The 69,219-nt window shown below is 49.6% G+C and overlaps 3 protein-coding genes across 3 annotated transcripts; 1 reads left to right on the top strand and 2 right to left on the bottom strand.

Annotated features, from left to right (window-relative positions):
• Window positions 1-7,157: 7,157 nt before the first annotated feature.
• Window positions 7,158-14,023, bottom strand: LOC109558687 (keratin, type II cuticular Hb3). The gene is made up of 9 exons (XM_019960026.2): window positions 13,604-14,023; window positions 11,799-12,007; window positions 10,641-10,701; window positions 10,424-10,519; window positions 9,679-9,843; window positions 9,290-9,415; window positions 8,817-9,037; window positions 8,089-8,120; window positions 7,158-7,611 (listed from the first exon to the last, which is right to left on the bottom strand). Exons 1-9 carry the CDS (start codon window positions 13,985-13,987, stop codon window positions 7,424-7,426), a joined length of 1,482 nt encoding a protein of 493 aa, XP_019815585.2. The 5' UTR covers window positions 13,988-14,023; the 3' UTR covers window positions 7,158-7,423.
• A 15,366-nt stretch (window positions 14,024-29,389) lies between these two features.
• On the top strand, window positions 29,390-48,194 carry LOC109558686 (keratin, type II cuticular Hb5-like). Its single transcript, XM_019960025.2, has 10 exons — window positions 29,390-29,812; window positions 32,291-32,499; window positions 34,878-34,938; window positions 35,857-35,952; window positions 36,836-37,000; window positions 37,235-37,360; window positions 43,194-43,432; window positions 46,476-46,507; window positions 47,217-47,323; window positions 48,084-48,194. Exons 1-10 carry the CDS (start codon window positions 29,390-29,392, stop codon window positions 48,192-48,194), a joined length of 1,569 nt encoding a protein of 522 aa, XP_019815584.2.
• A 4,689-nt stretch (window positions 48,195-52,883) lies between these two features.
• LOC109558685 (keratin, type II microfibrillar, component 5) lies at window positions 52,884-60,374 on the bottom strand. Its single transcript, XM_019960024.2, has 9 exons — window positions 59,926-60,374; window positions 58,003-58,211; window positions 57,369-57,429; window positions 57,130-57,225; window positions 56,308-56,472; window positions 55,920-56,045; window positions 55,308-55,528; window positions 54,548-54,579; window positions 52,884-53,865 (listed from the first exon to the last, which is right to left on the bottom strand). Exons 1-9 carry the CDS (start codon window positions 60,343-60,345, stop codon window positions 53,672-53,674), a joined length of 1,524 nt encoding a protein of 507 aa, XP_019815583.2. The 5' UTR covers window positions 60,346-60,374; the 3' UTR covers window positions 52,884-53,671.
• Between the last annotated feature and the right edge of the window lie 8,845 nt (window positions 60,375-69,219).

Below are 69,219 nucleotides of genomic sequence, written 5' to 3'. Positions count from 1 at the left end.
AGACATGGCCAGATGTGCCCTATGGCTTCTCAACCAGTGTTTTCCTTCTGTCAACCTGCCAAGGACATTCCTGGAGGGGAAAAGTACATGGGTGAGGGTAAGAATGAAAGGAAGGCATGAGGGACAACAGTGTAAGGGAGAGGAAGAGCTTCAGGTTGAGGGTCAGGAGAATCAGGCTTCTAATTCAGAGTCCTGACCCTGCCATTTCCTAACTGGGTGACTTTGGGCAAGTCGCTTCTGCCCTCTGAGCCTCAGTTTCTTTGGCTAGAGAATGAGGGATGGTGGACACTATTCCTAAGGGTCCTTCTGGCTCCCTAAGTGAGGACTTAGGGAGAACTGTGTATTTAAAGGACTGTGTATTTAAAGGAGTATGTATTTAAAGGAGTTTGGTTAATACAAGCCTATGTTTGAATATTGGTTCAGCCGTTTCCTAGTTCTGTAATTGTGAGCAAGACACTGATTGTCACTGAGCTTTATAATTTATTCATCTGTAAAATGGAATAATGAGACCTACTGGGTTGTAGGGAGGTTTCAGGTATCTATTGCATATAACATACCACTCCAAAATTTAGAGGCTTGAACTATAATGCTTTATTTTTTCTAGTGATTCAATAGGCTTACTGGGCAGTTCTTCTACTTTATGTGATGTTGTTTGGGATGCTAGGATGTCTGGAAGGTCAAAAATGGCCTCATTTCACATGGCTGGATTTGGTGCTGGATATCATAGACAGAGGAGCTTGGCAGGCTACAGTCCATGGGGTCACACAGAGTCAGACACGACTGAATGACTAAGAACACATACTAGCTAGGAGTTCAGCTGGAGCTATTGGCCAGGATATATCAGTCAGGAGACAATCATTTGAACAGATGAAGTTTAATATAAGAAATTATTAACTGTAATAGGTGATTGAGTCATGAGAGTTTGGCTAGTAAGAAGCAAGAAATCTAAGAATACAGAGGCTGCAGTTATAAGGAGCAGCCCCTACCTCTAGACCTAAGGGAGCGCACCCAAGGAAGTGGACCCCAGTGCCAAGATCTGGACCTCAGATCCAGGGAAAACTAGGGAGACCTGTTCATGAAGACATGTCTCCATCTCAAAACCACCCGAGGGGGATACTGGAAACTGCTGGCCACAGTATACTGCTGACCACTGTGCATGGCGGCAGTAAAGCCATGGCAACACAGGAGAAGTTCTGGAGAAACTGTGGGTGCTGCAGGAGTCTTCCAGGAGGAAGCTGGAGCCAGGAAGGAAAGCCCCTTCCTCTTGCTCTATCGCTCCATCACCCTCTACTGACAAAGCTCAATCTTGTTCCAGTAAACAAAGGAAAGTATTTAAAGGGCCCCTCTAAATGTTCACAGAGCAGGCCACGACAGGTGAATCTGGAGCTGACAGACAATGCATTGATAACTGGAGTCCAGGGACTTGGTTCTCCTCCATATGAGCCTTTCTCACATAGCTGCTTGGTGTCTGAGTTCTAAGAAGGAAGGTAGGGAGCAGAAGCAGCCAGGCCTCTTTAGGCTTGAGCTCAGAAGCTCACTTCCACCATATTCTACTGGCCAGAGCAGTCACAGGGTCAGCTCAGGCTCAAGGGGAGGGGAAGCAGACTCCACCCTATGTTGGCTTATGTGTGAAGAGAAGAACAGAATGGCCAAGTCCTCTTGTGGACACCAGACCCCACAGTGTGCCCTCTGGTCACAACAATTCATGTCCCTCCCACAAACAACATATGCTAACTCCTCCAAAGACTGCCCCCCCCCGGCCCCGCCCAAATTTCATCCCATTGTTACATCGGCTGGAAATCAGGATCTCACTGGTTGGATTAGATCCATTAACACATGAGACTCTTAGGATATGGTTCCTTTGTTGTAGCTCCTCCATTATTATCTACCTCAGGCTGAAGTCTTGTGAATTAGATGGCAATTATTTATGTCCACCACACCTGTCATGCATTCACCATTGCATTCAGTTATTACAGAATCCTAAGTCCCTGGGAAGGAGGTGTTACAATCCCAGAGCAGAGTCCAGAGTCACTTCCCCAAAAGGTCAGAACTGAAAAGGCCCTTTGTAGAACCTCTGGGGTAGGAGAGACACAATCTGCACTTCTGTTTAGAAAGAGGAAAAATTTGACACACAGAGAAATCCCTGATTCATAACAGTTCTAAGTACAGTTGGGCACCCATTGCTAATTCCTCCTGTTGCAGAGACTGGGAGTGTATCTGATTAGTGCCTAGTTTTGCTCCCTGGAATTGGTTCTCCTCTGCCCTTGTCTCTATCCTTTGGAATCTTGGCTTCACCTTCTGTATCATCCTTTATTTTCCATGATAAACAACCCATGTGTTCTTAGCCTGCTTCTTGTCTATAGGAGGTTAGGAGCCCGGAGGCCTCTTTTCACTTTGAATGGTTTCTGTTCCTTGTAGTTAGATCTGCTCTAATTCTTTAAAAAATTTTGTAAGGTGTGAGGCGGGGCTCAGGGTCTTAGGACATGAAGCTCTTACAGAAGTCGAGTGTACAATGTCAGTCCTGCTTGGTCCCTTGAGCTGGTAGCTGGGAGGCAAGTGCATCACCTCCAGAGGCATGGGGTGTCCCTGGGCTCCCCCAGGTGGCACCTGGACAACCTCCCAAGCTTATTACAGAATCCTTGCTAAGTCCCCAGGAAGGAGGTGTTACAATCCCAGAGCAGAGTTCAGAGTCACTTCCCCAAAAGGTCAGAACTGAAAAGGCCCTTGTAGAGCCTCTGGGCAGGCCTCAATTTTTAAATATTGATTTTTATGGCAGTATAGTTGTTTCACAATGTTGTATTAGCTTGTAGTGCAGAGGAAAATGAATCAGCCACACATAATACATACATATATGTCATCCCTCTTAGAGTTCCCTTCCATTTAGGACATCACAAAGCATGAAGTGGAGGTCCCTGTGCTATACAGCATGTTCCCCTCAGTTGTCTATTTTATACATGATATCAATAGTGTATATGTGTCAATCCAATCTCTCAGTTCCTCCCATCCAACCCCTTTCCCCCTTGGAAGCCATTCATTTGTTGTCTATATCTGTGTCTCTATTTCTGCTTTGCAAATAAGATTATCTATACCACTTTTTTAGATTCCACATGTATGCATTGATACACAATATTTGTTTTTCTCTTTTTTACTTACTTCACTCTGTATGACAGTCTTTAGGTCCATCCTAAAAGATGATGCTGTTAAGGTCCTACACTCAATATGCCAGCAAATTTGGAAAACTCAGCAGTGGCCACAGGTCTGTAAAAGGTCAGTTTTCATTCCAATCCCAAAGAAAGGCAATGCCAAAGAATGCTCAAACTACCGTACAGTTGCACTGATCTCACACGCCTGTGAACTAATGCTCAAAATTCTCCAAGCTAGGCTTCAACAGTACATGAACTGTGAACTTCCAGATGTTCAAGTTCGATTTAGAAAAGGCAGAGGAACCAGAGATCAAATTGCCAACAGCCACTGGATCAGAGAAAAAGCAAAAGAATTTCTGAAAAACATCTACTTCTGCTCATTGACTATGCCAAAGCCTTTGACTATGTGGATCACAACAAACTATGGAAAATTCTTAAAGAGATGGGAATACCAGACAACCTTACCTGCCTCCTGAGAAATCTGTATGCAGGTCAAGCAGCAACAGCTAGAACGGGACATGAAGCAATGGACTGGTTCCAAATCGGGAAAGGAATACATCAAGGTTGTATATTGTCACCCTGCTTATTTAACTACTATGCAAAGTACACCATGTGAAATGCTGGGCTGGATGAAGCCCAAGCTGGAATCAAGACTGTTGGGAGAAATATCAATAACCTCAGATATGCAGATGACACAACCCTTATGGCAGAAAGTGAAGAGGAACTAAACAGCCTCTTGATAAAAGTGAAAGAGGGGAGTGAAAAAGTTGGCTTAAAACTCAACATTCAAAAAATGAAGATCATGGCATCCAGTCCCACCACTTCATGGAAAACAGATGGGGAAACAATGGAAACAGTGACAGATTTTATTTTCTTGGTCTCCAAAATCACTGCAGATGGTGACTGCAGCTATGAAATTAAAAGACACTTGCTCCTTGGAAGAAACACTATGACTAACCTAGACAGCATATTAAAAAGCAGAGACATTACTTTGCCAACAAAGTTCTGTCTAGTCAAAACTATGGTTTTTCCAGTAGTCATGTATGGATGTGAGAGTTGGACCATAAAGAAAGCTGAGAGTCAAAGAATTGATGCTTTTGAACTGTGGTGTTGGAGAAGACTCTTGAGAGTCCCTTGGACTGCAAGGAGATAAAACCAGTCAATTCAAAAGGAATTCAGTCCTAAATATTCATTGGAAGGACTGATGCTGAAGTTGAAGCTCCGATGCTTTGGCCACCTGATGCGAAGAACTGACTCATTGGAAAGACCCTGATGCTGGGGAGGATTGAAGGCAGGAGTAGAAGGGGAGGACAGAGGACAAGATAGCTGGATGGCATCACTGACTCGATGGACATGAGTTTGAGTGAACTCTGGGAGTTGGTGATGGACAGGGAGGCCTGGCATACTGCAGTCCATGGGGTTGCAAAGAGTCAGATATGCCTGAGAGACTGAACTGAAAGGTCCATCCATGCCTCTAGAAATGACCCAGTTTTGTTCCTTTTTATGGCTGAGTAATATTCCGTGATATATTTGTACTGTATCTTTATCCATCTGTCTGTTGGTGGGCATTTAGATTGTCTCCATGTTCTGGCTCTTATAAACAGTGCTGCTACAGATATTGAGGTGCATGTGTCATTTTGAGTTACTGTTTTCTCTGGGTATATGCCCAGTAGTGGGATTGCTAGGTCATGTGGTAGTTCTATTTTTAATTTTGTTAAGGGGTCTCCATATTGTTTTCTATAGTGTCTGTATCAACTTGCATTCCCACCAACAGTATAGGAGGGTTCCCTTTTCTCCACCTCCTGTCCAGCATTTATCGTTTGTAGATTTTTTTAATGATGGCCATTCTGACTGGTTTGAGGTGATACCTCATTGCAGTTTTGATTTGCATTTCTCTAATGATTAGTAATGTTGAGCATCTTTCCATGTGTTTTTGTTGGCCATCTGTACGTCTTCTTTGGAGAAACGTCTATGTAATTCTTCCACCCATTTTTTAATTGGGCTGTCTATTTTTTTTATATTGAACTGCATGGGCTGCTTATATGTTTTGGAGATTAATTCTTTGTTAGTACTTCGTCTGCAAATATTTTCTCCTATTCTGAGGGTTGGCTTTTCATTTTGTTTATGGTTTCCTTTGCTGTGCAAAAGCCAGCTCTCATTTAAGAGGTGTTCAGGGCCCCCAAGTCAGAGCAGGGGAGGGATGAGAGACACTGAGAGATGGGTCACAGCCAGATACACAGGACTGGTGCGTCATGGTCAAGAGTCTTGACTTCATCCACTGTCAGATCTGTGTTTTGGAAAGATGTCTCTGGCTGCTGCTCAGTGTAGATTGGAAGGGGAGACCAGCAGGTCTCCAACCAAGACGGTGGTGGCCGAAATGTGGATGGTAGCAGCAGCAGAGAGAGGAAAAAGATGGATGAGAGGAATACTTAGGAGGTAGAAAGGAGAGCACTTAGGGGTTATTTGGTTTTGAAGGGGAGAGTTCAGGCCTGGACAGATCTTAGAGGCTCAGATTTGGGCAGCTGTGATGATGACCTTGACAGGTGAGGCAGGAGGAGACCTCAGTGGAGGGAATGAGGAATAGTGAGTTCAGCTGAAAGGTCTGTGGGTTGGAAGAGTCTCCAGGACAGGCAAGTGGAGAGGTCTTGGAGAAATTGGGGCGAGTGGGTCTGAAGCCGAGGAGTGAGGTCAGAGCAGCGGAGAGCCATGGGAACTCGAGCTGGAGGACTTGAACCCGGGAGGATGTTAATGGTGGTGGTAACAGAAGGCAAGGATGGAGGTTATTGTCCAGGGAGCGTGCTCCGAGTGCTGAGGGAAGGACTCTGGGGCATTTTCATGCTTGAGGTTTGCCTGGGTGAGGGAAGTGAGCCACGGAAGAGCTGAGAGCCTAGCCTGCAGAGCAAGGACGTGAAAGGCCAGAGACTCAGAGTTCAAGAGAGGGGAAGGGAGTGAGGGTGACGGGGAGCAAAGGGGCTTGGGTGAGGAGCCAGGAGGGAGTGAGGGAAGGTTCTGGGTCCTCCAGAGATAGTGTGGTGAGCTGGGTAGAAAGGTCAGGGCCTGAGGAAGGACCAGCACCAGGCTCTGGGATAAGGCGAGGCAAAGGCAGACAAGGAGAGGGCCAGTGGGAGGGAAATGGGCGACACAGAAGAGGGGTTACTACAGGCCTGGTGCTTCCAGAGTGGGGCTGGGGCTCCTCAAGGTCTTCCTCCTAAGACCTCCCAGACACTTCCTGAACAGAGGACATGCACGGTCAGGCCACACGGGGGGCAGGGGAGCCATCTTAGCCTCCGGATTGAAGCTCTGAGGTATGTGGGGGTGAGGGCAGTGAGTGGGGCAGTTGGGAGAGTCAGTAGACAGTATCCCCTTACCAGCTACAGGGCTTTGCAGGGAGGCTGTTCCAGGTGCTGAGGGGGGGTGCATACGGGGGAGGGGCCAGAGTCAAGGGTCTCATCTCCCCTTGTCTGATGGACAGCAGTGGGGATGAGGTGGGGTGGGGTCCAGGCTGACACAGGGTGGCCCCCTGAGGTCTGTTGGCATTTGTGACGGTTGCTGCCGTGGTGCATTGTGTGGTGGAGGTGGGACAGCAGAGTGAAGGTGTGCCCAGAAAGCACGGTGGGTGGGAAGGGGGCTAAAAGTGTGCACACAAGTGCGTGTGCACACACACACGAACACACACATACATAGCCTTCCAGCGGATTCCTGTGCCCTCCTTTGGGTCCCTTCAAAACCAGTCAGAGGAATAAGTCCCCAGCTACCCCAGACCCAGAGGAGCGACTGAGGAGGAGGGTCAGCACTGCCTGGCCAGGGGGAGGCCGGCAGCATTCGGGGACAGGCCCTGCAGGAGCACAGGCTGAGGGCAGGCCAGAAGCACTCCAGTCCTCAGGCCTTCTCCCTGGGCTGGAGTGCTCACCAGTCGGTGCATGGGACTCACTCCCAGAAAGCCAGACATCACAGCACAGAAAGCGGGTGCCTCGGTTTATTGGAGAAATGGAGGGGGAACAAGAGGCCAGAGAGTTAGGGGACATGGGAAGGTGCACTCTTCTTCCTGGGCGAGGCCAGAGGCCAAGACAGCGGAAGGGAGGAGTCCCTCCCCAGGCTGCATCCCCTTCAGGTGCGACTAGAGGAGCAGAGCAGAGCAGAGGCTGATGGAAAGGAGGGCGTGGTGTATTCTCAGAACACGAGAGGGCCAGCTACCGAGGCGCTGATGTTCTCAGGCAGCAGTGGGGGCGGTGACACTTCTGGCAGGCCGAAGGGCCTCTCTGGCTCTCCCCGGGGGCCGCCTAGCACCTCCCCAGGCTGCAGGAACCCCCTCCGCAGGTGGTGTTGAGCTGGCCGCAGGGCGCGCACAGGCCGGTGCTCACCGCCAGGTTCCCGCTGCAGGGGGCGCTGCAGACGCTGCCCGTCACCGGCCGGGAGCCCGACACGCAGAGGTCTCCGCAGACGACCCCGCCGCGGGAGCTGCTGACACCTGCGGGGACGAGGGCGGTGTCAGGAGGCCTGCTAGTGGCCACCGCATCTGGCCACCTTTGCTGGCCTCTCTTATCTGTTCAGCCCTCCCAGGAAGGACACAAAGGTTCAGCTGGTATTCTGAAGGTGTGGATGGAAACAGCGGGCAAATCAGGAGCCCTGGCTTCTGGCCCTGGATCTCCTTTGTGACCTTGGGCAAGTCCCTTCCTTGCTCTCTTAGTGTCCTCACTATACAAGCTGAGGGTTGTACTGTGTGACATCTGAGGTCCCTTCCTGCAGTGATCTTTTTCCAATCCCATTCATGCTGTGAGGTTCTTCCTGTTAGCTAATCTCAGTCTCTCCTACTGTATGACTAACCTACTCCCATTTACTGAGGGAATTATTTGAAACACTCCTCCTGGTATCTCTATACACTCATAGCCAGGACACTCTTATTGCCCAATCTAGAATTTTCCTTTTCATGGCTCAGAATACTTACAGACATTCACAGCTCCAACGCCTTCACACAGCCTGAGTGGGGAAAAGGTAAAAAAGGAAAAGAGAAAACAGGTTAGAATAAGATCTTCAAGTTTCCCCTGGGTGCCAGGATGGGTCAAATGGGCTATTTCTGGCCTATATTTATGCCCTTGTGTTAACTTTTATAAAGTGATGTTCTGGCAGTTGCAGCAATGCCAGGGCACACTATTTAGCAAACAGAGTATATACTGAATTTCAGCCTCACTTGCCCCTCAGTTGGCTGCTTTTGTGCAGTGCACAGCCGGAGCAACAATACCTGGCATACCTGGCTGGGCTCAGCTTTAGGAAGAGGAAGTTTCCTTTGGGGAGTCACATGAGGCTAGGATCAGAGTTTGGCCAGCATCTCCACCCTAGGGCAGGATGACTGCCAAGAAACCTGGCAGGGAGTGGATCTTGCAAGAGCTGAGGATGGAATAATTTGAAGATGTTCTGAACTGGGAGGTAGGGCACCTCGGTTCTAAATCTAGGAAGGCCCTGGGCTCTCTGGGACTCTGGACATTGCAGTGGCACCAGCCCTCATTTCCTCTCTGTATGCTACTGACCATGTTCTAGTCCTTCGAGATACGGGTTTCAAAGACCTCAGAGTCTAGCTTGGGACCAGTTCTTAGGACTGAGACTAGGATGAGGAAAAATCAGAAGTGGGCAGACCTATGCAAGTGGAGTTCATGCGGCAACCGAGATGACCCTCACCTCTGCTCCTCGCCCTCCAGCAGGCGCCTGTAGGTGGCGATCTCGATGTCCAGGCCCAGCTTGGAGTTCATCACCTCCTGGTACTCCTTGAGCAGGCAGGCCATGTCCTGCTTGGCCTTCTGCAGGGCCTCCTCCAGCCCGGCCAGCTTGCAGCGGGCATCGTTGAGGGCCACCTCGCCCTGCTGCTCAGCCTGGGTCACTGCAGCCTCCAGCTTGGAGTTCTAAGGGCCCAGGAGAGGATAAGGTGGGTTATGGCCTCTGGGTCTCTGTGTCCATTTCCTGGATGTGTCCAGTCTCTCCACCCAGATGAGATCACCCCAGAAACAGACCTCTCCCTTTTATCACCTAGGGCTCCCTGAGTGGCCATAACCTAGGACTCAAGTCATCCAGATGGGCTGGAGAGTGAATGGTGAGATCCAGTTGGGCACACACACTGCCGTTGAGACCCTGGGTGGGCCTCAAACACTCCTTACTTGGCACTTGGCATTCTCAACCTCAGCTGTCAGCCTCTGGATCAGGCGGTTGAGCTCGTTGATCTCCTCCTTGGTGCGGCGCAGGGTCTCCCCATGCCGGATCACCGTGGCCTTGATCTCCTCACACTGGAGGGAAGCAGAAAGGCATATGACATTCCACCCACTCAGGACAACATGGATGATTTGCAGGTTGTACAGTGCTCAGCCTGTGTAACCATACACTGCAACTCTGTCCTGCCACTATAACCTGAGAACTGTCTGCCCTTCTGTTATCATCTCTAGGGATCAGAATCCCTGGGGGGGGAAAAAAAAAAAGGTTTTTCTAATTATATATACCTCAAGTCCCTACCACTGCTGTGTCTAGGAGGCAGGTGTCCTGGACCACCCACCTTGCTGCGGTACCAGCTCTCAGCCTCAGCCCGGCTGCGGCTGGCGATGTCATCATACTGGGCCTTGATCTCAGCGACAATATTGTCCATGTTCAGGCCCCGGCTGTTGTCCATCTTGACGATGACCGAGGTGTCCGAGATGTTGGCTTGGAGAACACGGATCTCCTGTGGATCGGGAGTCAGGAAAGAGGAAGTATAAGCAAATTATCTGAGCTTTTCCTCACCCGCCAATGGCTGTAATCTCTTTGGTCCATCTGGAGCCAAAGTCTCGTTTGGAGCAGACAATTCCCTAATGAAATTGCATCGCTTTCCATACAGATAAGAAATCCCATTTAGAAAAAAGTGCAATTACTTCTCAAATGTTTGCTTTGGGGATTTTTCAGGCCCCTGTAAATCTTGTCCCTGCAGCCAGCATGCTGGGGACACTTCTTTGGGGTCCAGGCCCCTGTGTGGAGACCCATTTCTTGTTCTCATGGACCAGCCACAGGCTTCTGGCTGCCAGAGAAAATCTGAGCTAGAGAAAGTGCGGTCAAGGTGTGTGCCTGGGCTTTGGTTTCTCAAGGCACAGCTGTCCTAGAGGTTGTCACCCTTACTAATTCCGTGCCCCTTACTAATTCTGTCCCATTTTGCTTCTCTATTCCTCTGCCTAACCCTTCAATCTCAGCCTGTGTTCCCACATCAACCGGCCAGTGGGAGGGCTGGACAGGGGCTCAGGGATGCCCACCAGGACCAAGAACCCTCTCACCTCCTCATACAACCGCCGCAGGAAATCGATCTCCTGGATCAGGGCCTCCGAGTTGGCCTCCAGGTCTGACTTGCGGATGTAGGCGCAGTCCACATCCTGTGTGGGGTTCAAGGGGCTGTGAGATTCAAGGTCACTCTGCGGGCTTGGCTGCAGCATCGCAGGACAGAGAGGACAGGGTGGCCAGGGGCTCAGGGAGGGGCTTGGCTCAGGCACTTACCTTCTTTAGAGCCACAATCTCATTCTCCGCTGTGGCCCGAAGAGCAACTTCTTCTTCATACCTGAGGGGTATGGGGAAAACAGGGCCCCTTCTGAGCAACTCTAAACTTGACCATGAAGCACGCAAGCAAATAAGCCTGATTTCTAGCTCCCCGCCTCCACTCATTTCCCCACCTCCAAAAGAAATGGGGTGGGACCAGGTGCTCCAGGCCTCCTGGGATACATGGGACTATTGAAACACCCACCTTCACATCACCTCTGAGCTCCTCAGTGGGGTGAGGGTGGAAGGGGGGCCGGGGGTAGGATCTAGAAGCTGTGTGTGTGCGAGTGTGTGTGTGTGCACGTGTGCGTGTGTGTGTGGCTGGGGCTGGCAGGTGCCTTCTTTTCTCACCTGCATTTCCCTTTCCTCTGACTCCTCCCCTTGCCCCTGGCTTTGCTACAGGTGGTAGGATCTCCCCTCTGTCATCTTCCTCCTGGCTCAGCCAAGAGATGTGGAGCCTGCTGCTTCCTCCTGCTCTGTGGGCAGGCCTGCTCAGAGCTAGAGGCAGGGAGCACAGTGGCCTGGCAGTGCATGGCTAAGAGTATAACTGAAGGATGGTGGCCAGCTCTGGAAACCAGGTTCCTTTAGAGTACCCAGTGTGTGCCTTCGTATTCTGTGTCACTCTTTGTCATCGGAGGTCTCTGTCTGTGACTCTGCCATCTCTGCCTACCAGGGGACTGTAAGCCCCACAGAAACACGAGCTGGCTCTATCATTTGCCCCTGGATTGCTATCACCCTGTCCAGATCTGCCTGGTGCCTGATAGGTGCTCAAAAAGTGTTAGCTGAGTGAAGGGGTGAACTTCAAAAGAAGGTCCAGGACTTTGAAAGCTAGACTCAAAAGGATTAGCAATGTTAGTTTTTCTGGGGTCCTAAGAGAAGATCTATGGGTAGAAGAAAGGGAGAGAACATCATTTCCCTGACCTGCTGGTAGGAAGTCAGGCTGAGCTCCGTCCCCAGGGGGCCAGGACCCACCCATGGAACCCATGTACCTCGAGGAGGGGCAGAGGGCACAGGCTCTTCCTGATCATCAGGCAGAGACCCAGCCACAAGTCTGGATGCTCCCCTGTGCTGGGAGCCACCTTCAAGCCCTTCCCGGAGCCGGCGCCTTCCCACACTCACTTCTTCTTGTAGCCCTCCAGCACCTCCTGCACGTGGTTGAGCTCCGAGGACAGCCTTCCGCTGTCAGCCTCCACGCACTCGGCCTCCCGCCTCAGTGTCTCGATGTAGCCCTCGAACAGGGGCTCGAGGTTGCTCTCGCAGCACTGGCGGTTCTGATAGAACTGCAGCTTGGTCTCCAGTAGTTTGTTCTGCTGCTCCAGGAAGCGCACCTGCCGCACAGAGGCAGAGCCTGAGAACCTCTTATTGTAGGACCAGAGGGCAAGAGTGGGGAGGGTCCCAGCACCAAGACCCAGGATCCCCAGCTCTCTGACTCAGAGTCCTCAGAAGCATTATGTCCCCTCTCTTTAAACCATGTTAGGGCCTCAGTGGCTCTCCTGGAAGTCCTTCCTTGGAGCTAATGTCAGTCTCTTCTAAGGCAGTGTACGTACTGTCATGGAAAGCACTAAAGCCATGCAGAGTCCAGACCCTGCTGCTCTTGTTAATAATGTTTCCTTGGGCCCAGCACTTAACCCTTGTCCTGAGTGCTTGCCTTGCTAAGAGTTTAATGAGCCCTGTTGCAGAAAAGCACCCGAATGCAGAATGTCTACTATTCCAAGACAGGTGTGACTGTCAGTGTGCAAATGAACAGGTCAACCTTTTTAGAAAGACCAACTGTTAAAGTTAACAAGTAAAGTATGTGCCAATAATCAAAATCCTACGACAACAATGCAATTAGGATAATAGTCACCTGGACTATTAGTGCAGGGATGTGGTGTGTGCCAACTCCCTTGTTTTACAGATGAGGAAGTTTTATAGGATTGAGAGGTTCCCTAACTGCCTGAGATCTCATAGTGGCAGAAGAATTCAAACTTTGATCTTCTGCCCTGCGGGGTGGGGGTGGGGTGGGGGGGAGCGGGCTTCTCTTACTACAATAATTGCTGACAATTGTGCCCAAGAGAAATTTCACATCCACTCTTCTTCCATGAGGTTGGCCTGCCACCCCACTCAGGTCCTTTTGTGTAATAACTTTGCCACATCCCTGGTAAGTCCTTTCTTGTGCTACTCTTGGTCTCTCATGCTCTTAAGAGCTCCAGATCCTTTTGGCCCTTCCTGGTGGGTATCTCCGTAGCATGAATTCTCACAAGTTTGGCTCTGGATAACCTTCCCTGGCCCCAGAACTTTTTCTTCAATGAAGCCTTCTCCCCTGGCCCCTCGAACCACTGCCTCATGGCCTGGATTCAGTGGAGGAGACTTGAGCTGGACACTGACATCTGCAGATGGTTTCAACCAGACCACATACCTTCCTCTCCACAAGGCCAAGGAGAGTGGGGACCGAGTCTGTTGCTCACCCCTGGATCCCACGCACAGAGGCATGGACAAGCCATTCTGGGCCCTGCTCAGTGGCCAAGTAACCATTGTTATATAAAGGGCTCTGTGTGAACCAGGAGATTCCTTCTGGGCAGTCTTCCAGTATTGCAGTCACCAGCCCTGCTTGGACATGGAGAGTACCTCCTTACCAAGTAAGCAGCTGCTGGTCCTCAAATGCATTGAACACCCACACAGCAGCCCTTTGCTCACAGGATGTTATCTCCCAGCACTAGAGTTTCTGCCCCTAGTTCTGGTTCTGTGTTTTCAGTTTGTCTCCCCCATTAGACTAGGCAGCTTCTGAACCTATTCTTGTCTTTCTGTCTGTGTTCAAGAGGTATGACTTCCTCTCCTTTTGGCCTGAGGGCTTCTGTGGGCATGTCTCTGACTCCTTCTTCAGTGCCCAGCTGGGGTCCTGAGCATGGGTGGGATTCAGGAAAGGCATGATCAAGGAGACTCACCTTGTCGATGAAGGCAGCGAACCTGTTGTTGAGACACTTGATCTGCTCCTTCTCCTCTTGCTTCACGCACTGCGCATTGGGGTCAATCTCCAGGTTGAGGGGTGTGAGGAGGCTCTCATTGACTGACACGGTGGTGATGCAGGGAGGGCTGAGGCCACCCACGCCACCGGAGCGGTACCCGAAGCTGCGGCCGCAGTAGCCGGCACGGAAGCCCCCGCAGACGCTGCGGCTACCGAAGCCCCCGGTGAGGCCGCGGTAGCAGGAGATGCCTCGGTAGGGGGCGGCCGTGATGCAGCAGCGGCCAGGCCGGGGTCCGCAGGCGGAGACGCAGCTGAAGGCGCGACTGCCGAATCCAGAGCCCACAGTGCTGAAGCCACAGGTCATGTTGGAGACAGGGAGATGTCTGAACAGTGGAGAAGCTGGCAGAGGACTGAGCCAAAGGCCTGTGCTCCCTGAGCTGTGGCAGGCCCTTTTATGCACCAGGGCAGCTGGCAGTAAAAGGGGCAGCAAAGAGAAAATAGCTGCATTTTATTGGCTTGGCATCACCCTGGCCTCTTAAGAGCCAACTGTTTGCCTATTCAGTAGAGCTGTGTCAACAATCTCGGCCTCAGGCCTGTTTCATCTTCAAAGCCATTTATGAGCTTCCTCATGGCCTCTCCCCGTCCCATTGCTACTGGAAGTGGAGACCTCCTACAAGTATCTAGCTGGACTCCATGCTCTGAGTGTAGGCAACAGTTGCAGTGACCTGGGGTAGAGCCTGCTCCCCAAATCCTTTCCCGAAGGCACAGGGCTGGACTATGGGCCCTGGACCTATGACCTGGCCTTGGGGTAGAGTGGTTGGCCTGTCCCATGGGGGGTTGGCTTGTCCCACACAACCTCTCGTTATGGGCCTCTTTGCCTTTATCTCTTAAAGTATGTCCCATTCTTCACCATCAAAATGAGCTTCTCTTAAGCTATTCCTACCCAGAGCCTATTCAGTGATAGGGGTTGGAGGAGAGATTTGGGAGAGAGCATGGCCCCTGCACTTTGGATATTCCTAGGAAGGCAGGAGCCATGGGGCATCCAATGGGACACAGGAGAACCTGAGTCAGAGAGTTCAGGAGAGAACCAAGGTTGTTCTTCAGAGTTCTAGGCATCACTACTGGTGGGCTTCCCGGGAGGCGCTAGTGGTAAAGAACCTGCCTGCCAATGCAGGAGACTTAAGAGATGCAGGTTTGATTCCTGGGTTAGGAAGCTCCCCTGGAGAAGGGAATGACAGCCCTCTCCAGTATTCTTGCCTGGAGAATCCCCACGGACAGAAGAACTTGGCGGGTCCATAGGGTCCAAAGGGTCACAAAGAGTCGGACACGACTGAAGCAGCTGAGCACACACTGGTGGGCCAGGGGGCAGGGGTGAGAGTAGAACACCCCAGAGCTGCAGGATTAATCCAGGGAGCATCCTTGGAGGTGTGTTGAAGGAGGACCAGGGTGGGGTAAGGCTAGGGTGGGTGGGAGACAAGGAAGGAGTTCAGTTCTGATTTGGAAACTGTGCCATCACTAATTCTTTCATTCATTTGGTACATTCTAATCCAGTGCCAACCATGCACCTTGCTAGGTCCTGGAAATCCAGCAGAGACTGGAGGTATTTGGAGGCAGGAGAGGGTTGGCGTGGACACAGGGATGCCAAGGCTTGTCCACTGTGGGAAGGGGAGAGGTCACAGGTAGGAGGAAGCCCCTAATGCCCAGGTTGAGTTGGGGTCAGATGTTGGTGGGGTGGAAGTCCTTCAGTTTCCTAGCAGGGAAGCTGAGTGATGACTGTTGGTGTGTATGTGCCCACTTGGAAGAGTGAAAGGTGTTGGAGGTAGGGGAGGTCACCAGAGTCCTGAAATGGTGTCACTTCCTCCCTCAGAGGATCCTTGGGTGAGCAGAGGTGGGGGTTCATGTGGCTGTCCTGAAAGCCAGATTCCCTTATTTTGCCCACCTCCTTTTGAACATGGACCACTGATGACTTTGATGGGTGGACTATGGGACTGAGCCAGGAGGTTTCCCTAATCTGAGACTTTGAGCCTATAAACCCTTCCAAGCGTATGTCTCTTGAGCACCTTTGTACTTGAGGATGACTCCTCCGATGAACCTGTTTCCTGACCCACAACCACCAAATGCTGACCCAGTCTGGGCTAAAAATAGCCTTCCAAGCATCCTCCCAGAGCCTCACCTTTCGCCCTCCCTACCACCTCTCAGGTGAGTGGTCAGTTATGTCCCAGGGAGGGACCATCTTTTCTGGGAGGGCAGGGAATGGGTGGAATGTGGAGATCTGGCAGGGAGCTGGGCAACATACACATGGAGCTGAAAACAGACCTTCCCAGCCCCTCCTCTTGAGCCCTAGGCACAGATATCCACAGACTCCTATGCCTGGAGTGGGCTCTGTGGGATAGGGGCATCAGCTGTGAGACACACAGGAGGCAGCCTGGGAGTTTGGGGGTGATTGAGTCCAGCTGAATGGCCAGTGGGACTTTGGGGGCGCTTCTGTGGGAGGCATGCTGGTTGGTACTTTCTTGCTCAGCCCTTGCTGGCTCAAACATCTGCCAAGACAGAACCAGATATTTCTCTCCTCTTGTCTCAGCTGGAACTGGTGAGCTTCTGGAAGTTTCTCACTGTATGTCCAGTGGTTATGTGAGATTAATTCTTGGTCAAACGCTGTGGATCCTCCATCTGTTGCCGCACTCCTAATTGCCTCTGTCCTCTGATCCTGCTTACCTACCTGGATCCAGTGGGCTCGGTATCCAAATTGGACTCTTCACTGAGGGTCTCTGTGTAGACACACCCATCTCCTTGGGTTGGGGGAGCCATGAGTGTTCCCAGGTCCTGGTCCTGATGGGCACGTAGACTCTGGAGATGAAAAGCACGGTTGGAAGCTCGGCTCTGCCACTTACTAGCTTTGTGACCTGTGATAAGTTATGCTTCCCCAGATTCCTTATCTGTAAAATATGAATGCAATCCAGATCTTGCTGGAATGTTGGGAGGATGAGGAGCGTGCCTGGAGGCAGGAGGTGCTGCCCCCTACACTGTATACTAACAGGGGCCAGCAGGACCTTGCAAAGGGTCAGTGAGCATTGGCTGTGAAGTGTCATCCTTGTGTGAGCAGAAAATAGCCAGGCAGCTTTATGAGGCAATCGAGGCCACCCCAGCAAGCTTTAATTAAAGCACTTATGTGTAAGTGGTCCGGAACAAAGAGAGCTGAGCCCTGGCGATCCCTCAGAGAGGAGGCTGACAAAGGGACAGCCGCATCCTGCCAGGCTGCTTCCAGCTGGGCTCCAGGCTGGATTGGGCCCCGCCCTCACCCTGGGCTATAAAGGTTCTGGCCGAGTCCCAGGCTGGTTCGGTCGCCAAGGCTTGTGCCCTGTGTCTCCCCTTCACACAGCTGGCCTGGGTCCGCCTGGGGACTGATGTGCCTCTGCTGTCTGGAATTGCAGCTCACCCTGTAGCTCTGATTCCTGCCTACCACCCTGGGATGGCTAGCATCGCCCAGCCTTATTCATAACTGTGCAGTTTTCTGGTGGTCACCTGCCTGTCTGCCTGGCCTTTGACCCATGGATGCCCTGACTTTGGTCCTTTCTTCTTGCCTTTATACCCATGAGTCCTTTAATTCTTTTTACTTTAGGTAAAATCACTAGGCGCAAGAGGACCATCCTGGCTCGGGCTGTGCCTGTGTGCTGCCGGTCTGGAAGTGACGAGGCTGTTACGGTGAAGCCGAGGATGTGAGAGTCAGGAGATGTGGATACAAATCCCATCTCTGCCTCTGACTAGCTGTGTGACAAGTAAGTCCATCTGTGTGCCTTGTTTCTGTAAAGTGAGGATTGGAATGCTGGCCTCCTAGACCTCCCTGAGGATGAAATGAGACGGTCTCTATGAAAGCCCCTGAGGCTAAGCCTGCATTGCCTGCGGTCCAGGAGGGAACTGCGTCCCCTCCCCTTTGCCTGCTTTGTTCTCCAGTCTTGCCGCCTCCAGTTTTGCCTTCCGGCCTTGAACTTGCAATACACTGAGGCAGAGCGGCTGGAGCTGATAAATCGTGGCACCGTCACAGACTCTACAACTGTTTATTCAGCGAGTACTGTGTCCTATAAGAGATGAGGAGACATTTTCCGTACTTCCCTGTCTTCCAAAAGCTGACTGTTTAATCAGGTAGGTTTGGAAATAAGTACATGTTAAATGGATAGTAGATATAGTCCTTTTTCCAAGGCAGTTTGCGATCGATTATGATTGATTGTCAATTGCCTGATAAAGTGCGTCTGTTTCAGGGACTGAGCTCACTGTAGGCTGGTACAGTCAGGGCGGCTCTGTGGGAAAGGCCAGACTTGAGCTGGGTTTTGAAGGGTGGGTAGGGCTTGGGGCAGTCAGAATGGTAGAAAACGGCAGAAAAGCACAGAAATATTCAAAGAGCACTGGTGGATCTCAAAGGGTGTCATACCTAAAGGGTGAACTTTGGGCTCATTCCAATGAAGGTTGGGAACAAGACAAGGACACGGGCTCTCAAAGCCATGATTGCTTGACATACTGGAGTTCCTGGCCGAGAAAATAAATATATGCAATTAATGTAGAAGAGAAAGGAATGGTATTATCTGTAGACAGTGGGATCAGCTGCGTAAAAAACTCAACAAAAATCAACCAAAAAACTCTAGAAATGACAGGATGTGTTGAGCAGTGCTGCTGGTTTAACAAGATCAACTTACAAAAATTAAAAGTGTGTTTCTATATCAGTGTCACCAATGAGAAAATAAATAGAAATTAAAGACACCATTCTTAAGAGTGATAAAAACAGCACGGTAGTTGCCACGTAACAATAAACTATTCATACAATCTTTATGGAAGAGGTTAGACTCTTATAAAAGAATACAAGAAAATCTAAGTAGAATTATATCATATTCAGAAATAATCTGACCTAATATTTTAAAGATATCAATTCTCTCTAATTTTAAGTTTAATGCAATATAATTCCAGCTGAATTTCTTTTGAGGGGCTTGATAAAATCAATCTAATTTTTATGCAAAAGAATAAAGTCCATTTACAGTAAAGTTAGTTATGAAAAAAGGAAAGTAAAGAGAAAATCTGAGGATAGAGAGTCACAGTAATTAAAAAGCCTAGTACCTGTGTAGGGGCAGGTAAATGGACCATTGGAACAGAAGAGAGAGCTCACAACAGGCCCTTTAATGTAAGATAAATTTGGTATTTGATGATGGTGGCAACAAGAGTTATTTATTCAGCTGGTGAGATAAGTAAAAATAGACCCACTACACGGAAAGCATAGAGCTGGTGTCCAGTTTGTAGCATATGCCATGGGAGACCTCAATGAATGCAAGGTCTGGACATGAAACATGCAAGTATAAAGCAAACAGAAGATATAAAAAAAAAAAAATCCTTGTAACTTAGGGATGGGAAAAGACTTCTTAAGCAAACTTTAAAAGTCAAAATCACACACAAAAAAGAAAAAATCAAAACAACAGAAAAAAGATAGATTGACATGATCACATCAAAATTAAGAATTCTACTTCAATGAAAGACTATAGAGAAAAAGTGGAGAGCCTGGGAAAAGCTTAATATCTGCAATGTATAAGGAGCCCTACAGAACAACAAGTGAAGGACAGGAAATCCAGTGGAAAGCTAGCCAGAGTCTGCACAGACAGCCCCCCAAAGGGAAAGACCAAATGGCTTTGAGGATGCTCTTGCCAGTCCTTAGAGGATGCAGACCAGAAGCATGAGATATCCTTCTACCATCAGAATGGCAAGGGTTAAAAAGCAGGTAGTACCAACAGTGAGTGGGGAGTTGGGAGAATGGGGACCCTAGGGCACTGGGGGTGGAATAAGAGCTGGTGCAGGCATTCTGGAAAGCAGGGTAGCACTGTGCATGTATTTAGGCACGTGTAAAGCCTAGGACCCAGCAACCCCACTTCTGAGGGAAGTCCGACCCCACATCTGAGAGCAGCCCCTCTGCCAGCACCAGACAATTCATGGCCTTGTTGCAGCAGAAGGAAGTGGGAGTCAGCCTAGTTGACATAAAAGGTGATAAAGGTGTATTATGGAAGTTAGAAGCAACAGAACTGATGTACTTACAGACAACACAGTGTTGAGTTAAACAGTGTCAAAACCATACCATTTATGTAAATAAAATGTACACTGTCCAGAAGCACTGCTACTTACTTCACAGTGTGTGTGTGAATGCTTAGTTGCTCAGTCGTGTCCAACTCTTTGCGACCCCATGGATTGTAGCCCACCAGGCTCCTCTGTCCATGGGATTCTCCAGGCAAGAATACTGGAGTGGGTAGCCATTCCCTTCTCCAGGGGATCTTCCCAACTCAAGGAGCAAACCCAAGCCTCTGGCAACAAAGGCAGATTCTTTATCATCTGAGCCACCAGGAAAGCCCCACTTTACACTAATAAGGCTATAATACTTTATACAATTTGGAGACATCATCACATGCATTACAGTTGGGTGCCTTTGGTGAGGAGAGTGAGAGGAGGGATAAGAAATGAGGGGGAACAGATGAGTAAAAGAGGGAAGAGCCTTCTATGGGCTGGTGAAGACACTCTGCCAAGAACTGGGAAGTGTGATGGACTCAACTCTGGCCAAGAGGTCTAAAAGAAAAACCAGAAATGAAACAAAGAAAGTGGGAAAGACCTAGGAGATAAGAAAGAGAGCTTCCTTGCGGCCAACCTGAGCTGGGCTGAGGAGCCTTCAGACATCTTCTTCTGAGCCTTTGGTGCCTAGGCAGATGTGTCTTGGAAGCAGATTTTTAAGGAGCTGAAATTGACAAGGCATAGGATGGACCAGAGGAAGGAGGCCTGGTACTCAAGATCTGTTAGAAAGTTAACATGTCGGGGTGATGACTGTGGGTTGTCCAAGAAGGTTACACCATGAGGTACTGAGCACTCAGAGGGAAGCTTCTGGGAGAGTGAAAAAATCCAGGCTGGGAAGAGTCAGGGAAGCTGCACTTTGTGTCCATCTACCTTTGAAGGCTTCATGGAGGAAAATGGCTTTTCCCCAATCATGGCATTGGGTGCCTTTGGTAGCCAGACTAGGATGCCCTCTAGTGGGGAAGCATGGCAATGCCGGCAGTCCAGGAGCATCTTCTCTAAGGTACCTCAGGTCCCAGAGTGGGCCTCATGCATCTCTGTCGGATGGTCTGAACCACAGAGCTCAGAGCTGTGAAATGGATTGCACATCAGGCTAATATAATGCAGCTGGATGAGAGCCTGGAAGTAGATAGGAAAGGGCTAGTTATAAGTGTTTCTGGGCCAATTTTTTTTTTTTTTTTTTTGGCTCCTGAAATTTCTCCTTTCGGAAGCCTCCTGAGCTGTGGGGGTTGGGGAACTCCGGAGGACACTGAGTCCCACCACATCCTCCAGGCAGCTAGCTCCTCCCTGTCTCGTGACCAGCTTGAGCAACCCCTAAGTGGAACCCGAAGCTGAGTCCTCTGTCACTGCAGCCCCCTGGGTGTCCTCACCTCTTTGGGAGCCAAAGCATCAGTCCTGTCCCCTAGCAGCCTGACAGCATCTGGGGGTACAGCTGCCTCTCATGTTCCCGTCAACTTTCCCTCACCCCAACACAGACACCAAACCTCTTCTTCTTCAGGACTCCTCAGTTGCCCTCGACCCCCATGGGCTACTGTCTTGGCCACCACTGTTTCTCCAGAAGCAGCGAGGGGGCTGGGACTGGGCACTCTTCCTCCTGTGTGGTCTGAGCAGCAGAGGGCAAGGATGGCTGCCACTCTGGGCTCAGAGCATCCGTGGGTGCTGCCTGAGAATTCGGGAGCTCCTTGAGACCGAACGTGAGCTGACCCTGCTGATTACTGCCCAGACCACAGACTCATAAGTAAAACAAATGTTGGCTTTTAAAACTGCTGTGTGTTAGACCTACAGACTTTGTGAACAAGCTTATGGTTGCTGGGGGTGGGGAGGATGGAGGAAGGGATAGGTAGGGAGTTTGGGATGGACATGTACACACTGCTATGTTTAAAATGGATAACCAACAGGGACCTACTGTATAGCACGTGAACTTTGCTCAATGTTAAGTGGCAGCCTAGATGGGAGGGGAGTTTTGGGGAGAATGGATATAGGTATTAATATAAGTAAGGCTGCATCCCTTTGCTGTTCAACTGAAACTATCACAAGATTGCTTGTTAATTGGCTATACCTCAATACAAAATAAAAAGTTTTTTTAAATGCTCCTATGTTTTGGGGTGATTTACTACACTGGCTGGATTCAGTAATTTGCAACCACTCTTCATGATTAGAATCATCTCATTTCAGAATTTAAGATATTTTAAATTCATTTTAAGATTTCGGTTTTAAGCTCTGCTCAAACCTATTCTCTCACTCCACTTTTAAACCACCTCCCCAGGGCCCAGCCAGTCTGCTTACAGCTATAACAGCTTGGCTGGGTGGGGCAGGTCTCTCATAACACACCTCCACCTCCTTCTTTGAGGAGATTTTCAATGTGTGTTGCATCAAGGGGAAGCACTGTTGAGCAGGCCTCTGCCTAGGTGACAGCTGGTGGGGTGCAGGCTCCATGGTTGCCTACAGTTGAGTAGCAGTCCCACAAGCTCGTTGAGGGTTGATTCCTGTGAGGTCCCTCAATACTGGTGGGAAAACATTTGGCCACACTTTGCCTTCTGTGCTGCTGGGCACTGGGAAGACTGTGGACTTTCCACCTCGGCTTCCTCCCAGAACATCTCTGGGGCCTGTGACCATGAGGAGTAAAGGGCAGGTCCAATATGCAGCTCTCTTAGACCCTGGGGACTAACATCCTTTGGTGCTGAGCTTTGGGACTTGGCTGCCATTCTGGGGTCTCTGGGAAAATCCCCTGGATCTCCATTCCTCATGCAAAACCATAATGGATAACTTAGTTTTTTTGGACATCTGAATCATAGCTTTTTAGCAGCTATTTCACCCCAGAAATCAGAACAGCCTGTTTCTCCCTCTGGCATCAGATTCAGGAGACTCAAAGCTGTTCCCCCAGGTCCCGTCCTGTTTTCCCCAGTGATATCATGTTCTTCTGATAACCCCGCACCTCAGAAACACTGCTCCAGCCTTCCACCTGCCTAGGGCATGAGCAGGCCATGCCCTTCTTGTCCTGGCTCCAGGCTCTTATTCTGTGCCCGTCTGCCTGTCCTCTCTCCATCTCAGCACATTTCACTTAGCTTGAAAGCCTCTTAGAAATAGGGATCTAATCCGCAGGCAGGAACCTTCTGCTGACCTGGGATTGTGAGGGAAGAAGGTGTTACACTTAGTAAAACACTAAACACTTGAGGGTTGACCGAAAACTTCTGCATGTATGGAAGGATTTCTAAGTCTGTTACATTAAAGTCTATCTAAGGTGATGTGGGAGAAGGCAATGGCAGCCCACTCCAGTACTCTTGCCTGGCAAATCCCATGGACCGAGGAGCCTGGTAGGCTGCAGTCCATTGGGTCGCTAAGAGTCGGACACGACTGAGCGACTTCACTTTTACTTTTCACTTTTATGCATTGGAGAAGGAAATGGCAACCCACTCCAGTGTTCTTGCCTGGAGAATCCCAAGGACGGGGGAGCCTGGTGGGCTGCCATCTATGGGGTTGCACAGAATCAGACATGACTGAAGCAACTTAGCAAGGTGATGTGAGGTTGACCCAGCCCAAGGCCAAGATGGAATCAGAAATGCCCTCCAGGCTGTGAGGTCAGGCCACCTCATTTCACATCGGGCAGCAGGAGTGACTAGTAACTGTATTCCTTGGTGATTAATGCAGCATCCAACACCCACATGTCTCAGCCAGGCGAGAACTGCAACACTGATCAGAGCCTGGGTCTCTGATTTCCTGTGTGGAGGGCTATCCTACTGACCAGGTTACACCCTCAATGGTGCTAAGCGATCAAGGAATCAACTCTTACTGTATTTGAGCCACTTGGTGATGTATGGGGTGGGGTGAAGGATACAATGAGACTGATCTCCCCTGGGTGTAGGCCATAGGGGTGCATTTTTGGGTAAGGAATTAAAAAACCAATAGTAAAACTGACTAAAAATCAGTTTGTTCTTATCACCAAGCACGAGCAATTCTAAACAATGTCAGTGACAAATACTCTTCCCCACCAGAGCACACTGCTGCCACTCACCGCCCCCACCCCTCACCTTGGGGATACATCACTGGCATGATTATACACATTTCCCTTCAGCACCGGAAGCTAACCTTCTTTACAATACAGGAATACAGGGATGCACCCAGTAATCCTGGAAGTTCTGCCTTCCCTGCCTTTAGTTCCTTCTGGGGCAAGAAGGCTCATCTCTGTGTCCTTTGGCTGCAAGATTAACGAGATTAGGTCAGAATTTGTAATTGGGCCAAAGGTATCATATATCAGGGAGCAAGCCAGGCTCCACAAGAAACTCCTCCCAAGGGATGCTCCATGTGAGATGCTGATGAACTAGCCTAATCTTCTCTACCTTTGAGAGTAAACGCATGAGGCCCCCTGACAGAAGGCAGCAGGGACCACTTCTGAGATGCCATCATGCCTGGGTCACCACTGGTCTTGAACAGTGGGAAGCCTTCTGCCCCAAGTCCCTGCATACCCCGGAGCAACTCGGTGCCGCTGCTGACGTGCAGCCTGCCCCCCTCTAACGTCCTCCTAGGAAGCCACCATCGCCCAGACCGCTGGGACACGCATTTTCCTTAAATCCTGAACAAGCACAATAGATACAGGGAATTAACCTAGACGGAATGTTAACAAAAGGAGATAATTGTGAGTTCATCAATTGTTGAGATGGAACTAGGACTTAAAGGGCAGTGGAAGAAACAGCTTTATATGGAAGAAACAGCTTTATGTGGAAGAAACAGCTTTAATGTAAAGGGAGGAAGTCACACTGTGCATAAAGCATTAAAAAACTCCTTGGAGTTAAGGAAGGATGTATTTCAGTGAAAAGGAAAGAGGAAAAGAAGCAAAGCTGGATGGAACCAGCCATTTCATCAGATGGTGGAGATGATGCTTTAGAAACACAGATGGAAAGATTTGAATATTGTTGAGTGAAGAATTTCATGTGTTGGACCCCAGCCAGGTGCATGAACACAGATGCTAAGATGAGAGCGTCTGTGATTTTTGGGGTCCCTCCTCAACAGTTCTGTCTCCAGAGGGTAGAGGAAACCATAAGGCTTAGTTTTCTTGGTCCGGGAAGCCCTGGTTGGTGTGTGAACAAAGCTAGCAGGAAGAGATCTTGCCCCTTGCCAGTCCATGAAAGCAATGGAAGGACATTTTTTTTAAAAACACACTCATCATTTAACGAAGCTCTAGAAAAGTATATTGTAAAATTAAATTTCAAGAAATTATTGGTATGAATACATACTCAGAGCCCTAAGAAGGAATAGAAAATGAAATTCTGACAATATTGTCACGAATAATGTTAATGAAAAGAGACAGAGCTAGGCATTCAAAGAAATCAGTGTCGCTAAAGAGAGAGGTATTTTAACTCAGATTTTTTCATGTTTTTATTATTTATTTTTTGCATGAGATCAGCTGTTTTTCAAAAAAAAACACTTTTTATTGTATATTGAGGTACAGCCGATTAACAAACAATATTGTGATCATTTCAGGTGAAACTTAGATTTTAAGAGATTAGCTTCACAAGGGTTTGAGGAGAGGTCACGTGGTTTCAATTCCAAAGACGACAAAGTAGGTTTGCTCTTGTTTCTCCCAAGCAATGCTTGGGGCCAGAAGCAGCTCAGGTGCACACAGGTAAGGGATGGGACACAGCAGAAACAGGCCTGTTGGCTGGAGAAGAGAGTTCAGCATCTGTCTATCTATCTGTCTATCATCTAAGTATTCATTATCTATCTACTTATCTATCATCTATCCAGTGTACTTAGCATGGGCCCTGTGGAATGATGAACTCTAATGGATTCCCAACAAAACCGAGATCCCAAGGCTTCCCTAGGAAATGTTGAAGGCCATCCAGTCTGACCCTGGCATGCTCTGTTGGGAACACGGGGGACCAGATAGGGTGGGTGACTTGTGCCAGGCTATAGCGTCAGCAGAGCCAGGATGAGTGTCTGGGGCACTGATCTTGGCATTTTTCTCACTGCTTCACTGCTTATCTTTGTTGTGGAGACAGGTTTGCGTGCACATGAGCTCAGTCACCTCAGTCGTGTCCGACTGTTTGCAAACCTATAGACTGTAGCCCACCCGGTTCCTCTGTCCTTGGGATTCTCGAGGCAAGAATATAGGAGTGGGATGCCATGCCCTCCTCCAGAGGACCTTCCTGACGGAGGAATCAAATCCACATCTCCTGCACTGTAGGTGGATTCTTTACTGCTGAGCCACTGGGGAAGCCCAGGGACAGGTTTACCCCTGAAAACATGGAGACATCCTTGACTCTTCCCTTTCTCTCACATCCTGAATCCCATCTGTCAAGAAATCTGCTTGGCTCTTTCTTCAGATTCTACCCAAAGCTGGCTACTTGCACACTCTCTGGGGCTTCCTCCCTGGCACGAGGCTCTGCTGTCTTCCAGGGGTCCCACTGACCCTTCCCCCTCCTTCCTCTGTTGCCTCCCTCTGCAGTCTGCTTTCCAGGCTGCCGCCATGTCATGGAGGTCATCTAACACTTCAGCTCATGTCCATCAAGCCCCCCGGCTCCACACTGCCCTTGATGGGAGCCCACCAGCTCCATGATTAGGGTGGAACCCTCCGCTCCCTGTATCTCCTAGACTTGCCCACACTCAGAACTTGTTCCTGCCCCTCAAACCACACTGGCCTCCTTGTTCCTGGAGGGATCCAGCCAGGCCTGTTTGCATCTTGAGCAGTTGCCCTGGCTCTTCCTCTGCCCTCGTGGCTCATCCCCTTACCTCCTCAAAACCTTGGCTCAAAGTCACCTTCTCAGTGCAGCCCACTCAGACCACCCTGCTACGAATGGCCCTGTCTTTCTCCCTACTCTCCTGATTCCTCTTGTCTTGTTCTGTTTATTCTTTCCATAAGACTTATCATCTAGGGTAGTCACTCAGTCATGTCCGACTCTTTGCAACCCTATGAACTGTACCCCACCAGGCTCCTCTGTTCATGGAATTCTTCAGGTAAGAATACTGGAGTGGGTTGCTATTCCCTTCTCCTGGGGATCTTCCCGACCCAGGGATCCAACCCGGGTCCCCCACATTGCAGGCAGATTCTTTACCATCTGAGCCACCAAGTTTATTGTCAATCTCTTTCCACGGAATGGAAACTTAAAAAAAACACACGTTGTTGTGTGCTTTATTCACGGGTGTATCGCAAGTTCAAAGAATGGTGACTGGCACTGGTGCTCAGTAAATTCTTGCTGAATGTGAGAAACATACAGAGACCAGCATGAGACCCTTCCAGAGCATCCGTGTTGTATTGCAGTTTCTATTTTGTTTCCCTTAATTGGCGAGTCCACATGGAGGAGCAGCCTGGCCTTCTGACCCAGGCAAGTCTCCTCCCACCAGTCAGGGTTGGTGTGGGAACTGTGCAGCAAGTGGGGAGGCGGAGGCAGTCTTGTGGCCACAAGAGCAAAAGACTGGAGTCGGTTGTTTCTGTAGGAATTCAGTTTGTAGGGTCTCCTTATCCCATCACTGACTGGGTTCACCCTGGGGACTTTGCACCTTTGCTCCTGGGGCATGAACTGCTCCCTCTGGATATATCCCTGTGCTCCTCACATAGAGTAGGACTCTGCTTCCTGCTGTGCGGGGGGGGGGGGGGGGGGAGGGGGTGGCGTGTGTGTGTGTGTGTGTGTGTGTGTGAGAGAGAGAGAGGGAGGGAGAGAAAGAGAGAGCAGAGAGGACTCCCCCCTTATTCCCCTTGTCCTGTTATGCCCCTTCCCCAGGCCTGCTTCCTGAAGGGGGCGTTCTGGAAGGTTAGTCCTTGTTCTCGGAGAAGGCAATGGCACCCCACTCCAGTACTCTTGCCTGGAAAATCCATGGACAGAGGAGCCTGGTAGGCTGCAGTCCCTGGGGTCGCTAAGAGTTGGGAACGACTGAGTGACTTCACTTTCACTTTTCACTTTCATGCATTGGAGAAGGAAATGGCAACCCACTCCAGTGTTCTTGCCTGGAGAATCCCAGGGACGGGGAAGCCTGGTGGGCTGCCGTCTATGGGGTCGCACAGAGTCAGACACGACTGAAGCGACTTAGCAGTCCTTGTTCTTGGCTTTGTGCATAGGGATTTTTGTAATGAGTGTTTTACTCAAGACCCTGGTGAGCTGAGGGCTTTGGCATCATAGCAGTCAGGGCTGCCAATGGCACTTGATCCAAGAGGCAGGCACCTCCCCACTGGGCCCATTTCCCCACTGTTCTTCTGGGAGGTGGCATCTTATGAGGTGGGGGTGGGAGGCCAGGACTGAAGGCCTTGGTTTGTCGAGGGGCCTCAAGTACTGAGCAATTTCTCTGGGTGTCTGGCTTGCCCAGTGCCTCTGCCTGGCACCCCTGCCTCTGTTCTCTCTGCCAAATCTTACTGTCTTCCAGGACCTGCCTTGGCTCCCACCTCCTTTGTGGTCCCCCCACCCCACCCCAGCCTACCATAAGTAAATAGCCCTCCTCAGAACGCCAGGAGCACCCCCTTTGCCTGATCGGTCATCTTTCCCTCTCTTGCCATCCGTCTTTCCTGCCTCTGTCTGGTCTTCCCGTGAGAATGAGGTTCCTCATGGCAAACTCTGTCTACTCTCCTTATTTCCCACAGCATCTAGACCGGGGTCCTGCTCTGGTGGGACATCAGCACTCACCCCCAAGAAGGAAGGCACCTCCTCCAGGCTGGCTCCCAGGCTTGGCACACAGCGGAGGGTCAGCTAGTGTCTGTGGACTAGATGGAGGAGCTCTCCACACATTGGCCCTTCCCTCTGTGTCCGGGCTATTCAAGCAATGCTTCCTGAGGAGCTAGTATGTGCTGGTTGCCATGAGGGCTATAAAAGTGGATAAGGCATGATTTCTGAATCGAGAGGCCACTACTAGCTTCAGTAACTCTACTATAAGGGGGGATGTTGCTGTGCACTGAATGACCTGCATGACCCCGCAGTTGTATTCCTTGTGCCAATGGAAGGGATTAGTGGCTGGCCAGCCAGCAGCACCTAAGAAGAGAGGCCAGCACCTTCATCCATGCCAGGCTTCCCTGGTGGCTCAGCTGGTAAAGAATCCGCCTGCAATGCAGGAGACCTGGTTCGATCTCTCTAGGTTGGGAAGATCTGGAGAAGGGAATGGCTACCCACTCCAGTATTCTGGCCTGGAGGATTCCATGGACTGTATAGTCCATGGGGTCACAAAGATTCGGACATGACTGAGAGATTTTCACTTTCATCCATGCCAGGCAAAGGCTCGAAGACCACCCCTCACCCGCGCTCACCTGGAAGGATGCTCCAGGCATCACGTGCTCTGCTGGGAAGGACAGGCCCAGGGACCTTAGTGGGACATGGAACCCTTCGAGTCTCAAGAATGCACTGGTACAGGCCTCCACTCGCCCATGTGGGATCATGATATCAGGTCTGACCCCAGGGCTGCAGGGGAATTAGGGGCTTCATGGATGTGTCTAGGCCTGTGGGGCTGAAAAGGCAGGGGCAGGTTTATTGTGATGCAGGGTCTCCTTGATACATCTATTAAGGGAGGCAAGTTTCAGCTTTCTTCTCAGCCTGCCTAGCGGGAGATTCCCACGCTCGTAAATGATGTTAATGACTTTCTCCTGACTTTTATGTTGTCTGGAGGCCTGCTGTCTGCCTGATAAAAGGCAGGAGGGGTAGCGGGTCCTAGCATCCTTGGATTCTCCCCACTTCCCCATCCTGGCTCTGGCCTGGCGAGCAGAGGCATGGCGAGCCATTCCTACCACAACAGCTCCAGCTACAGGGTCAGGGACTTCAGCTCCTGCTCAGCCGTTGTGCCCAAGCCTGGGGTGCATGGCTTTGCCAATGGCCTGGCCTTCCACGGGGGCAGCCCCGGCGGCCCCGGCTACCGGCGTCTCGGGGGCTTCGGCAGCAGGAGCCTGTGTGCAGTGGGGTCCCCGCGGATCGCAGTGAGTTATGCGTGGCCCCTCCGAGGAGGGGGCAGCTTCGGTTACCGGGCAGGGGGCCTCTACGGGCCTACCCCACCCTGTATCACCACTGTGTCGGTTAACGAGAGCCTCCTCACGCCCCTCAACCTGGAGATCGACCCCAAGGCGCAGTGCGTGAAGCATGAGGAGAAGGAGCAGATCAAGCGTCTCAACAACAAGTTTGCTGCCTTCATCGACAAGGTGGGTGTCTGGGTTGTCCCCTGGGCTGCGGCTTAGGAAGGGAAAGGTACTTGGAACCTGGTGACAGACTGGGTTCAAATACCTGGGGACTGCCCTGTTCCGAATTAGCACATGGCCCTGAGAACATGACTGAATCAGGGTCTCAGTTTTCAAATGTTGCCATGAGACTCCAACGTAATCATGGATGTGAAACCACCAGAGAGAAAAGAAAGGTTTATCGCTGCTGCTCACCTTGCCCAGCAGGAGCTGATTGTGTGTCTGGGGCCCCATCTTCTGGATCTCAGCCATCAAGGGGGTTGGGCGGGGTGGGCCTCTCTACTAAGGCTGGTGTCTCACCCTCTCCTAGAGGAGATGCTGCCATCTCCCTCGTGGACAGGGGAACCACGACACAGAGAGAGGCCAGAAGCTCCTGTCCTGCTCCTGTCTGGTGGGCACCTTGTGGGAAGCCTGGGAATTTCTAGGACTTCAGGCCCTGATGCACTCCCCTACTCAAAATATGCACAGATTAAAGACAGTGAGGTGAGAAACAGGAGATCCATGGGGGCCAGGTTGGGGGATGTAGCACGGTGCTCTTCCGATGTTGCAGTCTCCAAGCCGGACTTCTGGTTGGATATGTAGCTCTGGTTTCTCAGTGAAGCTCCCTCTGTGAGTCTGATGGCTCTGGGAAGGATAGCCACCCATGTCCATTGGAGGAAAGCCCCCCTTTCCAGGGTGATTCCTGTGCACATCTGCACCTTGGACTTTGTAGTAAGGTGCATTCCAAGGGGATGGGGGTGGGAGGGGTGGAAACTTTGTTCTTAGACAAATGCTCTCATCAGGAATAGGCAGGTCTGTAAGCAAAAGTCCTGGACACCCGTTCTTAACATGCTGTTGGCTGTCCAAACCATTCTTCCCTCACATCGGCAAAATGAAGGTGACGTTGGATCATGCAGGTCACTCTTTGCCCAAGGCCACCCACCAGGGGTTGGGCAAGGTTGAAATCCAGCTCATACCCAGCATTGTCCAAGTTTCAGGGTTGTTAAGGTGAGGTAAAGCTAGATTCTTGCCCCAAATCACTCTCTTATTAGATGCTGGTGATGAATCGAATTTTTATAAAACAGTGTGAAGACCAAATAAAACATGCCTCTGGGCCAGATCGCACCTGGGGGCTGCCAGTGTGCCATTGCTGATGTGTTCTCACTGCCTCAATTTAAAATGAGGCTCAGAGGACTTCCCTGGTGATCCAGTGGTTAAGAACCTGCCTGCGAGTCCTGGGGACAGAGGTTCGATCCCTGGTCCAGGAAAATTTCGCATGTCTCAGCACAGCTAAGCCCGTGTGCCACAACTACTGAGCTCAGACTGTGGAGCCCATGCTTTGCAACAAGAGAAGCCACCGCAAGGAGAAACCACACACTGCAACTAGAAAGGAGCCTCTGCTCACCACAACTAGAGAAAGTCCTCGAGCGGCAGCGAAGACTGAAGGCAGCCATAAATAAATAAATAAAAATTTAAAAAATGAATTGAGGCTCAGAAAAAATGAGGCACAATGACATGGTGAATGGCAGAGTTAAGCAATGAAAAATCTTCAAATTCCTGATCCAGTCCCTCTGGACCCCTTGCCTTGGGGTCAGAGCGAAGGAGAGTCATGGTAGGTGCATTTTTGAATCACTGCCATAAAAATGTCCACAAACTTAGCAACTTAGAAGAACACAAACCTATTACCTAATGAGGCCAAAATCAAGGGGTCAATAGGGTTGTACTTCCTCTGGAGGTCCTGGGAAAACTTACTTTCAGGGCCATGCAGATGTTGTACAGAATTGAGGTCTGTTACTGGAGGACTGGAGTCCCTGTTCCTTGCTGGCTGACTGCCAGAGGTTGGTCTCAGTGTCTAGGGGCCGCCATATTCCTTGACTCAAGGCCTGATCTCTATCTTCAAAGATGATAGTGGTCCAGAGCTTCTCATGGTTCAAATCTCTCCTCTGCTTCCTTCTTTTGAGGGTATCTTTTACGCTTCTGCCTTCCCTTCCAGTTTAAAAGGCCTGTGTGACTATCTTGGAGCCACCTGAATAATTCAGGCTCATCTCTTGATCTTCAGTTTCATAACCTTAATTCCACCTGCAAGGTCCTCTTGCATGTAATGTGACCTATTTACAGGTTCTGAGGATTGAGACATAAACATCTTTGAGGGGCCATTTTTGTCTTGTCACATGAGGTCTGGGATATTTTTGCAGGATGAGGAGTTATTTCATTCTGTGCAGAATAAATAAGTCACAAATAAATTGTGTATTCTTCCTGGAAGGAGAGATGGAGTGAAGGGAAGTTTTTTTGGGGAACAATTGTGTCTTTCATTTTCTGACTTGGCCAGATCATTTGGCCTCTGGGGGAAGGTCATGGGCTGCTGCGGGTCAGGGATCCATCCCCAAGGGCAGAGGGAGCTCTAGGGGACCAGTCACCTCCTGGGGCTCCTCCTGAATCTCTTTCTACCACTCTGGATGGCAGGTGCGCTTCCTGGAGCAGCAGAACAAGCTGCTGGAGACCAAGCTACAGTTCTACCAGAATCGCCAGTGCTGTGAGAGCAACCTGGAGCCCCTGTTCAATGGCTACATCGAGACACTGAGGCGGGAGGCCGAGTGTGTGGAGGCCAACAGCGGGAGGCTGGCCTCAGAGCTCAACCACGTGGAGGAAGTTCTGGAGGGCTACAAGAAGAAGTGAGTGTGGCCAGGCTGGGAGTGGTTATAGGTGTGCAGTGGGTCTTGACTGAGTTCATACAACCTTCCCGGAGATGGAGGTGGCTGAAGATTAGGGTCATCGCAGCCTACTTACCAAGGTGCTTCTGCTTTATTAGTCTGCTCTGTCTTGTCTCAGCTCTCAACACTTGCAGCCCCATTCGGGGAAAGGGGGAAAGCTTTGCAGGGAAGAAGAGCTCCCAGCCTGGGAGAGGTGGGCACACATCCAGAGCACAGACTGACCCAAAGATGGAGAAAGTGACAGTGAAAGTGTTAGTCACTCAGTCATGTCCAACTCTGTGTGACCCCTGGGCTGTAGCCTGCCAGGATTCTCTGTCCATGGAATTCTTCAAGCAAGAATCCTGGACTGGGTAGCCATTCCTTTCTCCAGGGGATCTTCCTGACCCAGGGATTGAACCCCGGCTTTCTGCATTGCAGACAGATTCCTTACCATCTGAGTCACCAGGGAAGCCCAAGAGAGATGGAGAGTGAGGAACAAAGGAAGCAGGAGGATGGAGAACAGACACTTGGGAGCAGTCAGCGCTAGGACGGGAGGAAAGGAGAGGTCTCTGGGGAGTTACCTTGAAGATGATTTGGCAGATACCATTCAAGTGTCTGATGACCTTGGATCATTCTTCTATTTATTCTGCAGATAAGTTATCAGCTCTTGTTCTGCCAGGCTCCACAATTCAAAGGTCCATGTAAATCTTTTGTTTTCAGACCAGATCAGATCAGATCAGATCAGTCATGTCCGACTCTTTGCGACCCCATGAATTGCAGCACGCCAGGCCTCCCTGTCCATCACCAACGCCCGGAGTTCACCCAGACTCACGTCCATCGAGTCAGTGATGCCATCCAGCCATCTCATCCTCTGTCATCCCCTTCTCCTCTTGCCCCCAATCCCTCCCAGCATCAGAGTCTTTTCCAGTGAGTCAACTCTTCGCATGAGGTGGCCAAAGTACTGAAGTTTCAGCTTTAGCATCATTCCTTCCAAAGAAATCCCAGGGCTGATCTCCTTCAGAATGGACTGGTTGGAGCTCCTTGCAGTCCAAGGGACTCTCAAGAGTCTTCTCCAACACCACAGTTCAAAAGCATCAATTCTTTGGCGCTCAGCCTTCTTCACAGTCCAACTCTCACATCCATACATGACCACAGGAAAAACCATAGCCTTGACTAGACGAACCTTTGCTGGCAAAGTAATGTCTCTGCTTTTGAATATGCTATCTAGGTTGGTCATAACTTTCCTTCCAAGAAGTGAGTGTCTTTTAATTTCATGGCTGCAGTCACCATCTGCAGTGATTTTGGAGCCCAGAAAAATAAAGTCTGACACTGTTTCCACTGTTTCCCCATCTATTTCCCATGAAGTGATGGGACCGGATGCCATGATCTTCGTTTTCTGAATGTTGAGCTTCTTTTGTTTTAATTCGATTTATTTAGTCTGGCCATTACCTTGTTTAAACTTACTGGGTCACTTGCTCATCTTTACATGGCAGATATGGACAGAGTGATGAGTGATTTTGACATAACCGGTGCTGGTAATTTCACTGGGAAGTAATTGAAATTCTGGTCTTGGAAGATCAGGCTCTACCATCCAGATGGATCCAGCAATGGGTTTTTAAACTTTGCCTGGGGGGATGCAAATGCAGACACAATTGTGTTTGCAGGTGTCAGGGTCTGTCTCCCACTCTGGGGGTGTGAGGGCTGGTAATTATAGAGCTCAGAGTTTATAGCAGTCCCAATTACCCTGTCATTAAAAAGTTGTGAAAACCATGTTCTGGGAACTCTGGTGCTCCTTGTCAGGTTGGGGCAGGACTGCTCCAGGGATAAAACCTCACAGGCAAGAGAGAGAGACTAGACCAGGCTGGCAGAGGAAGGCTGTGGAAATGCTCCCAGCAATCTGGACACCTTAGGTGGCTTCTCTGATTTCAAGGTCTTGGATGGTGGGGGAGGAGGGAGAGAATGGCCTCCCGGTCGCTACATTTTTTACAGTTTTAGAGTTGAAGGGCCCCCTGGAGCATCTTTCATTCATTTGAAATGAACAAATAATTACTGAGTACCTGATCACACATCGGGCAATTTATCCCAAGACCAGAGAGATTCAGTGACTTGCCTGAGGTTTTGCAGCGACTAAAGCCCAAACTTGGACCAGAAATCAGGTATCTAGACTCCATATCCGGTGTCCTTTGGTGGTTTCTTTGTGGCTGAGAAACAGAAGTATAGAGAGGCCCAGACGCTTCTCCTAAGACACACAGAAAGTCCAGGGCAGGACCAGGGAGTTTTGATAACCTAGGACTCGGCTGGCTAGCCCGAGGCCCTTACCCCTTGGGTGGGGCCTCTCCAGCTGTGCTGTCTCTCCTCAGGTATGAAGAAGAGGTGGCTCTCAAGACTACGGCCGAGAATGAGTTTGTGGTGCTGAAGAAGGTGAGTGACTCGTTGCACGTGGAGAGGAATTAAATATTGGATGCTGCATGCTCGGACACTGGGCATCTTGCTAATTTTGAGTCAGTCCAGTTGTGGTCAGACCAGGTTCCTCGGCAAACGGAGGCTTGTCGGTGGGTCAGGCTGCCAAAACCATCTTGGTGCCGTGCAGGAACCTAGCCTGTGCTGATGGAAGCTTCTTAAAAAGAGACCTCATCATGCTGCTGTTTGGCTTTTTGTAAACTTCCCGAAAGCTGAAATGGTCGCTTTCAAATCAGTTTCACTCTCCTATGGCCTTTGCCTCCCAGATTGGGAAGTATTAGTTCTCAGCTTGGTAGTGACTATGGGAGCTGTGGTCCTTATTCAGTGCAAGTGGAGACGGTGGAAAAACCAGGGGAGAAAACTATTAATGATTTCTCTTTGATTTCAAATTGGTGAGTTGAAGTGTATGCTAATGCTCTTCATAAATACTGTGCTTACCTTACACACCTCATTTGTTAGTAATCACGGAATGGAGAGAGGGCTGGTAGAAAATCTGCCAGGACAGGTGTGGCCTTGGTTTCAGATGGGAGAGCCAGCTGCTTGGGTGTTGAGTGGTGCCTGACCTGGGCGCCAAGGACCACCCCTGGCTCTGTGCTCACCACACGGCCATGCTCTATGGACCAGTTTGGCTTGGCGGCTGCAGCCTGACATGTTGGGTTGTCATCTTAGGCTACCTGCTTCTGCGGGATCCCTAGTTCCGGAGGAAGTGGAAAGAAGTCTCTAGGAGTCTGACTCTTCCCCACTTCTATCCCAGGGGGTCCCACTGATGTTTGTGTGATGGCAAAGGGGTGGGCTGGGAGATGGCCTCAGGGCCTCCACAGAGGCTGACGGCTCCCCTGGCCCACTCTCCTGTCCCACCCTCCTGTGTGTCTCCACCAGGACATTGACTGTGCCTATCTGCGCAAGGCTGACCTGGAAGCCAACGTGGAGGCCCTGAAGGAGGAGATGAGCTTCCTGCAGTCGCTGTACGATGAGGTGAGCCTCTTCCCATCTCCAGAGGAGGGTTTTCTAGGTTTTCTGTCACGGTTCCTTGGTTCTAGGAAAAGTTATGCATTCCTTACACTTCTAGGGCCTCAATATCCTTTCCTTTTATGACAAGAGATTTTTCTCTTGCTCAGATCTTTCAAAATAGAAATGAGTAATGCCCTACCTTTTTGGAGTGAACAGATATACACTACTATATCTAAAATAGATAACCTACCATAGAGCGCAGGAAACTAAACTCAACATTTTGTAATAACCTATAAGAAAAAAAAATCTGAAAAAAGATATATATGTATGTATAACAGAATCAGTTTGCTATACATATGAAGTGATCATAACATTGTAGATGAACTATACTGCAATTAAAAAAGATAAGAAACAAAAAATAATTTGAAAGACTGTGATTCATTGCCTATCTACACAGCATAACATGGAGATCTGACACTGTAAGTTTAGGTATATGAATATAATAATCATATCTTATTAATTCAAATAGTGTGAAAGCCCAGTTAGAAAATTCAGGACTCCGAACCTATGTGTTATCTGGTGGATTAGGTTTATACAGACAGTCACAGCTGATCTGGGTAGTTGGGGCCCCAAGTGGAGTGACCCACTTTGACTTTATCCACAGAAATCTACCTCTGTTGATCTAGGCATTAATGAAATTCCACCTTACTCACTGCCTTGATATTATGATTCAAATTCTAGCCTTTTATTCTTAAAGCAGCACTTAAAAAAAATTTCCTGACTTGTCAGAAGTTTCCTAATTAATTTTATAAAATTTCAGAGTTGGGGTTTGTGTTTTGAATTACCTGTGGAGAGGAGAATCGGTGAGGGCTTTGGAGATGAGGGCAATGGTTGTTGTCTCCTACAGGAAATTTACCTCCTTCAGTCGCAAATCTCTGACACCTCGATGGTGGTCAAGATGGACAACAGCCGGGAGCTCAACATGGACTCGGTTGTGGCTGAGATCAAGGCTCAGTATGATGGCATCGCCAGCCGCAGCCGGGCCGAGGTTGAGTCCTGGTATCAAACCAAGGTGAGCTGAAGGGCAGACTTCCCCACTGGGCAGAGAGGACCACTGGAGCTGGAGCTTCCCTGGAAAATGCACCCATGCACTAAGAGGGGCTATGGTGGAGGTCCACGCAGAGCAGGGCAGGAGGTGGCACAATCCCAGAAGAAATGTGGGTTGACTCTGCATGACAACATCTCAGTACCTGCAGCCACCTTGCAGTCATTGGTGCTTTCCTCCTGTCTGTCTCCCAACCTGCAGTGCGAGGAGATGAAGGTCACAGTAACACAGCAGGGTGAGAACCTCCGCAGAACCAAGGAGGAGATCAATGAGCTGAACCGCATGATCCAGAGGCTGACAGCCGAGGTGGAGAACGCCAAGCAGCAGGTCGGTGGGCTGCTGCTGGGGTCTGCTCTCTGCTTTCCTCCTGCTGCTGCTAATTTTGGAGGGGCAAAGCCTATATATAGGCTTTCCAGGTGGCGCAAGTGGTAAAGAACTCACCTGCCAAAGCAGGAGATGTAAGAGATATGGCCTCAATCCCTGGGTTGCTAAGATCCTCTGGAGGAGGGCATGAAAACCCACTCCAGTATCCTTGCCTGGAGAATCCCATGGACAGAGGAGCCTGGCAGGCTATAGTTCATAGGGTCGCAAAAGAGTTGAACTGAAGCAACTTAGCTCACATGCACAAGCATATAGATTTCATTTCCATTATGGTTTATTAAAGGATATTGAGTATAACTTCCTGCACTATACAGTAAGACCTTGGTGTTTATCTATTTGATACACAGTTGTTTGTATCTGCTAATCCCAAATTTCTAACTTATCCCCTTCCCCATCCTCTTCCCTTTTTGGTAACCAGAGTTTGTTCTCTATGTCTGTGACTCTTTTGTAGATAAGTTCACTTGTGTCATATCTTTGATTCCACATGTAAGTGATATCATATGGGATTTGTTTTTGTCTGACTGACTTCACTCAGTATATAGCCTCTACGTCCATTCATGTTGCTACAGGTATTATTTTACTCCTTTTTTATGGCTGAGTAATATCCCGCCCCTCCCGCCCCCCGTATGTATGCCACATCTTTATCCACTCATCTGTCGATAGACATTGAGGTTGCTTCCATGTCTTGGCAATTGTAAATAGTGCTGCAATGAACATTGGGGTGCATGTATCTTTTCAAATTAGGGTTTTCTCCAGATACATACCCAGGACCGGGATTGCTGGATCACATGGTAACTCTATGTTTTGTCTTTTAAAGGTGTCTGCATACTATTTTGGGCTTCCCTGATGGTAAAGAATCTGCCTGCAATGCAGGAGTCCTGGGTTTGATCTCTGGGTTGGGAAGATCCCCTGGAGAAGGGAATGGCTTCCCACTCCAGTATTTTGGCCAGGAGAATTCCATGGACCGTTTAGTCCATGGGTTGCAAAGAGCTGGACACAACTGAGCAACTTTCACTTTCCATACTGTTTTCCATGATGGCTGCACCAACTTACATTCCCACCAACAGTGCAGGAGTGTTCCCTTTTGAAGAGTCTTGTGTTTTAACAACCTGCATCTGAATGACCAAGAGTGCCCAAGACTTCAAAGACAGGATGCTTGGTCTCCCTTCTCTGAATTCTGTTCTCATTGCCCTCTATATCCCTTCACAGTTCCTTTCCTCTAAACACACCTTAGACAACACAGTCTAGTGCTGTGCTTGCCTCCTGCTTTTTCTCTCTCCCCCCACTTCTCTTGCCGGACTTGGGGTGCACAGGCCTGAACTAGTGACACACCACTCTGTTCAAACGGAGCACTACCACCCTCTGCGCATTTCTCTCATTTAAAACTGTCCATCCTTTATCTTCAGTTCCATTCCCCTTCATCCCAGCACTCATTCTCATGCAGTTAATATAGTTCTTTATAGTCTCTCTTTCATCTATTTATTTCCTATGTATATTAGATTCATTTAAACCTCTTAGCGTTTTAAGTTTACAAAATGATATTATACCATAAATCTCATTCAAATTCTGCCACTTGCCAGTTGGAAGTTTTTGAAATCCATGCACATCACTATAAATTGTCTGTTTCATTATTTCTGTCCTATTTATAAACCATGGTTTCCTACCCATTCCCTTATTGATGGATGCTTGCTAAGTTTGCCTCCAAGACTTTGCTGTTACAATCAGTTGTATCATGAACATTTATACATATCTCTAAAGGTTTCCATGTGTAACCACATGAGGGATGTTTTGAAGGTGTAAAGCAAGAAATGGAATTGTTGAGTTGTAAGATATTCACTAATTTACTTTCCATAAGTGCCCTCGGAGTTCTGGGCCAGAGTGTGCTCCCAGTATGGGCAAGCGAGGACTTCTGTTTCAGCATTTGCTGTTACCAGACTTTGGAACTCTTGTGGATCTAATAATGTGTAAATGGCATCTAACGGTTAATTTTCATTTCTGTCATTAACTAGAATGACTCTCTCTTCATTCACTTACTACTCATTTGCATTTTCCTTTCTGAGAGCTGCCTGTTCAGATCATCTGCCCATTTTTTTATTGATTTCTTTTTTCTTCTCAGTGATCTCCAGTAGTTCCTTGCCCATTCTATGTAGACGTTACCCTTTATATTTATACATTTTCCAGTTAATCTTCTCTCAACCTGTCACTTGTCTGTTTTGCTCTGATTTCCTTCACTGAATAGAAATCTTTAAACTGGATGTAGCCAAATCCATCACTTTTTGCTTTAACAGTTAATACTTAAAAGGTTTGAGGTCATAGAGGCCTCCTGTTACAATTTTGTCTTCTACTGATTTTATACTTTTACTTCTCAGATTTAGGTCTTTAATCCATCTGACCTTTATTTTTGGTATATACAAGGAGTAGGTTTTTAATTAAATTTTTCTACATATAGTAAGAAAATGTGTTCTGTAATCCATTTCTTACTCACTGGTTTGTGATACCACCTGTATCATAATACTGAGTTCCCACATATTCCTGGTTTAAATTCTGTCCTCTCCCCTCAGTTTAGCTGTTCTCAGCCACTGTGTAAGAGGTATCAGAAGTAATTTGTTACTATCAGTAGCCAAATAATGGAATATGAGAATGATTTACTTTCCAGAAGTGAAGTTAGAGAAAGTTAGAAGTTTTCCTCACTTGCATTCTGATATGCTTTTAAAAAATATTTATTTTAATGTGGTTAGAATAAAAATTTATAGGTTTCTGGAAAGCTCAGATGGTAAAGAATCCACCTGATATGCAGGAGACCCTATCTTGATTCCTGGGTGGGGAAAATCCCCTGGAGAAGGGAATGGCCACGCGCTCCAGTATTCCTGCTTGGAGAGTTCCATGGACAGAGGAGCCTGGTGGGCTACAGTCCATGGGGTCACAAGAATTGGACATGGCCGAGTGACTAACAAGAACACTTAACATGAGATATATCCTCTTGACACAATTTTAAGGTGTACAATACATTATTGTTGATTCTAGGTACAGTGTTTTATAATGGCTCTCTAGAGCTTATTTGTCCTGCTTTATGCCCTGCTACTGCTAAGTCACTTCAGTCGTGTCCGACTCTGTGTGACCCCATAGACGGCAGCCCACCAGGCTCCGCCGTCCCTGGGATTCTCCAGGCAAGAACACTGGAGTGGGTTGCCATTTCCTTCTCCAATGCATGAAAGTGAAAATTGAAAGTGAAGTCGCTCAGTCGTGGCGGACCCTCAGCGACCCCATGGACTTCAGTCTTCCAGGCTCCTCCGTCCATGGGAATTTCCAGGCAAGAGTACTGGAGTGGGGTGCCATTGCCTTCTATGCCCACTTATTTGTGATTCCCTATGTCCTCCTCCTCCTAGCCCCTGGAAACCATTACTCCACTCTTCATTTATTTTTTAATATGTATTTATTTGACTGCTTCAGGTCTTAGTTGCCGCACGTGGAATCTTCGTTGCCTCATTCAGGGTCTTGCGCTGCATGGACTCTCTAGTGTGTTTTGCAGGCTTAGTTGCTCAAGACATATGGAATCTTAGTTCCCCAACCAGGGATTGAACTCGCTCCCCTTGCATGAGAAGGCGGATTCTTGACCGCTAAACCACCAGGGAAATCCCCACTCCACTCTAATTCTATGATTTGACTATTTTAGATACGTCATATAAGCTGAATTGTGCAGTGTTTGTCTTTCTGTGTCTGGCTTATTCAGTTCAGTTCAGTCGCTCAGTCATGTCCGACTCTGTGACCCCATGAACCGCAGCACACCAGGCCTCCCTGTCCATCACCAACTCCCAGAGTCCACCCAAACTCATGTCCATTGAGTCGGTGATGCCATCCAGCCATCTCATCCTCTATCGCCCCCTTCTTCTTCTGCCCTCAATCTTTCCCAGCATCAGGGTCTTTTCAAATGAGTCAGTTCTTCACATCAGGTGGCCAAAGTATTGAAATTTCAGCTTCAACATCAGTCCTTCCAATGAACACCCAGGACTGATCTCCTTTAGGATGGACCGGATGGATCTTCTTGCAGTCCAAGGAGCTCTCAAGAGTCTTCTCCAACACCACAGTTCAAAAGCATCAATTCTTCAGCACTCATTACACTTAGCATAATGTCCTCAGGGTACATCCACATTGTCACACATTGGAGAATTTCCTTTTTTTAAAAGGCTCAATAATATTCCATTGTATGTATATACCATGATTTCTTTATCCATTCACCTGTTGGACATTACACTGTTTTCATTCTTGGCTATTGTGAATAATACAAACATGGGAGAGCTAATATCTCTTCGAAATCCTGCTTTAGATTCTTTGGGATAAAATACCCAGAAGCGCAATTGCTGGATCATATGATAATCCCATTTTTTTAAGTTTTTGAGGAACCTTTAAACTGTTTTCCAGAGCAGCTACATTATTTTGCATTCCCACCAAAAGTATACCAGAGGTTCAATTTCTCCACATCCTTAACACTTGTCTTGATTTTATAATAGCCAAACTGACAGGTATCAGGTGATTCTCACTGTGGATTGGATTGCATTTCCTTGATGATGGGTGATGTTGAATGTCTTTTTCATGTATCTATTAGTTATTTATTAGTCTTGTCTGGAGAGATGTCTCTTTATGTCCTTAGCCCATTTAAAAAATTGGGTTACTTTTGTTTTCTGCTATTGAGTTGTAGAAGTTCCTTATACTTTCTTAAGTTGGACAAAAGGAAGGCGCTATAGTTAGTGGACAAAAGCATTGGAATGGGAGCTTCTTCCAGCATGCTGATCTCAGGGGACCAAAAATGAGATTCCCATACAGAAGCCTCTGAAAATCTGGGCTGCTGCTGCTGCTGCTGCTAAGTCGCTTCAGTCGTGTCTGACTCTGTGCGACCCCAAAGATGGCAGCCCACCAGGCTCCACCATCCCTGGGATTCTCAAGGCAAGAACACTGGAGTGGGTTGCCATTTCCTTCTCCAATGCATGCAAGTGAAAAGTGAAAGTGAAGTCGCTCAGTCGTGTCCGACTCCTAGTGACCCCATGGACTGCAGCCTACCAGACTCCAATGTCCATGGGATTTTCCAGGCAAGAGTACCGGAGTGGGTTGCCATTGCCTTCTCCGGAAAATCTGGGCTTGGCTCTCACTAACTGGGTAGCTTGGAGCAAGTCACAGCCTCTCCGACTGAGGTTCAATGTCTTCATCTGAATAATGGAAATAACCACACCTGTTCTGATAAGCTCAGGAGTAACTTCAAGGTCAAATTAGATACCATCTGTGGAAGTGACTTGTAAACTAACAGCAGTACAAAAATGTGAGATAATTATCTAATATTAGCATTAGTCTGATTCTGCTAACATTTCCTTCCCCTAACAGCTCACCATGGACTTGAGTCTTACAAGATAGTTTTAAAAAATGAAGGGAGAAAGCTCCAATTGGCTGTGATTTCCCTGCCTAGTTAATTTAAAAATTGACCATTTTGAATTGAGGTAAACAGTCCATGGGGTCGAGGAGAGTCAGACACGACTGAGCGACTTTACTTTCACTTTTCACTTTCATGCATTGGAGAAGGAAATGGCAACCCACTCCAGTGTTCTTGCCTGGAGAATCCCAGGGACGGGGGAGCCTGGTGGGCTGCCGTCTATGGGGTCGCACAGAGTCGGACACGACTGAAGCGACTTAGCAGCAGCAGCAGCAGCAGCAGCAGCAGGATGACCAAGGCCATGGGAGATCTTAGTCCCCACAAAGACCCAGAGTCCCCACAGCCTGCACTCTTCTTAAGCTCTTTTCCTCCCCACTGCGCTGCAAGCTGGAGACCGCCCTGGCCGAGGCGGAGCAGCAGGGTGAGGCGGCCCTTAACGATGCCAAGTGCAAGCTGGCCGGGCTGGAGGAGGCCCTGCAGAAGGCCAAGCAGGACATGGCCTGCCTGCTCAAGGAGTACCAGGAGGTGATGAACTCCAAGCTGGGCCTGGACTTGGAAATCGCCACTTATCGCAAACTGCTGGAGGGAGAGGAGAGCCGGTGAGGACGGGCCCAGGGCCACTTCATATCACCACATGGGGCTAGAAGAGTGTCTCACTGACTCACCTCCAGGCAGAGAGCGTTCAAACTGGCCAAGTCTCTAGAGACCTAGAGAGACTAGCCATTGTCTTATTCCCAGATAGGGAAACTGAAGCTCAGAGAGGAGAAAGGCTTGTCCAAGACCATAGTTTGTTGTTGTTGAGTCGCTCAGTCGTGTCTGACTCTTTGCTACCCCATGGACTGCAGTATGCCAGGCTTCCCTGTCCTTTACCATCTCCAGGAGTTTGCTCAAACTCATGTCCACTGAGTCGGTGACGTCATCCAACCATCTCATCCTCTGTAATCCCCTTCTCCTCCTGCCTTCAATCTTTCCCAGCATCAGGGTTTTCTCTAATGACTTGGCTTTTTGCATCAAGTGGCCAAAGTATTGGAGCTTCAGCTTTAGCATCAGATTGCAGCTAGTTAATGGCTAAGCTAGAACTACACCAGCCTCCTGGCTAGCCCTCCAGTGATCTCTCTCCCTTCCTGTGCTGTCCCTCCAGTACAGCTCATTCCCAGGCAACTTTTCATCTGTTGGGTGAAAACATGTTTTTGCAGTCATATCTCTTCTGCTGCTTCTACTAAGTTGCTTCAGTCGTGTCTGACTCTGTGTGACTCCATAGATGGCAGTCCACCGGGCTCCTCTGTCCCTGGGATTCTCCAGGCAAGAATACTGGAGTGGGTTGCCATTTCCTTCTCCAAGTCAGATCTCAGTGGGTTGTGAAAGCTGGAATCATTCAGAAGCTTTGTTAAAGGCCATTCCACTCAGTTTGGGATGCACAGAATGCAAGGAATTCTCTCAGCCCAGAGAGTCTGGTGTTCAGAACGGCGAATAGAAGCAGCACTGCGTCCTTGCCCAGCAGAGAAGACAGGGGCAGGCATTCGTCCACCCATCCTCTAGGTGATTGGGCTTAGCGTCCCAGGAAGACTGTCAGAGGCTTCTCAGGGGAGGAGGCAGAGGAGCCGAGGCGGGGTGGGAAAGGGATAGGTCACCTCAGGCAGTGCTGACAGTTTGAGCCAAGAATTGGGGCCAGGGGATGTCAGCGTGGGAGGGAGCAATGCAGGTTTACTTCTCAGGTGGTACAAGGGTCCCTAGCCTTGAGATGGCCACGTCACCATTGCCTCTGCGCTGGGTCCCATCATGGGCAGCAGGCCAGACTGGGGAATAGAGTGTAGAGATTACGATAACAGGCTGTGAGCCAGATCACCCGGGTTTGGATCCCAGCACTACACGTACTAGCTTCAAAATAATGTCCTAACCTGTAAAACAGATAATCATAAAATCCACTGCTTCAGGCTCTCGCAAAGATTCAACAGGTAATGGAATGCAGTAAGTTTGTGCAGGAAGAAGTTATTATCAGAATTAGAATAACTCTATGGTGGGGTGGCCCGACAGGGCTGCACCCACGGATAGACTCCATATGAACACTGTTAGTGTTAGAAGTCTGACAAGTGTGGCACCCAAGGCATCTGGCCATGCCTGACCAAAGCTGGTAAATTTCCTGTCAATTTCTGAGGCCTTTGGATGAAGCCAACTGTGCTATCACCTCCTTTGCAGTCCCTAAGCCACTTGCTAGCACTCAGTGTGCAATGTGAAACTTCCTTTCATTATGGTAATCATCAACCATCATTAGCGTGTTGATAACTCCGTCATAATAAATGATGCACTGTTCCCTACACATGAGCTTTTAAAAGGTTGTTTAGTGTATTTGCATATGGTGGCCATTGCCCTTTTGATAGACTTTCTTCTCTTACATATGGGGCTTCCTTGATAGTGCACATGGTAAAGAATCCGCCTGCAATGTGAGAGACCTGGGTTCGATCCCTGGGTTGGAAAGATCCTCTGGAGAAGGGAATGGCAACCCATTCCAGTATTCTTGCCTGGAGAATTCCAAGGACACAGGGGCCTGGCGGGCTACAGTCCATGGGGTTGCAAAGAGTCAGACATGACTGAGCGACTGGCACTTTCACTTTCCTCTTACATATAACATATGTAATTAGATTATATGCTCATTCATTGCAGAAAACACAGAAAATAAGAAAATAAAAGCAGGCCTAATTACTCAATTTGGAGAGAGCTGCTGATGGGCATTGGCTAGAATCTTCTTGGAAGGGCACAATTCTGAGACTGTAGCAAAGCCAGGTTCACGTAGCAGGAAGGTGAGCTGGAAGCATATATCCCCTGAGAAGACAAGGAGTGGGGAAGGGTTCTGAGTCAGGCAGAATGAATCAGAGTAGAATATTCCTGGAGAAAAAGTTTTGAAGTTGGGAGTTTAAAAAAAGTGAAGGAGACACAGAACAGAAAGTACAGGTGTTTATGAAGCATGCAAGGTCCTGGTATAATGACACATCGTAACGAGTGTTCAGCAAAGGGTACCGAAAACCCTTACATCAGGTTTACTGCCTGCCAGGCTCTGTCTGCAGATGCTTTACACACAGAACTTATAACAGTCTTATTAGAGCTGAGGAAACTGAGGCTTGGAAAGGTGAGGTGACTTGCCCAAGGTCATCCAGCTAGTAACTGGTTCTGCCGGCTCTAGGGTCCAGGCTCTTAACTACATACCCTCCAGCCTCTCTCTGAGTTTATCAAGTCAGGTGTGTGTCTGGGGTAGCTTTTAAGAATGCGAGATAAAAATGGATCCATCCGGATGCTAGGCAAGCTTTTTCCCACCCAGAGGTGTCCAGTTAGGCAGTAGCTGCTCCCATCACCTATTTTTTGGCTTTGCCGGAATTTTAGCAGAGGGATAAGAAGGGTCACCCCACCCCTCCTTTTCAGTATCCCAAGTTTCCATAGCCTAGAAGCAAACAGGGAATAAAGTGGCCTTTTGGATCCTGCAAATTAACCTCCCCCTGTCCTTTCAGGATCCCAGGGAACAGTGCTAGCATGGCTGCCTCTGCAGAAGGGCCCGCCCCGCATCTCCTCCCTGCCTTCAGGATGGAGAGCGGGCATGCCACAAGCGCAGAGCAACCAGGTTCTAACTGCCTCCTCTCCTCTCCCCTGCAGGCTGTGCGAAGGTGTGGGCTCCATCAACATCTGTGAGTTTGAGGGTGTCGGTGGGCGTGCTTCTTTGGGTATCTATGGTCTTCATGGATTGCTTCGTAGGTTGCTTGTGATAGGGGACTGAGCCTCTGTCCACAGTACACTGAGTGAGAGGGATAGGAGCTGAGAGACATGGATAGCCCCAAATAGCTGACCACCACCCAAATATGGACCCGTCTGGAGCATCCATGAAGCTTAAGCTTACGCCTGTGGCAAATTCGGACCTGCTAATTGGTTCTTTAAAAGCCACCCAAGTCTTTCAGCCACGAAGAATACGCCTCAGGTGGTACAATGTTTTATGAGAAAACAAACAAACAAACCATGAGCTATATATTCGGATCAGCTGGGGCTACTGAAAACATCTCTTAAATCTGTCTTAAACAATTTGACGTGTATGCCGCCCCTAGCCTAGATGTCATCCGTTCCCCTCACCTTTCCAGCAGCATAATTTCTAGATGATTCTGTGCTCAATCAGTTTTTGCCTAAAGATTTCAACATTGCAGTGTAGTCAAGCAGAGTTCGGTGTCCAACTTGCTAACCATATTCCTTCAGGAAGATGGCAATGGGATTAGATTTTCCTGTAGTTTAAAAGGATTCATGTCACTAGTCCCTCAGTGTGTAAAGAGTTAATCACTGGTTCTAGAAAAATTCTGGGTCATGCCATGTCTGAAATGGAGAGAATTCTGAGTTGGTATCTCCTTACAGGTGTGAGCCATTCCCAGGGAGGCGTGATCTGCGGCGACCTTGATTCCACCGTCCCTCGTGGCCTGGGTGGCACGGCCATCAGCAGCAGTGCTCTTTGCTCCCCCTCTGTAGGGGGATTCTGTTCCAGTGTGAGATCTGTGAGGTTTGCATAGTGGGGGTTAGGACTCTGGACAGATGGTGTCTGAGGGGGCCAGGGTAGAAAGTGGGGAACAGGGAAAGCTTTTCTGTCTCAGGCCCAAATGTCAGTTTAGTGATTATCCCTTACTGGGGAGCCAGAACTAACTCTCCAGGTTCCTCCTCACTGGAGTTATGGTTTACTCTTTGAGTCTCAACCCTGGGTTTGGCATTCTTGCTGCCTCCATTGATTCTCCCCCCTCCCTGTGGTCCAAGAAAAGATGTAAAGACTCTTTGATATAAACTGCTTAGTCATTTTCTTCCCTAATTTCAGGTTAGTAGACATTTACTAAGAACTGACCATGTGCCAGGCCCTCTGGGCAGGGGCCCAGGTAGCAGGTGGCAGGGCATGGACGCACCCTTGTGCTTTGCCCTTGGACAACGGACTGTTTGTGGCCCATCAGCATTGAGGGGGCAGCAGTGGGAGTGGGGCTGGGGCTCTGGGAGTCCCCTCACTTGATCTGAGAGATTGTATGTTTCCAGAGCATCCCTCAGCCATGTAGCGGTCAGGATGGAAAGACTGAGGCTAATCCTCCCAGCTTTTTATTATTGGTGGTTTGTAATTTTATTATATTGGGGTGATTCCTGTATGGCTTCTTCTCTTTTGGTTGCATGATTAAATGTCGTGGTAAACATTTTCTCCTGTAACCAAGTCAATGTCTGTACCCTTCCTTGTTTCCCCAATTGTTTCAGTGGTTCTCCAAGTGTGGACCATGGACCACCATCTACATCAGGGTCCCTGAGGAGCGGGGGATGAAGGGATTGTTAAATATGCAGATGCTGGGCTCCATCCAGAACCACTGAATCAAAAGTTATGGAGATGAGTCCAGGAATCTGAAGTTAAGCAAGCTCCCAGGGGATTCCCATAAGAATTAAAGATCAAGAGTACACTGGTTTGTGTGGGTGGCTCAGATCATTCTGGCCGTGGACATGACTTTCCCTCTGATTTTCACAGGATCAGATTCAACTCTTTGCCTTTCTCCTCTGACTTTGTTAAAAGATCAGAGCCAGTCTTGGCCACCCACAGTGGGTGGGGTGGGGGCAAAGGTGAAAAAGAGGAGGAGAGGGGAGCCTGTGTTGACTAGCACTGGTTAGATGTCTGGAACATCATATATGTATTTCATTCATTGCTTACAGCAACAGTATTATACTGATATGGAAATTAAGGCCGTGAGAAGTTGAGTAACTTCTCATACAGCTAGTCCAGTATCCAAACTGAGGGCTATGTATGTTAGTCACTCTGCTGTGCCGGACTCTTCACGACCCCACCGTCTGTCCATGGAATTCTCTAAGCAAGAATACCAGAATTAGTTGCCATTCCCTTCTCCAGGAGATCTTCCAAACCCAGGGATCCAACTGGAGTCTCTGGCATTAAAGGCAGATTCTTTACCATCTGAGCCACAAGAGAAGCCCCAGTAGGGAATGTCAATGCTCATATACTTTCTGCTCCCTTGCCTCAGTTTTTCCTGAAGAATAAAATCATGGCCCATGCCGTTCTAACTGATCCTACCTTACTGACACTCCAGAGAAAAGAGAAGGAAGGTGACATTAATGAGCCTCCTGGAAGTGTTTGTAGGAACATCTCCTCACAGCTTCTGTTCTCTAAGAATCTTGGACAGACCTTAGTATGGGGCAGTTAACACAGGCCTCTTACGTGGGGATCCAGAATGAAAACTCAGACCTCTGGTCAGAGGATATTTGCCCCGATGGCCTGGACAGGGACAGTGGGCTCTGTGGGGACCTCTGGTGTTGCTGTTTAGTCACCAAGTCATGTCTGACTCTTTGTGACCTCATGGACTGTAGCCTGCCAGGCTCCTATGTCCATGGGATTCTCCAGGCAAGAACACTGGAGTGAGTTGCCATTTCCTTCTCCAGGGGGTCTTCCCAACTGGGGATTGAACCCACGTCTCCTGCATTGGCAAGGTGATTCTTTACTGCTGAGCCACCTGGGACTCTCTCCCCCCGCTATTCCTGCACTGACAACCCCCAAGAAGTGCCCCCAGGGAAGTCGGTTCAGAGTCCCCTCAGATTCGAGGGTGTCCTCCCTGGATGTGATGAGATGGAGAGAGGGGTTTTGGTGGATGACTTTCTTTCCCTTGTTTTACAGGAAGAACACTTATTTCTGACACCTTATGTTATTTGGGATTTTTAAAAAAAGATTTAAAAAAAGACCCAATTGGGTGGAAGATATCTTGCCCCAAGAATACATATTTGATCTCAAAATACAAAGACCTTTGAGTAGTTCTCCCTGGCATTGCCCTCCTGGTGCCTTTCAGAATGTGTCCCCACAAGACTCACTGGTCCCTGGGAAACCCGGGAGGACCCAGATGTTTTTTAGTGTGGTGGCCCCCTGGTCTCTCCTCCTGGGCTTAAAGGGTCTTTCAGGGGCTTCATCTTGGGCACTTCCTTGGTCTAGATTCCACCAAGTCTGAGCAGGGGAGAAAATTGGGCTCAGGGAGCCACTAGATCGCCTCTGTGAAGGGAAAGGAGTTGTACCAGGCCCCTTCTGCCCCAGAATGGGGTAGGGGAGGTGGGGGGTGGCAGAAATGGGGGAAGCTCTGCCTTTCCTTTCTGATGGTGATGGGGGAGGGTGTGTATATGCACATTTGTGTCTCCAGAGTTTCCTTCATTTTCAATGCAACAGCTCAACCTCTGAGTGCTGCCTTGACCCGCTCCCTTCCCTGGCAACTGACCTCTCACCACTGCTGTCCACTGCCCACTGAGGGAATAACAGCGGGGCATCCAGACAAGGGGTGATTCCCAGAAATGGTCATTTCTCATGTCCATGTCCATTCCAAAGAGGGTTAGACTTCGTGATTTCCTTGGTCATGTGGTTAATCTGTTTTTCTCACCATGCTTGGCTTCAGTTTCTGTTTCCCAAGATCCCAAGGACTGAGGCAGAGAGCAGTTGGTGACATTGGGGCTGGGAGGAATGGCCTGGGTGTGGGTGTTTGTGAGGATGGCCCAGAGCAGAGAGGATTTGCGACTCGGTGAAGGAGCGCTTGTGGCCTCCAGAAGGGACAGAGAAGACCCCGAAGTCTAAGCAGATGGAGAGCCTTTGTATTTGAGGGAAGGGCACTGAATGTTTGAATAAGAGTAGAAAATGGACAGAAGGTCTGATTTTCTCTTGATGGAGCTCTTAGCTTTTGTGGAGTTTAAAGAAAAAGTGGCGGGGGGGAGATTCCAGGAAAGCTCTGGAACCACCCACATGGGCCTGCTTTATTGTCTGGGCCCCTTGCTCTTCTGGCTTTTTCTTAATCAAGAGATTTAGATCACTTGACTTTTCCTTAAATTTTTTTTTTTGTAATGAAACTTTAATCCTCAGTTACTCTTGGAGTGTATCCTTGACTTTCTGCAAGGAATAACTCCTTTCCTTTGAAAAGAGAAGAGATGGCTCTGCATTTTTGCTGTTGAACGCAAGGGCGGGGGAGGGGAAGTTTCATCTTCATAAGCTGATGGCACCTCGGGCTGCTATGCACAGAACATGGAAACTTATTAAATAGCTGCTAACTCCCAGATTCTGGTTGTTTGACTTTTCAATGCATGATGTTATATTTTTATTTATCAGATTTAACTTTTTAGTTATACTTGAGCCAGACCCATGGTAACATCAAGGCATTTTTCCTAAAGCACAGGCTACTGCAGAGACCCAGAACCACAGGAAGTGGCAAGGCTGGAAAATGCTTATCTCACCCACCCTTAAGCTGATGCCCAGAGCATGGAGGCCACTTCTTGCACAGCGCATTACTGAGACATGGCAGAGCTGATGCTCAAATTTTGATCTCCTGACGTTTCAGCCCTGGTGACTTAACCTTTCTTGTAGATGGATGACGTGCCCTAAATTGAATGTTGGCCTACTGTGACTACGACCATGCCCTGGAGACCCATAGAGGTGGGAGAAAGAAGGGGAGGGGGCCAGAAACTTGGAGGAGTCCTGTCTGGTATCAGCCAGCAAACCGTAAACAGCAGCCGCCTCGGCACTCAGGAAGGGCCAGCAGTCTCCCTGGAGTTGCAGCCCTTTGGGCCTGAAGTGAGGATTCATCAGAATGCAGGGGACCTTAACTTTCCTTCCAGGGACAGGCTAGGGGATGGGGCAGCAGAGGAGGCCAGCAGGCGGAATAGTGATGGCTAATCTGTTCTCTAATGGAGAGATGGAGATGAGTCCAAGAGGGCTGATGTCTACACCTCTGCTCGACCAGCCTGAGTTCACCCAAACATCCCAGGCCTGACATGTTCTGGAATCCCATCTGGAACTTAGTTGGGGGCAAAGCCAGGAAGAGAAATTGCCTGGAACTTCTTCCAGAAACTTCCAGCTTGATCTAGTGTCCAGACACACCCAGTGATAGCCATGGTCTGAGCCACAAAGAAAGAGTCAGAAGTCCTCAGGGTTTGAGACGCTGTCGGGCAGGAAAGGGAAACGTGTGTGTGTGTACGAAGCAGGAGGGAAGGTGGGCAGAGGGAGCACTGAGCAAAGGCAAATAGGAAGAAGGGTGTGGAGTAGCCGATATGTCCAGGTGGGATGGTCCCTGGAGGCCTCAGAGAGCAGTCTTTCCACAAAGTAGAGCCTGAATCTGAGAAATTGAGCATCCAGGTGGAGGGGTTGTACAGGAGTGAGAAGCAAGTGTGGGAAGACGAGCTGGAGGAGACTGTGTCTGGCCTAAGGAGCACGTGCATATGCTGGGAAATTGTTTGAACCAGGTGGTAGGGGATAAGAGCCATGAGTTTGGGATTCTGGCTGTTGGGGGGAGGTGTGTGTGAGGAATGAGGAGAAAGTGGTCATGTGGGAATCTGGAGCTGTGGTCCAGGACTGAGGGGTCTGAGCTGGAATCAGGCTATGGAAGTGGAGAGGATGAGGCAGCACCACTGGGGGGCTGGGGCTGGAAGGGGCTGGTCAGCTAGAGATGGAGCGAGTGGGAGCTGAGCGTCAGACATGTTGGAGAGTTGGATGTAGTGGGAATTCCTAATAATGTGCTTTCCCAACCTTGAGAAATTTCACAGAAGTAGCACTTGGAAAAACAGCAAATGTTACAAAACTGTGCTGTGATTTTTCTTCACGTTTTTCTTAGAATAATAGCCTTGTTACAAACCCCAAGGCCAGACCCAGAAGGGAGTATGACTGGGATCATGAAAGCATGGACCTTGGAACACCAAGTCAGTGTCAGGTATGAACACTGCCTATGCACTTGCTGACTGGTCCTGAGACTATCCTAGAGGAGAATGGCCTGGGGTAAAAACAAGGAGATTTGGACTATGTCACGGTAGTGTCTTGGGGAAGAAAGATCAAAGAAAGTTTTGTAGTCTGCCATTAGAAATAAAAGCTGGACTCAGAGTGGACTCTGCACCTCAGTCCAATAGAGGCTGCAGGTCCCCTGACCCATTGCACCAGATTTTGTGTTCTGTCTTCATTCTTGTTGCTCACTCCCAGGCCATTAGGGCAACAGTCGGAGACATTGCCATTCACAAGATCACATGTCTTTGCATCGCAGCAGCATTTATTGAAACACAGATTGAGACAACCCAGAAGGCACGGCACCCACAGACAGTCATAATAAGAGGGAGACCCAGAAAGTGGCCTCCCCTTCTCCAGCCCACCTGCTCTGGATTGGACAGATTCCCCCTGCGCCGGCAGGGGGCGATCTGGAGCAACCATGGCGTTTTCTTTGAAATCTGTTAAGGTGTATTGAATAGCAAGACCTGTCCAAAGTCAAAAGAATTCCCCCCACAAGAGGCCTCTCAACTCGGACGTCACAGGAGGATTTTGGCTGGAACAGGTTAACCCAGAAGAAGGCAATCAGTTAGAGAGACAAGCAAAATACAAACTCAAATGACCAAGGGGCAATTCCTGCAGAGAACTTCCCAGCCAGGACAAGGGATCTGCTGGAGTGGGGGCGGCTTCCTCTCTGATTCTAAGGTTGAGGGAGACCTGACTGGATGGTTCGGCTTATTCCTTGTGCCAGAGGAAGACTGAGTTTTCATGATGCCCAGCTGCCCTGGGTGATTGGGAGGGTCCCAGAGAGCTTGGTGAGTAACACAAATTGGCCGCGGGAATTTAGCATTCAAATCGGAGTTGAGTGAAAGGGCTGGGAATGACTCTTTCTAACTGAAGCCTGTTGGAGAACCAGGAAAACAACTCCCTAAAAGGAGAAGGTGGTGCGGAGAGCGGCGGAGGGTCCTTCCCTTGTAGGAACACATGGAAGATTCTGGAAGCAAGCACACAATTTTTTTTTTTTTCCATTCACACACCCTTCCGTGCTGGGGGGATGCAGGCGGGGCCTCTGACTCTACGCAAAACGGACAGACCGGCTGCTCCCGCAGCTGAAGCTGGAGGCACGGGGCTGACAGGGGACGCAGGAGTCGGGCGCCAGCACTGTGATGCTGCCCCCGGTGGCCACGGGGCCCGAGGCGATCTGGCGGCCTGCGGTGGTGCTATACGTGAGGCCCCCACAGGTGACTCCACCGCGTGAGCTGCTGACACCTGTGGGAAGAGAGGGGACAGGGAGGGCTGAATGGACCGCAGTGATGTCACCAACCCCAGGACAGGCCCCCAAGGGCTTCTGCATGCATGAGCTTCCTCCTCCCCGATGAGTTTAGTGGTTCATAACTCAGATCCTGTTCTCAGCACCTCAGCCTTCTAGGGCACCCAGGCGAGAAGGAAGCAAGTACCCCCAGATTCAGTGGCAAAGCTGAAGTGAAGTGAAGTCGCTCAGTCGTGTCCGACTCTTTGTGACCCCATGGGCTCTAGCCTGCTAGGCTCCTGTCCATGGGATTTTCCAGGCAAGGGGGTACTGGAGTGGGTTGTCATTTCCTTCTCCAGGGGGTCTTCCCAACCCAGGGATTGAACCCGGGTCTCCCGCATTGGAGGCAGACGCTTTGCCATCTGAGCAACCAGGGCAGCCCAGGGGCGAAGAGGCTGCCTTATTTCCCGGGTATGCAGTTCACACATTCACCAGTGGAGGGCGCCCAAAGATGCCTTTGCTTAGTGCCTCCAGGGAGAAGGTAAGGGGGTCGTGGCGGGGCGTAGTGGGGGAGGGAGCAGGGGGCATGAAAGGCCCCCTCCCAGGTCTGGAACTTTCCAGGTCCTGTAGGTTAGGCTGTCCGGCTCAAATCTGCCCATCAATAAAGCCAGTTTTCTAGGGGGGTTTCAAGCAGGTACTTACAGACATTCACAGAGCCCACTCCTTCGCACAGCCTACAGGAAAGAAAAGTCTAATTAATTCTAAGCACTGAGCTGGATTCCTTGAGGCAGCTTCCTTGAAGCTTAGGCACAGAGAGGGCCCTGCTGTGTACAGATCCAATTCCCCGGAGGCAGGAAGTGCTCCCTAGAGTTTGCCTTAAATGCTCACACTCCTTTAACTATTCACTGACCACAGAGACAAGGCCTTCTGCTTTTCAGCAGAGGTGAGTGAAGCTATGAAATCCACGTGCTGCTTCCAATCGGAATGACTTGGCCCACCCTGGATAGTGCCGATCAGGCTTACAGAAAGCATGTGAAAGGGCCTGGTACCAATGAAGAGCTATAGCATAGACTGCATCGACCTTATAATGTACCGGCTTCCAGGGCAGGCCAAGCGGCAGCCTCCTGTAGGAAGCTACTGGAAGAGAGTGGATTTCAGAGCCACAAGTCTTGCATGAGGGTCCTGGCTCTTCTGCTTATTAACTGTGTAGCCCCGAAAAGGTCGCTGAACGCTGGGCCTTATTTCCTTATCTTTGGATGGGAAAAACAATACCTGGTTTGTGAGGATTAAAATGAGCACGGAGCACAGGCCTAATAAAGTGTTCATAAATTATTATTTCTATTGAAGCCTGAGCTGTACTAGCAGTGGGCAAAGATGCAGTTCCCACTTGGGTTCAGGGAAGTTCACCCCCAGAGGACCAGGGCCGCCTCCTTCTAGACTCCCAAGGTTTCCTCAGCCTCACCTCTGCTCCTCGCCCTCCAGCAGGCGCCTGTAGGTGGCGATCTCGATGTCCAGGCCCAACTTGGAGTTCATCACCTCCTGGTACTCCTTGAGCAGGCAGGCCATGTCCTGCTTGGCCTTCTGAAGGGCTTCCTCCAACCCAGCCAGCTTGCAGCGGGCATCGTTAAGGGCCGCCTCACCCTGCTGCTCAGCCTCAGCCACTGCGGCCTCCAGCTTGGTCCGCTGTGGGGAAGGAGATGTGAGGATGGGAAGGCGCAGCTAGGCTCATCTGAGCCAAGGGAGCTGGGGCAAGGATCCCAGAGAAAAGTTAGGTTAACCTCCTATGAGCAGGTAGTTAATGGGACTATGAACACAAGGGAGGTGATGGACACTTTTCATCATTTCTTCTTGATGGTGCTGCAGGGTGGCCAGAAGGGGGATATCAGTGATCTGGCTCATCTCAGCTCCTGTGCTGTGTGAAGTGCCAGGGCCCCAGCCCCCTCTCTGGGCCCCTGCTTCCTCACGGGCACACTCTGAGGCCTGATTAGGGCTAGACCTTTGTTCTTCTGCAGGCAAAGGGCCTGGTGCTACAGTTTTCCTGTGCTGGGTATTCAAGCCCTCCCAGAACCCATACCTGGCACTTGGCATTTTCAATCTCAGCTGTCAGCCTCTGGATAATGCGGTTCAGCTCGTTGATCTCCTCCTTGGTGCGGCGTAGGGTCTCCCCATGCCGGATCACCGTGGCCTTCATCTCCTCACACTGAGAGGAAGCAGAGAGGCTCCTGAGGCTCAGGATGGGACAGCTCATCCACTCAGGACAACTTGGATAATTGTGCAGGTTGCACAGTATTCAGCGTGTGCAACTATACATGGCCACCTTGCTCTGACACCCAAATTGAGATCTGTCTCTTTCTCGACATCCCTAAAGATCAAAGTCCCCAGGCAGAAGAAGCCTTTTCTAATCCACACTTCATATCCTTTCCAGTGCCATGTCCAGGAGGCAGGTGTTCTGGACCACTCACCTTGTTGCGGTACCAGGACTCAGCCTCAGCCCGGCTGCGACTGGCAATATCATCGTACTGAGCCTTGATCTCGGCGACAACACAGTCCATGTTCAGGTCTCGGCTGTTGTCCATCTTCACAATGACCGAGGTGTCTGAGATGTGGGCGTTGAGGATCTGGATCTCCTGGGGTGGGTGCCAAAAGCCAATGCATTTGGTTCTGGTGTCTGGTCTGGGTCACATGCTCTACCCCTGGGGGCTGTCCACTCCCTGGGGGACCCACTGGTCATGCATGATTCATGACTCCCACTCGCCTTCGTTCACACACAGGTACATCATCAGTGAAGCTGGAAGGGGCTCTAGAGATCAGCTGGGGACAGACTTTACAAATGGGGAAACTGAATCCCAGTGTATGAAAAAGGCCTGACTCAACGTCATTCAGCAGGGAAGCTCGGGTATGAATGCCAGGACTAGTGATCTGTCCAGGAATTAAGACCCCTCTCTCACTGGAAACCCACCCTACCCACCCCCCGCACTCTCCACCCCACGTATACACTTTCATATCCATGTAGAGACCTATACACACTCAGACCAGCCACAGGCACACACACGGCAACACCCAGAGACCACAAGCACAGAGAAGCCCAAGCACACACGTGCTCCACAGTCCTCGGTGCTCACGTGCACGTGTCTGTGACAGCCTCACAGTACGCCCACTTGCATGTGTGTGTGTGTTCCTTACATGCTGTCATCCCTCAGGGGGTGAATGTGCACACAGTCTCCGCTCTGGGTCCCCTCACCTTCCCTCCCCTCTTCCAGGCTGGTTGGCAGGGGCCCCCTCACCTCGTCATAGAGGCGCTTCAGGAAATTAGACTCCTCCACCAGGGCCTCCACGTTGGCCTCCAGGTCTGACTTTCGCAGGTAGGCACAGTCCACATCCTGGTGGTGGGGTAGAGAGGAGGGGGCGAGCGTGTGGGAGGAGGCCCCGGGAAGGTGCTCTGGGTGGGTGTGGCGACCAGTCCCACTGGAGGTTGTGCGCACAGAGGTGCCGCTCCCTCCCTCCCGGAGCCCATCCCCTTTACCTTCTTTAGAACCACGAACTCATTCTCCGCTGTGGCCCTCAAAGCCACCTCCTCTTCATACCTGTGTGTGAGAGAGTCAGAGGCTGGAGCTGAGGAGTCAGGGTTTGGCAGCCATCCTGGGCAAGCTCTTCTGGGAGTCAAATGGGGTGAACTCTGCAAACGTCATCCCGTTCTCTCCCCATTCTATTTGTGCATTGTTTGTGGGCTAGCCCTGTCCCAGCCTGGCTCATTCCACCTGAGTCCTGCTGCCTCTGGGATGAGATCAGAGAATGCACATTCCATGCCCAGGTCTACACTCATCTTTCCATCCATCCTAGATCCAAAGAGAACTGGTGCCACGGGCAGAGTGGATGTGGAGCCTGGGTCAGGAAGGGGAGCAGGAGGAGCAAGAAAGCCATGGAACCCCACTGGGCTTCCTTACTCCTCTGAAACCATCTCTAAGACCCATGGGCCTCCAAGGAGTTGAGGTGGAGCCAAAGAATCTGAAGAAACCTAGGCTCCTACTGCCCATCCTCTTGGGTAGCGGGCAGCCCCTCTTGGCAGACAGGCAGGAATCTTAATGAAGCTGCTTCAAGAGGGTTGTGGGCAGAGCCTTCCCCCTTAACCCTGTTACCACAGGTGGTGCCACACTCACTTCTTCTTGTAGCCCTCCAGCACCTCCTGCACGTGGTTGAGCTCTGAGGCCAGCCTCCCGCCGTCGGCCTCCACATGCTCAGCCTCCCGCCTCAGCGTCTCGATGTAGCCATTGAACAGGGGCTCCAGGTTGCTCTCGCAGCAGCGCTGGTTCTGGTAGAACTGCCACTTGGTCTCCAGCAGCTTGTTCTGCTGCTCCAGGAAGCGCACCTGCCGCCCAGAGTGGGAGAAAGAGACTCAGGAGGAGCCCCGGGAGGTGTCTGGTTCCCCAGAGTTCTCTCTTCCCCTGCCCTGGTGCCCGCTGAACAGCCGGGGCCAGGCGGGGGTTGAGCCCTGGAATCCCTACGACTCAGGGGGCCTTGCTCCCAGCCCCCCAGGGAGGCACTGTGGGTGGGAGTGACCCAGGCTTGAGGCCAAAGGTCAGATTCACATCCCAGGTCTGCCACTGTAATGGCAGCTGTCTCACCTCTGGGTGCTTGGTTTTCTCATTCCAAAACAGAGATGATAATAGTACCTTCCTTAAAGTTGTAAAGATTGAACAAGTTGCTACATGTAAAGTGTTTAGAAGAGTTTCTGACACACAGGAAGTACTCAACCAATTTAACTATGACTTTAATTACAAGTTCTTCATTTATTCATGTAAGCAACAAACATTTATTGAATACTTACTGTGTGGTCCCAGGGCTTGTGCTAAGATACACACACACACACACACACACACACACACACACCTTTATCTATGACTGCACCTACCAATCAATTTTATTCAATTCTCACAACCCTATGGGGGGAGATCTTATTTCCCCTATAGTACAGGAGGGGAAAAGGAGACCCCAAGGTATGAAATGACTAACTTATCATCTCATAATTAGTCAGGAGTCAGGATCCTACGTTCCTTGAGCCTCCTTCACCTGCCTGTCACCATGATTTATCTAGTTCAGTTCAGTTGCTCAGTCGTGAGAACCCTATGAACAGTCTGTCTAAGCAGCTCCCTAAGCTCTCAGCTTCAATTTGTTATTAAAAAAATAGAGATGGTAATATCTACTCCAGTGAGTCATTTCAAGGATTAACTGAGATCACTAAAGAAAGTGATAATAAGAAGGTCCCCCTTACTGTCCTTCACCCCAGGTCCCAGACCCGAGTCTGGTCCTATCTCCTCTGCTGGAGTAAGGCCCCATGGACAGAGCCCACACGAAGGGAGGTGCAGCTGTGACCTTTGTGGGAGGCAGCCAGAGGGCAGCTGGGGATTTCTCACCCTCTGCACCGGTGGGTCTCTTCTCGCCAGTCTAGTGGCCTCCCCTCCTCCATTCCCAGCTCTGCACCCATGAAGCAGCCTGGCAAGCCTGGTTGGTTGCCTACCACATCTCCTCGCCCACTACTGTCCTTGGAAGAATGCTAACAGCTAACATTTATCACTTTCTATGTGCCGGCACTGATTGCACAGGAGCCCAGTTAATCTTCAAAGCAAACATATGAAGCCGGTTCTATCAAGGGGACAAGCAACAGGCCTGAAGATTAGCACTGTGAGCAGAGGCGGGGAGGTGGGGAGGCGGCAGGGCTCTGAGCAGAGCTCCAACTGCTTCCCAAGCTGCCCCACCACGGGCCTTCTTTTCTCCCCACTGCCCCTCTGCTCGTCCAGCACCCAGCGCCCAATGTTTCACGGCAGCTCGGATATTCCCATGTTGTCTTGTCTCTGGAAGCGCAAACCCTTTACAGCACAGACTCAATTTCTGGACCATGCTGGGCTGCGGGTATAGATACACTTTGCTGGAATTACATGAGAAAAATAAATCCTTCTGTGAAGATTGGCCTGCATTTCCCTCCGGTGGCTGGCAGCCATACGCTGGCTCCCCTGAAGACTGGGACCTTCCTGAGGGGAAGGCAGGGCCGGGGCCATCTCTGGACCATCCCAGGCCTCACTGACCTTGTCGATGAAGGCAGCGAACCTGCTGTTGAGGTTCTTGATCTGCTCCTTCTCCTCGTGCTTCACGCACTGCGCATTGGGGTCGATCTCCAAGTTGAGGGGCGTGAGGAGGCTCTCATTGACTGACACGGTGGTGATGCAGGGAGGGCTGAGGCCGCCCACGCCGCCGGAGCGGTACCCGAAGCTGCGGCTGCAGGAGCCAGCACGGAAGCCGCCCACCGCTATGCGGGGCCCACAGGAGCCCAGGGCCGAGACGCTGCGGCTGCCAAAGCCCGTCAGTCCCCGGTAGCAGGACACGCCTCGGTAAGGGGCGGCGGTGATGCAGCAGCGGCTGCCCGTTTTGGGGGCCACAGCCGAGCAGGAGCTGAAGGTCCTGGTGACGGAATATCCTGGACTGATCCTGTAGGAACGGCACGACATGGTGTGGGTCTGAGTGGATGGAGGTTTGAGCAAGGGAGTGTTGAGAGCGGCGGGTGCGCTACGTAGGATGCTTCTGGACCCTCTGATCCTCCTCAGTCCTTTTATTGGTGGAGAGAGCTGGGGTTGGCTACATGAAAGAAGTGAAAAGTCATTTTATGTTGTTTATTGGCTTGGGGAGTTTGCCAACAACTCTCCAAGGACTCGTCTTAAAGGTGAGCTCAGCAGTGACTCCCGGCCTCCGTAAAAGTATTGAAGATGTTATTAGGGACACTGTGCGTTTGCACTTTTCATCTTCAAAGCTCGTTTACATACATTAGGGTAATTAATTTTCCCGCAGTCTCCTTGTGAGATGGCCTCAACCCACACCTGGAGACGGGTTTGAACACAACAGTCTGGAATGGCTGAGTGTGGGGTAGGGACTGGGGCCACCATCTCCAGGAAGAAGCTCTAGGGCCCCAGGTTGGGGGAGACCACCAGAGATCATCACCTCTGTCCTCGGGGCTCCATACAGGATACATTCTCAGGTATATCGTTGTGTTTCAGGGGCAGATAGATCAAGAGAGCCCAAACCCATTCAAGCAGCATGGCTTGGGGGTGGTTCAGGTCCACAGAGGCTGTTTTGATCATGCTTCCTGCAGGGCAGAGGGTTGAGCCCATGGTCTCCTAGAACCTTCTGGATTCCAGCTTGAAAGGTTCTGTTCCAGGGCCTTCATTTCTCACCCACAAAACTACAAACCACTTAACTCTCAGTGGCCACAATAATGGCCTCTTGTGGATAATGGGGAGACTCCCTTTAGATACTTTCTCCCACTTGACTGAAAGGATGGGAGAACCCAGTTCCGGGAAAGCCTTGATGCTTCAAACTTGCTCTGGACACTGTCTCTTGGCTCTTTAAGAAGAAACAGGTCCTGTGAGTCCCAGTTCCTTCCAAGACCACCAGCCAGGGGAGGGGCTCACCCTGTTTGCCAGCCCTGGAATTGTCACTCCTGGAAGAACATTCAGAGACTGCTCTGCGCAGAGACGGGGGAGGAAGGCAGCTTTTCTTATTCGAGGACACTGTGATTTCTGGCTCCCACAGGTTCTGAACTCTTGGTTCTTTCCAAAGTCCCCTCTTTCCTATGTGTCCTGGGGCCACTTATTAACATAATGATGGCTATTCTTTAATGCTCATTGAGTACAGACCTGGGGATGTCGTCTATACCCCCAGGGAGGCTCGCCAGGCCCCTGAGAGGTTAGGAACTTCAGGAAGAAGGGCAGAGGAACTTCCTCTGAGGGTGGCAACTCCTCCAGGGAGCCTGCCAGAACCGAATGCTGTCCCTGTGCTGCTGTTCCTGGATCCTCCCTGGACGCCCCACGTTCTATCCGGGGTCTGCCCTTGTCTTCACAGCCAGAGCCACTGCAGGTCTTTGCCCAGCACCAGGCTAGCTGGTTTCTATCTCCACATCCCACACCTGTCCTTCCGAGTAGGGCAGAGGCCTTGGGGAAGCGAGGAGCAGGTGGCCTCAGCTGGCACCAAATAACCTTCAGATCATAGTCACCCGTGGTGAAGCAGCAGGTATTTAGCAACCTGGGCAAGGGAGTCCAAATCGGAAGGCCTGGTTTAAATGCCAGCTTGGACACTTCCTAGCTGTGTGGCTCTGGGGACGTTCTTAACCTCTCTGAGCTTCTGTTTCCTTGGCTGTAATGTGGAATTCATTCTTATCTTCCAGGGTTGTTGGGGGGATTAAATGGATAATACACAAGAATGTACTTTGGGGACCAAAAGGGTTTGTGTAAGGGAAAGGGATCCTTGCTTCCTATCAGAAATACCCCTGCTGCTCCGCTCCGCACCCTCTCACTCAGCAGAGAGTGGGCCTGCTCCTTGCCCCACCCACCGGCTTCACTTCTTCTGCACGTTTATGATTTCATAATCCTTTCAAGTCTGCTTTTAATGTTTTCTTTAACCTGATTTCACTAGTGTAAAAATTTGAGGTGGAGTCTGGGGTGGATAGAGGAGGCCATACTGGGGATCAAGGAGGGGATGGTTTCCCAGCCGCCACCCCTGAAGCAGGGGTCCTGCTGGCCTGGACCCAGGGATGTATTCTTGTGCCTTGGCCAGATGGTGGTGTAGACCTGGAGTGGCGGGGTGGGGCCAAGAGGGTTTTGGGCCCTTTGAAGGGGAGGAGGGTCGGAGCCGAGCATGGGAGATGGAGGATGGGTGGGTCCTCTGCTCTGTCAGCCTGGACAGCCCATTAAACCTCACCTGCTGTAAGCTCAGCTCTCCTCAGCTTATTGAAGAGGATGGAAGACCCATTTCTGCCTCTTGGCAGCAGGAGGGAGTGGAGGCTTTGGTCCAGAGGGAGATGCCTGTGTCAGTGGTACCCCATGCCCCTAGCGCGTGCACACATACACACACACACACACACACACCCCTCCACCTCAAATTGGGCCTGGGCACTGAGGATGGGAAAGGGGAACCAGGGACTCAGGAGACCTGGGAATGCCACACTGCCTTCAGAAATAAGAGACCCATCCAGGACCAGCGGGACCACTCAGAACAAGGGTGAGAGTCCCTGGGCAGGTGTGCTGGGAGTGAGGGCAGGCCCTGCCAGGTACAGGGATGTGCCTGTGGCTGCTGGGTGAAGTTTGCATTACTGCAGGTGGCAGCAGAGCCCAGGGCTGGTGGGGTCTGCTCAGGAAGTCCATCCACATGGTGCTTTAGATTGAAGGGACTGGGCTGGAGGGGGAGGCTGAGTCCTTATGGGACTGTTTCAGGGTCATCCCAGGCAAGTGAGAAACTCACAGATCAGGTCAGTCTGGCACAACACCCTGGGGAGTTTGTGTAGACCCATGGGGAAACAATGGAAACAGTGGCAGACTTTATTGTTTTGGGCTCCAAAGTCACTGCAGATGGTGATTGCAGCCATGAAATTAATAGACGCTTGCTCCTTGGAAGAAAAGCTATGACCAACCTAGACAGCATATTAAAAAGCAGAGACGTTACTTTGCCAACAAAGGTCCGCCTAGTCAAGGCTATAGTTTTTCCAGTGGTCATGTATAGATGTGAGAGTTGGACTATAAAGAAACCTGAGTGCCGAAGAATTGATGCTTTTGAACTGTGGTATTGGAGAAGACTCTTGAGAGTCCCTTGGACTGCAAGGAAATCCAACAAATCCATCCTAAAGGAGATCAGTCCTGGGTGTTCATTGGAAGGACTGATGTTGAAGCTGAAACTCCAATACTTTGGCCACCTAATGCGAAGAGCTGACTCACTGGAAAAGACCCTGATGCTGGGAAAGATTGAAGGCAGGAGGAGAAGGGGAGGACGGAGGATGAGATGGTTGGATGGTATCACCAACTCAATGGAGATGAGTTTGGGTAACTCTGGGAGTTGGTGATGGACAAGGAGGCCTGGAGTACTACAGTCCATGGGGTTGCAAAGAGTCGGACATGACTGAGCAACTGAACTGAACTGATCGGACCTGGGCCTTTACCATCTGATTCTATCCCAGGGCGGGCAGAGAATCCATAGAACCACACCCATCTCTACCGTCCCCCGAAGCAGTTGGCTTAGTGAGACCAGATCCTTATCTGGGTGCTGGGGTGGGAGCCAGACCTCCTTTTACTGGCCTTCTCCTGCCTTACTGCCCACATATGCCCTATAGTTTTCCCACACCCCTTTCCCTATCTCCAAGCTTTCTTGCCTGTCACACCTTTGCCTGAAATGTCCCAGAACAGTTGGCCACTTCCTCCAGGAAGCCTTTGGGGACTCTTCAGAGGGAGACTGTGATTCCTTCTCCTCTGTCTCCACAGCAGTGCACCAGTACTCTTCCTGGGGCTCCCCAGGTAGCTGCAGTTACTGTCTTGCACATCCTTTTGTCCTGGGTGCTGGCTTTCATCAGCCCTTCAGTTCTGTCCCCTCCTGCACTCACACCTTGTGAAGGCCACACCCAGTATCAGGAATGTCCATTTGAGAACCCGTGGCCCTCCCATAATTTAACATGCTCCTGAGAGGCCACTTCTTCCAGGAAGTCTTCAAGAGCTAATTGGGTGAGAGGTTTTCTGCTCCACCCTGGAGTCCCTGGCAGCTTCCTCGACTCTTGAAGTCCGTCTCCCAGGCTTTCTGCAGAGGCGTCACTGCTCAAATTCACACCCGCCACAGATGCTCCATCTTCCTCCCACATGTTATCCAAGCTTGGATACTTGCTGGGGGACACACGTGCTGTTCTCCATACCAGGAGTCATGACCTCCCTTCCCTTCTGCTCTCTTTCTTGTACTTACAATTCCCTTGCTGCTAAGAGGGCTTCCTGGACTCATCCAAAGATAGAGGAGTGCTGATACCTTCTCATCCTACCCTGTCTGTCCTAGAGCTGCCTGTTGACCCTTATAGTTTCATATATGTATCTGCTGGGGTTCTCAGAGACCATCTCACTGTTCTCCTTGGATAGTGGGATCCTCTGGGATTGATCCTGATGGCTGTGATGAGCAAGGCCTCGATAGTTTCCCACTCAGATAATCCACCTTGGGCATTGCCCATCACCTCTGCTGGTCTTCTCCACACTTTTATTATGTGTCCAGATCTACGCCACCTCCTGGTGGTGGGACACAGTTCTGAGACGGTCTTTTGGCACTAGGACAGTTTCTCTGGCTTTTGCAAGACCTGGGTGTCACTGAGAGACCCTCTGTGAGAGGAGTGAGGCCAGAGCCACAGGGAGGCATTGAATGAATGCCAGACCCTCCCCAGTGCACCCGGGGCCGGGCGCTTCATCCAGCTGGCAAAGCCGCTCTTTGCACCTCCCCATCTTTCCTCTGATGGGCTTCCCTGCTAGGAACTCTAGACTTTTCTCCCAAACCCTGTCCACATGCCTTCCTGCAGGCAGCTTTCTCTGGTGGCTTTACTGTTTCCTGATGGCTACTTTGGGTCAGAGCAGATGCTCAGTAAACACAGAGCCTCGAATTTCAAAGCTGGACCACATTAATGGTTTTGAAGTTTTCTTCCTCTCCTCCTCCTTGTCCTCTTCTACCTCCTCCCATCCCTTTCCCCTCTCCTTCTCTTCCTCGTCCTCCTTCTCCTCTCCTTCTTCAGCAGTAGAATCATTTCTCTAAATCTTAGGAGGAAAGCAGCTATATAAATCTCTCTCTCTATTTATCTATTTGGTTATAAAAACAGGTAAGATGGACATGCTGGTCTCTTTGCTTGCTTTGGCCCCCTCTACTTCAGTGATCCCCTTAAGACATTGAGCTGTGTCACTCCTCTGTTCAAATGCCCAGATAATTCTCCATTTCACTCAAAATAAAAAGAAAAAGAAAAAGTCTAAGGCTGCACTGCCTGTCCTTGTTATTACAGTTCTCAACTCATCCCCTTGTTCTGGGCACCCACTCTGGCCTCCCTCTGCTCCTCACACACACACACTGCCTACTCCTGACCCAGAGCCTTTGACTGGCCCTTCTTCCCTGAATGCTCTTCCCTCTGCCACATGGCTTGCCCTGTTGCCACCTGCCTTGCGGGTCTTTGCTCAGATACAGCCTCTCAAAGAGGTTTCTCTGGCATTTCTTTTAAAAACGGCAGCCTGCCTTTCCCTCTAGAGCATTCTCCACCCAGCTTATCTGGCTCTAATTTCTTTTTTCTGTAGCACTTAACACCTTGTAAAATACTGTAATTGACTTGTTTAGTCTATTTCTTGGTTATTGTCAGTTTCCTCTCACTCCAAAATAAACTCTATGGAAGCAGGGATTTTCAGTCTTTTTGTTCATTGATGGTTCCCAAGCACGTAGAACAGTGTTGGGAATATAGTAAGTGCCCAATAAATATTTGTGGGCTGAGTCAATGTGCAAATGAATAGATGTTTTGGATACTTTGAATATTTTGTGCTTGGCAGAAAATGCCGCAGACGGGAAGCGCTGGCCCTTGAGCCCCAAGGAACATAGTTGGTATGAAAAGCATGGAACTCAGAAGCCTCCATGGCTCTTTTCTGCTTCGGGGTTGTGGTTTTCTGAGCATCTCTGAGAACCAAGACGGACAGAGACGCAGCATGGTGAAAGCGACGCTGTGGTGGGCTGGTGAATGGGGGGTGGGTTCCTTTCCTTAAAGTTGCCATTCAGAGTTGCAGTGTTTGTGTCCTAAACACAATTTTGGAGGAAAAAAATTTGTTTTTAAAAGACTCCCCTCTGATAACACAGGGAACTACACTCAACATTTAGATGGGGAAACAATGGAAACAATGACAGACTTTATTTTCTTGGGCTCCAAAATCACTGCAGATGGTGACTGCAGCCATGAAGTTAAAAGACGCTTGCTCCTTGGAAGAAAAGCTATGACCAACCTAGACAGCATATTAAAAAGCAGAGACATTACTTTGCTGATGAAGTTCGGTATAGTCAAAGCTATGGTTTTCCCAGTAATCATGTATGGATGTGAGAGTTGGACTATAAAGAAAGCTGAGCACTGAAGAATTGATGCTTTTGAACTTTGGTGTTGGAGAAGACAGACTCTTGAGAGTCCCTTGAACTGCAAGGAGATCAAACCAATCAGTTCTAAAGGAAATCAATCCTGAATATCTAGTGGAAGGACTGATGCTAAAGCTGAAGCTCCAATACTTTGTCCACCTGGTGTGAAAAACTGACTCATTGGAAAAGACCCTGATGCTGGGAAGGATTGAAGGCAGGAGGAGAAGAGGATGACAGAGGATGAGATAGATGGCATCACTGACTTGATGAGCATGAGTTTGAGCAAGCTCTGGGAGTTGGTGATGGATAGAGAAGCCTGATGTGCTTCAGCCCATGGGGTTGCAAAGAGTTAGACATGACTGACTGACTGAAATGAACTGAATTGCTAAGGGAAAAGACTCTGAAAAAGAATCTGTCTATCTATCTCTCTATATTGTGTGGTGTGTGTGTGTGTGTGTGTGTGTGTGTGTGTGTGTGTGTGCGCGTGCGCATGCGCGCTTAGTTTGTCTGACTCTGCAACCCCATAGACTTGTAGCCTACCAGGCTCTTCTGTCTGTGGAATTCTTCAGGCAAGAATACTGGAGTGGGTTTCCATTCCCTTCTCCAGAGGATTTTCCTGACCCAGGAATTGAATCTGGGTCTCCTGTATTGCAGGCAGATTCTTTACCAACTGAGCTACTGGGGAAGCCATATATATGCATATATATATATATATATGTGTGTGTGTGTGTGTGTACACACATAAACAAGTTGCTGTGCTGTATACCTGAAACCATTGGAGAAGGAAATGGCAACCCACTCCAGTATTCTTGCCTGGAGAATCCCAGGGACAGAGGAGCCTTGTGGGCTGCTATCTATGCGGTCTCACAGAGTCGGACACGACTGAAGTGACTTAGCAGCAGCAGCAGCAGCATATCTGAAACCAAGATGATTTTGCAAACCAACCATACTTTAATTTAAAAAATAAGCGTAAGGAAATTAATAACAAAAGGAGAAAAAAAAGACTTCCTTCTCTCTCTCCATAATACCCTGCCCTGGAAATGCTTTGAAAAGGCCCCGGGGAAGTTGGTGGCCAGCAGAGGGCAGCAACACCCCACAGGTAGCCAGGCAGAGGCCCAGTCCAGGTTGCAGGAGCAGGAAAGGCTGGGGAGCTGCCTGCCTGCCTGCCTGCAGTTCAGGGCTGAGGGCTTTGCGTGCAAACACTGGCAACAGCCTGCTGACCCTTGGGCATCCACCCGTGTTTGGTAATGGGATGACTGAGCTGCTGAACACAGCTCTTCTCCATTAGCAGTAGAAGTAGACCTGCCACCACCATCACCATCACCATCAAAACAATAGCAACCGTTTATTGTGCACCACTGTGTACCAGGCTATGGCTAAGCACTGTGGTTATGCCATTGTGTGTAATCTCCAGAACAACTTTTTGATATAGAAGCTATTTTCCTATTTTATAGATGAGGCAAGAGACAGAATAAATGACAGATCGAACAGCGTGGTGGTGATGAGTGTGGGTTCTGCACTCAGAATGCCTTTGCTTTGACCACTGGGCCTTGATTTTGTCATTTGTCTAAAGTGCAGTTATTAAGGTGACTACTGCATAGGATTGTTGAAAGAATCAAGTAAGTTAAAACACAAAACACACTAGAAATCCTGCTCAATTCAATCTATATTAAGTATCATTCTTGCCTGTTATTACTTTTGGCCACACAGCTATTAAGTAGAAAACCTGGGATCTGAACTGGGGTTTGCACAAACCAGAGTTCACAAGTTTCATTGAACCTTGTGTCATCTTTGTGGGAGAATCAATGTCTTAACAATATTGAGTCTTATGATTCAGGAACATAGTATATATCTCCATTTACTTGTCTTCTCTGATTTCTTTCATTATTGTTTTGTAGTTTTTAGCATATTGATCATTTTTAAAGCCTTATGCTTAGGTATTTCTCTGTTTGGGTGCTATTATAAGTGATACTTAAAATGTTTAATTTCTAACTGTTTTTGCTAGAATTTAGAAATGCAATTAGTTTTTGTATATTGGCCTCACATCCCTTAATCTTACTAAACTCACTTATTAGTTCTAGCAGGTTTTTTAAAAAGAGAAATTCCTTGGGATTCTCTACGCAGAAAATAATGTCTTCCAAAAATAGAAAGAGTTTTATTTCTTCCTACCCAACCCATTTGACTCCCCCGCCTTTTTTTTATATGACTTTTATTTCTTCTTCTTGCCTTAGTTCATCGGCTAGGCCAGCTTGTGTCATACTGACTAAACATGATGTGAGCAGATACCCTTATCTTTTCCCAGTCTTAGGGAAGACATCATTCAGACTTTCACCATTAAGTAGGTTGTTAGCTATGGGATGTTACTTTGTTGATGAATTTAGTAGATGCTATTTAAATTACTGAAGTTCTCATCTATTCCTAGTTTGCTGTGAGTTTTTTTTTTTTTT

This window comes from Bos indicus, chromosome 5 (assembly GCF_029378745.1).
Source record: "Bos indicus isolate NIAB-ARS_2022 breed Sahiwal x Tharparkar chromosome 5, NIAB-ARS_B.indTharparkar_mat_pri_1.0, whole genome shotgun sequence".
In the NCBI taxonomy this organism is placed as follows: domain Eukaryota; kingdom Metazoa; phylum Chordata; class Mammalia; order Artiodactyla; family Bovidae; genus Bos; species Bos indicus.
Note: the sequence above shows the minus strand (reverse complement) of the source record. Positions and strands in the feature narration are given on the sequence as shown.

Coding starts and splice junctions, on each gene's coding strand:
- LOC109558685 (XM_019960024.2), bottom strand. CDS start 60,345: ATGTCGTGCCGTTCCTACAGGATCAGTCCAGGATATTCCGTCACCAGG. Junction 58,212..59,925: donor TCGCTGCCTTCATCGACAAG/GTCAGTGAGGCC, acceptor TCTGGGCGGCAG/GTGCGCTTCCTGGAGCAGCA. Junction 53,866..54,547: donor AGTGGGCTCTGTGAATGTCT/GTAAGTACCTGC, acceptor CTCTTCCCACAG/GTGTCAGCAGCTCACGCGGT.
- LOC109558687 (XM_019960026.2), bottom strand. CDS start 13,987: ATGACCTGTGGCTTCAGCACTGTGGGCTCTGGATTCGGCAGTCGCGCC. Junction 9,844..10,423: donor TGCGGCGGTTGTATGAGGAG/GTGAGAGGGTTC, acceptor CCCGATCCACAG/GAGATCCGTGTTCTCCAAGC. Junction 9,038..9,289: donor TTGAGAATGCCAAGTGCCAA/GTAAGGAGTGTT, acceptor CTGGGCCCTTAG/AACTCCAAGCTGGAGGCTGC.
- LOC109558686 (XM_019960025.2), top strand. CDS start 29,390: ATGGCGAGCCATTCCTACCACAACAGCTCCAGCTACAGGGTCAGGGAC. Junction 37,001..37,234: donor AGTCCTGGTATCAAACCAAG/GTGAGCTGAAGG, acceptor CCCAACCTGCAG/TGCGAGGAGATGAAGGTCAC. Junction 46,508..47,216: donor TGTGGGCTCCATCAACATCT/GTGAGTTTGAGG, acceptor ATCTCCTTACAG/GTGTGAGCCATTCCCAGGGA.